The 72,089-nt window shown below is 42.1% G+C and overlaps 1 long non-coding RNA gene across 1 annotated transcript; it reads right to left on the reverse strand.

The window, feature by feature from the left end:
- Window positions 1-2,028: 2,028 nt before the first annotated feature.
- On the reverse strand, window positions 2,029-29,701 carry LOC142181839 (uncharacterized). The gene is made up of 3 exons (XR_012710733.1): window positions 29,241-29,701; window positions 24,038-24,110; window positions 2,029-2,257 (listed from the first exon to the last, which is right to left on the reverse strand). It is a non-coding gene; the product is annotated as an uncharacterized LOC142181839 (long non-coding RNA).
- Between the last annotated feature and the right edge of the window lie 42,388 nt (window positions 29,702-72,089).

The raw sequence follows: 72,089 nt of genomic DNA on the forward strand, positions 1-72,089 counted from the left end.
TCGTGCGTTATATCTCTAGCAGTCAGAATGTTCCCGAAATTATCCTTTCACTGATGCCTGACACTTTATATGATACCTTCCCTATCTGTTTAATATTGATACTTGATATTTTTGGGTTGTTGAGATAGAATACAAGATTGAAAGATTGATATTGTTTTTGGAAGATTGTGTTAGTTATAGATTTACCTCACCATTACCATTGTGCTTCTTATCTGTTTATGATTTACCATATTGATTTATTGGACCACTAGTAAGTGTCAATGTCGATCCCTCATCACTACTTCTTCCAGGTTAGGCTAGATACTTACTGGGTACGCGTTGATTTACGTACTCATGTTATAGTTCTGCACTAAATATGCAGGATCTGACAGGTTCATTTGGTGATCATCTTGGCACATAGGCACAGCTGTTGAGGAGACTTTATGTGAGCTGCATTCCAGGCTACGTATCGTAGTCCACTAAGTCCCTTTCATAAAATTTATCTTGTCCTTTCTTATTTATATTTAAGACAGATGTTTTATTAATATTATACTCCTTAGTAAATGTTCATGCACTTGTGACATCGGGTTTTGGGATGTTTTAGATGTTGTTATGATTTTACTTAGTATTTAAACACTTTTATTATCATTTCTATTTAAAGTGTAGTTTCAATGAATTTTAATGCTTTTCTTTCCTTATCTAATAAAATTCACGATTTCAAAAATAAAAAAATGTGTAATCAAGTTGGTAGTTCACCATTGGCTTGCCTAACAGCGACGTTGGGCGCCATCACACCTATAGTGAGTTTTTGGTCGTGACAAGAATAACATACAAATTAGGATAAACCCTTATTGTCTTTGTACAATATAGTGTTGGTACCTTGGTTCTTCAACATGCAATAAGAAAAATTAAGACATCAAAATTATTTGATGCTCCAATAACATGTACTCCTAACAGATCCCAAAATTTTCAATTGTTATTGTAAAATAAAACCATTTTTACTATACCCCAGTCAAGATTCAAAAACTTTCTGGAGCTATAGTTATTTATTTGGTTTGAATATGTTTTTGCAATAAATTTTTTGTGATACAAAAAATAAACTGCAATTAGAAAAATATATGAAGAGAAAAAAATTTTATTGATGAATTTTAGTGGGTACAATTTTGTTTGTTCCCTTGATTCTTACTTGAAGTTGTTCTCCGTGATTCGAGGGATGTATCAGTATATTTCTCAAACTTAGGATGATACGGACCTTCTTGAGATATATTTGATCTCCATGAATGTCGAGCATTGTGTGGATCTTCTTCTTGAGGTATTTGATTATCAAGAAATGTCTGATCATATCTTGATCTCTTTATGAATATTCCATGAGTTTATGAAATTTTCGAAATTTTCGAGATGATCTCAAATTTTCAGTCAAAATCTATCTCAGCCTCCGTTTTAACCGATAATATTCACTGTAATGAAGGAGCCTAAGCATTACTAAAATAATTAAAGATCCATAACAAAATTGAATTTAAGATTGCCACATAAAATTCAAAACAGAATTGAATAATAAAAGATTTAATTTATTAAATAGGATTGCATGTATAGTTCCTAACTAATTTTTCCTTATTTGACAATATCCCATACAAACTCTCCTTAATGTTGCCAAGTGGCTATCAATAGCTTGCCACTTGACTTAACAATAATGCCAATAAATATGGTAACTTTATTCCCTTAATATATATATATATATATATACAATCCCCCTTAAAAGGCTTTCATCCCATTATTAATACCTTCAATTAAGGAATTCAGTTATATTCTTTCCTTTTTTTTCTCTCCTCTCTCCCTCTTCTGCTATGTAAATTTAACTGCCAATTCATGTACCATATACTTAATGGTGATCCCCAGTTCTGTCACGACCCAGATTTCTAACCGTCAGGATCGTGATGATGCCAAACTCTTGAATGCTAGGCAAGCCAACAATTACGATTTTAACACATTAATAATTAACCCAAACATAAATAAATAATAACTAAAGCTAAAAAGATATAAAGTGCGGAAGTATTATAATAGTACAAAATACTCCAATACATGTCTACCCCAATGATCTGGTGTCACAATTCACAAACGTCTAAGACGCTTTACAAACACTAGTTTAAAGAATTACAACTGTTCTCGAAATGGAAAGAGATAGATTATCCAAAACAGGGGGAAGGGGGACTCTACCTTGGGTTTCCCGTGGACTGAATGCAGCAACCTCAACACTACTTATGAGGTCCAGCACCGAAATCTGCACAGAAAGTACAGAGTTCAGTATCAGTACAACCGACCCCATGTACTGGTAAGTGTCGAGCCTAACCTCGGCAAAGTAGTGATGAGGCTAGGACACGATAACAATATAACCTGTACAGTTAAATCATATACGAGAAACAATAATAACATAAATTTAACAGATAAAGACGGTAAAGGGAAACATGCTGAGGGGAATATCAGATTATGATAGTAATAAAGTAAAGAAGCACAGTAAATATCAAACTTGAACCAACAGAAATGTTAACACAGTAACACATGCACGACATCACCCTTCGTGCTTTTACTCTCGTCCTCACCATAAAATCAACAAAAACGACACGACATCACCCTTCGTGCATTAACACTCACAGAAATAGGCACCACATAACCCTTCATGCATTAACACTCACTAACTATGGCACGAGATCACCCTTCGTGCATTACACTCTCTCACAATATCGTGCACGGCATCACCCACACTCTTCCTCACCCAAATAATAGAGATAATAACATCCCGGCAAGGGAATCGGCTATAACCAATCTCGTTTCAACAGTTAAATTTACAATGTAAGTCTCAACTTAAGTCAATACTCAACAATGATCCAATACCAAGAAAATATCATAAGACTTGTTCAACATGTATAATCATCAATTTAAGCATGAACAGTACGTAATAAGAGACACAACAGTCACGGTATAAGACTCTCTTTCATGCTCAACACCAACATATAGATACCCGTCACAACACCTATACATCGTACTCAATACTAACACGTAGCAAATAAGAAAACAACACCTATTCCCTCAAGCTAAGGTTTGACCAAACACTTACCTCGATTCCACGGCCAAAAATCAAGCCTCAATTACCGCTTTTCCTTTGATTTCCACTTCCAAACCACCCGAATCTATGCATAATTAACTAATTAACATCAATTAACGCTAAATAAACCAATAGTAATGCATGAGTATAGATTTCCCAACATTTTCCCCAAAAGTCAAGATTCGACCCCAGGCCCGCTTGGTCAAAATTCAAAGTTCAAACCAAAACCAGACTACCCATTCACCCACAATCTTAAATATGCAATTGGTTAAATCCGACCTCAATTTGAGGTCCAAATCCCCAAATTTCAAAATTCCTAAATTCTACCCAAGAACACCCAATTTCCCATGAAAACCCCAGATCTTGAGATGAAATCATGAAAAAGATGAAATAGGTTGAAGAAAATAAGTAAGAAATCGTTTACCTATGATTTGGGGAAGAACTCTCCTTTGTAAAATCGTCTATGGGAGCTTAGGCTTTGAAAATTTGAGAAATGAGTTCAAAATCCCGTCCAAATGATGTTTTGATCAGTTGCAGATGTCGCATTTGCCATAGGAGCTCGCAAATGCAAGACAGGCTTTGAAAATGCAAACCTGCTGCATGTCTGCTACTGTCGCAATTGCGAATAGTTTGTCGCAATTGTGAAGGTTGACCCTCCCTGTTGACTTCGTAAAGGCGAAGGAATGTTCGCAAATGCGAACATGATGGCCCAGCCTTTTGGTCGCATTTGTGATGAAAGGCTCGCAATTGCCAAACCTGTGAAGCTCGCAAATTTGAAGCAATTGCGAGATCAAAGGCCTGCAGCAGCTGAAGCATACCAGTAATATTTTCTAATTTCCAAAACACCCTGTAGCCTATCTGAAACTCACCCGAGCGCTTGGGGCTCCAAACCAAATATGCACAGAAGTCTAAAAACATCTTACAGACTTGCTCGTACGATCAAATTGCCAAAATAACATCTTAAACAATGAATTTAGCATCAAAACTCATGAAATTCTCAAGATAGTTCAAAGTTTCTATTTTCTCAACCAAGGGTCCGAATTATATTAAATCTCTTCCGCTTTTCACCAAATTTTACAGATACGACTTAAACACTATATCAAACCTGTACCAAGCTCCAAAATTAAAATACCGGCACAATACCAACGGCGTTACACACTATTCCTTTTCTAAAAATTCTTACATTTTTGAGCAAACAAATTTTCTTCAAAAATTCATTTCTCGGGCTAGGGACCTCGGACTTTGATTTCGAGCATACACCCAAGTCCCATATTTTACTACAGACCCTAAGGGACCATCAAATCATGGGTCCGGATTCGTTTTCCAAAAATATTGACCAAAGTCAACTTTAATCAATTTAAAAGGCAAAATTCAACATTTTCCTTAGATTTCACATAAAGGATTTCTGGAAAAAAGCTCCTGTACTGTGCACACAAATCAAGTAGAAGGAAAATGAGGTTTTCAAGGCCTCATAACTTGGATTCAAATTCTAAAACAAAAGATGACCCTTTAGGTCATCACATTCTCCACCTCTAAAATAACTGTTCGTGTAACTACCCGGCCGGTCGTTTCATGAGTTACCATTGTGTTTCTCCCATTTCTGCTTCTTATTATCTTGTTCAGCTGTATTATGTATTATCGGATTGGTTGGCTCGAGTTCGGAGAGGTTTCAATAAGGTTTGAGACACTTAGTTTCTTTTAAGTAAGTTTAAGTTGGAAAAGTCAACCAGATATTGACTTATGTGAAAAAGGGTTCGGATGTGAATTTTGATAGTTCAAATAGCTTCAGGAGGTGATTTGGGACCTAGGAGCGTTGTCGGAATGTGTTTTGGAGGTCTGGAGTAGATTTAGGCTAGAATTGGCAAAATCGGAATTTTGGCATTTTCCGATTGATAGGTGAGATTTTGATATAGGGGTTAGAATGGAATTCCAGAAGTTAGAGTAGGTCTGTTGTGTCATTTATGACGTATGTGAAAAATTTCAGGTCATTTGGATGAGGTTTGATAGACTTTTTGATCGAAAGCAGAATTTGGGAGTTTTTGGAATTCTTAGGCTTGAATCCGATGCAAATCTGGTGTTTTGATGTTGTTTTGAGTGTTTTGTAGGTTAGAATAAGTTTGAATGATATATTGGTATATGTTGGCATGTTTGGTTGAGGTCCCGAGGGCCTCGGGTGAGTTTCGGGTGGTTAAACGGATCAAAATACATTTTGAAAAGGTGTAAATTTTAGCTTCAGTTCTGTTGCAGGTTTTCCTTCTCCGCGATCGCGTAAGAAGGCTCGTGATCCCGTAGAGATTTTGTAGGGGGCAGTCCAGGTTGTTCTTCGCATTCACGTAGTTGGAGCTGCGATCACGTGAATATGTCTGAGCATCATGTTCGCGTGGGAGATGACACGTTCGTGTAGAGTAAATTTGGGGTCTGGAAGCTTGTGCTTCACGATCGAGATGATTGCGATTAAGAAATTTTAAAAGCTGGGCATAATGTTAAAAAGGCCCCTTTTGCGATTTTTGGTCATATTTTACCATTGTTAAGCAATTTTAGAGTTTTTAAGAGGATTGAAGAGGGAATCAAGAGGAAACACTTTGAGGTAAGATTTATGGACTTAATACTCGATCCTAATGTGATTTTTACCTAATTTAACATGGAATTTGTGGAATCTAAAGCCTAAAATTTGAAGTTAGGGCTTGGTAATTGGAGACCTAAATCTAGGGATTTGAGGGGTCATTTGTGGTCGGATTTTGATGTATTTGATGTGTATGAACTCGTGAGAGTGTAAGGATTCTAGTTTGCGATTTTTATCGGAATCCGAGATATGGGCACGGGTTTAAGGTTTGGCCAATTTCGGGATTTTTGATGTATATTGGTTATTTCCAAGTGGGCTTTGTTCCCTTAGCATATTTTGATGGTATAAATCTATTTTTGGATAGATTTGGAGCATTCAGAGGCCGATTCGAGAGGCAAAGGCAGCGCGGGATAGAGTTTGGACCGGATAGAGGTAATTAATGATTGTAAATGTTGTTCTGAGGGTATAAAACCACAAATTTCACATTGTTGTACTGCTTTGAGGTGACGCACATGCTAGATGACGAGCGTGGGGTCGCACACCATTGGGGATTGTGACTTAGTCCATCTCGTATGACTGTTTAACCGCGTATTTGATTGAAAACTATTTTGCTATCATCATGTTTTGGCTGAATGCCATATTTGGGCCTCGTGCCAACTGTTTTGGACCCTTAGGGGATTTTTACTACCATTACTCACTATTTTGACTTCATATTTGTATTCAGTCATGTTGTATTCTACTGTTTTCATAACTCAGCCATATTTATTCTGTTTTGATATCTTAAATGATATTTTGGGCTGAGCATCATATTTTACTATGCCCGAGTGGCTTTGAGAGATTTCTGACTTAGTGAGGTCGAGGGCCTGTGTTGTGACGTTATTATGGAATCGGGATGTGCGCCACAGTGGTATTGTATTGATTCATGATTATGAGGCCGAGGGCTTGATTTATTACGCCACGAGATGGCTTGATATGAGGCTGAGAGCCTGTTTGATTATGCCACGAGATGGCTTGTTATTGCGCTTGGGCTGTAAGGAGCCCCTCCCCGAGTCTATACACCCCTAGTGAGTGCGGGTACCTAGTGTGAGATATGATATAGCCCGAGGGGATGATGCTGTTCTGTGTTATTGCCTGAGGGGCTGATACGAGTGATTGTGAGATAGCCCGAAGGGCTGATTCTATATGTATTTTGCCCGAGGGGCTAATTTTATGTATCTATCTTTTCTCCCCATTTTTCATTCACTCGTTTAAACTGCTAAAACATATTTTAAAAGGTTTTTACTACACCAATGTTTTTCTACGAGCATTTACTATTTTATTGCATTGTTCTGGTCTTATACTGACTCGTCGTAGCATTTTGTTGTGTTTTATATGTTTTCTTATCGCCCAGCTTGTTTTACTTTTATTACTTACTGAGTTGTCGTACTCACATTACTCCCCGCACCCTGTGTGCAGATTCAGGAGTCTCGGGCCATGCTAGCAAGGGCTGATTTACTTCCACCGCAGGCTTGTTCGGAGTTGACTAGGTAGCTGCTCGGCGTTCGCAGCCATGTGCTTCTCCTTCCTATCATTATTTTCCTTTGTACTAGCTTTGTATTAGACTATGTAGTCTCTTCATACTCTTAGACGAATGTTTAAAGTCTCATAACTTGTGACACCCCGATGTCGGGCTGTGTTTGTTTTTGCATTGTTCTATTCTACTCTATGTTTTGGGATTTATGGCTTATTAAGGACTTAAAAATGAATTATTATAACTGTTTAATTGGTTTGGGGGTTTGTGTCGGTTGGCCTTATTTCACGATAGGCGCCATCACGATCGTGTCTAGTTTAGGGTCGTGAGAAGTTAGTATCAGAGCCTAGGTTACATAGGTCTCACGAGTCATGAGCAGAACCTTTATCAAAACTTCATATTCTTCAAATTCTTGTCATGCGAATCTGATGATCCAAGTACTAAACTTCTGTTATTCTATTCTCTCACAAACGGTGAGGACACGTGTTACCGGTCAAGATGGATGACCACCAGTACCACCAGCTGGGGCCACTAGAGGCCGAGGACGTGATCGAGGTTGTGGTAAGGGCAGGGGTGTAGCTCGCACAGCAGCTAGGGCAGCATTTGCAGATCCACCAGCCACCCCAATTCATGATCAAGTTCCGGTTGTGGACGCTCCGACAGCACGAGCTCAAGCACCAGCTGTGCCCATTATGATTCCAGGTCTTCAGGAGGCCTTGGCTCATATTCTATCAGTATGCACTAGCTTAGCTCAAACGGTCTTAGTTACTACAGCCGCAACTATTTCTCAGGCCGGGGGAGGCACTCAAACTCCCGACGGTCGCATACCTAAGCAAGTTATGCAGGGACATTAGACACTGGAGGCACCTCCAGCCCAGCCGGTTGTAGCTGTTCAGGACTATGTATTTCCTGCTATGCCAGAGGACGAGCAGTGCAGGTTGGAGAGGTTTGGTAGACTTCAGCCTCTGACTTTCAGTGGTACAGAGGGTAAGGATGTACAGGGTTTCTTGGACAAGTGTTAGAGGATTCTTTGTACAGTGGGTATTTTGGAGACCAGCGGGCATTTACTACTTTTCAATTTTCTGGAGCTGCCTTCACTTGGTTGGAGGCTTATGAGAGGCGTAGGCCTATTGGTGCAGCACCCCTTACCTGGCAGTAGTTCTCGGTTCTCTTTTTGGAGAAGTATGTGCCACAGTCTCGTAGAGAGGAGCTGCGCAAGCAGTTCGAGTAGTTGCATTAGGGAGATATGACTGTGACGCAGTATGAGATAAGGAGGTTCGTTGATGGCCCCATGTATCAACTTCAGATTCTCATGACTAGGGAGAGGGTGTCTGGTGCTACTTTTGAGGAGGTTGTTGACATTGCTCACGAGATTGAGTTACTTCGTCGCAAGGAGCGAGATAAGAGGGAGTCCAAGAGGCCTCGGGGATCTGGTAGTTATGGTAGAGCTCCTTCGAAAGGTTAGTTTCAGCACGGCAAAGGCTGTCTATTCAGACATGCTTAGTCAGCTTGCCTAGGTTATCGTGGGGCATTATCGGGTCATGGTTCTCACAGTTTTCATCAGGGCCATTCATCACTCACTGCCCATCTAGCCCAGAGTTTGTCCCGTGCTCCATTAGTTCAGGGCTCTTCTATGGTAGGTGCATCTGCTAGTCATTCTTGTGCTAGGGGTTCCCTTCAGTCCCCGTCTCTAGCACCCGGGAGTTGCTATGAGTGTGGAGAGTTGGGTCATATGTGGAGGGAGTGTCCTTGTCATCTTCGGGGTTCATCTCAGTAGAGGAATCATCCATCGGCTTCAGTGCTAGTTACTTCACCACCACTTACCCAGCCATCTAGGGGTGGAGGTCAGTCAGCTAGGGGTCGCCCTAGAAGGGGAGGTCGATCAAGTGGTGGTCAGGCCCATTTATATGCACTTTCAGCTAGACCAGATGCTATTACTTTAGATGCTGTGATTACAGGTATTGTTTCAGTCTTCCACAGAGATGCCTATGTATTAATTGATCCTGGTTCCACTTTTCCATATGTGTCATCATATTTTGCTCGTTATTTGGATACGCCCCGTGAGTCCTTTGTTTCATCTGTTCTTGTATCTACTCTGGTGGGCGATACTATTGTTGTGGACTGTGTGTACTGGTCATGTGTGGTGACCATTGGGGTCTGGAGACCCGAGTGGACCTGTTATTGCTTTGTATAGTGGACGTTGATGTGATATTGGGCATGGATTAGCTATCTTCATGTCGTGCTATTTTGGACTGTCATGCTAAGATAGTGACATTGGCTATGCCGGGTGTGTCATGTATTGAGTGGGAGGTTCGACTGATTTTGTCCCCAGTAGGGTGATTTCGTTCTTGAAGGCCCAGCGGATGGTTTTGAAAGGTTGTCTTTCATACATAGCCTTTGTGAGGGATGTTGGTGCAAAGACTCCTAGTATTGATTCTATTCCTGTTGTGAGGGATTTTCCTGATGTGTTTCATGCAGACCTGCCGGGCATACCACTAGATAGGGATATTGACTTTGGTATTGATTTGGTGCTGGGCACTCATCCCATTTCTATTCCATCTTATCGTATGGCACTAGTAGAGTTGAAAGAGTTGAAGGAGCAGCTTTAGGAACTCCTTGATAAGGGGTTTATTCGGCCTAGTGTGTCACCTTGGGGTGCACCTGTTCTATTTGTGAAGAAGAAGGATGGCATGATGAGGATGTGCATTGATTACAGGCAATTGAACAAAGTAAAAATCAAGAACAAGTATCCTTTGCCTCGTATCGATGATTTGTTTGACTAGCTTCAGGGAGCGAGAGTGTCCTCCAAGATCGATCTCCATTCAGGTTATCACCAGTTGAAGATTACGAACTTGGATATTCTTAAGATAGTTTTCAGGACCCGATATGGTCATTATGAGTTCCTGGTGATATCTTTTGGGCTGACCAATGCCCCAGCAACATTTATGCATTTGATGAACAACGTGTTTCGGCCATATCTCGACTTGTTTATCATAGTTTTCATTGATGATATTCTGGTGTATTCGCATAATCAGGAGGAGCACGCAGAGCATTTGAGAGTTGCGTTGTAGAGATTGAGGGAGGAGAAGCTTTATGAAAAGTTCTCCAAGTGTGAGTTTTGGCTCAGTTCAATGGCATTCTTGGGGAACGTGGTGTCCAGTGAGGGTATTCAGGTTGATCCAAAGAAGATAAAGGCGGTTCAGAGTTGGCCCAGACCGTCCTCAGTGATAGAGATTCGTAGTTTTCTTGGTTTCGCGGGTTATTACCGCCGATTTGTTTAGGGATTCTCATCTATCGCATCTCCTTTGACTAAGTTGACTCAAAAGGGTGCTCCATTCAGGTGGTCGGATGAGTGTGAGGAGAGCTTTTAGAAGCTCAAGATTGCCTTGACTACAACTCCAGTGTTAGTTTTTCCATCAGCTTCATGTTCATATACCGTGCATTATGATGCTTCGAGATTTGGTATTGGGTGTGTGTTGATGGAAGAGGGTAGAGTTATTGCTTATGCTTCTCGTCAGTTGAATTCCCATGAGAAGAACTACTATGTTCATGATTTGGAGTTGGTTGCCATTATTCACGCGTTGAAGATTTGGAGGCATTATTTGTATGGTGTGTCTTGTGAGGTGTTTATTGATCATTGTAGCTTCCAACACTTGTTCAAGTAGAAGGATCACAATTTTACGCGGCGGAGATGGTTGGAGCTGCTAAAGGACTATGATATCACTATTTTATACCATCTGGGAAGGCCAATGTGGTGGCCGACGCTTTGAGTAGGAAGGCGGGTGAGTATGGGGAGTTTGGCGTATATTCTAATTTGGTAAAGACCTCTTACAATTGATGTTCAGGACTTGGCCAATCGGTTCGTGAGGTTAGATATTTTGGAGCCCAATCGGGTATTGACTTGTGTGATTTCTTAGTCTTCCTTATTTGATCGCATTAGAGAGCGCCAATATGATGATCCTCATTTTCTTGTCCTTAAGGACAGAGTTCAGCATGACGATGCCAGAGATGTGACTATTGGTGATGATAGGGTGTTGAGGATGCAGGGCTGAATATGTGTGCCCGATGTAGATGAACTTCGGGAGTTGATTCCGGAGGAGGCCCACAGCTCGTGGTATTCCATTAATCCGAGTGCCGTGAAGATGTATCATGATCTGAGACAACATTATTGGTGGAGGAGAATGAAGAAGGACATTGTGGAATTTGTAGCTCGGTGTCTCAATTGTCAGCAGGTGAAATATGAGCATCAAAGACCGAGTGGCTTGCTTCAGCAGATGGATATTTCAGAGTGGAAGAGGGAACAAATCACCAAGGACTTTGTAGTTGGGCTCCCACGGACTTTGAAGAAGTTCGATGCTATTTGGGTGATTGTGGATCAGCTGACCAAGTCCACTCACTTCATTCCTATATGTACTACCTATTCTTCAGAGCGGTTGGTAGAGATCTATATTCGGGAGATTGTTGGTTTGCATGGTGTCCCAGTTTCCATCATTTCAGATAGGGGCACTTAGTTTACTTTACAGTTTTGGAGGTTTGTAAAGCGAGAGTTGGGTACCCAGGTTGAGTTGAGCACAACTTTTCACCCTTAGACGGACGGGTAGTCTGAGCGCACTATTAAGATATTGGAGGACATATTGTGCACTTGTGTCATTATTGATTTTGGAGGGTCATAGGATCATTTTCTACTGCTCGCAGAGTTTGCTTATAACAACTGTTACTAGTTGAGTATTCAGAGGGATCCATATGAGGCTTTGTAAGAGAGGCGGTGTAGATCTCCAGATGGTTGGTTTGAGCTGGGGGAGGCTAGGCTATTGGGTACAGACTTGATGCAGGATACTTTAGACAATGTGAAGGTGATTTAGGAGAGGCTTCATACAGCGCAGTCGAGAAAAAAGAGTTATGCTGACAGGAAGGTTTGGAATGTGTCCTACATGTTTGGTGAGAAGGTTCTATTGAAGGTTTCACCCATGAACGGTGTTATGAGATTTGGAAAGAAAGGTAAATTGAGTCCTCGGTTCATTGGGCCTTTTGAGGTGCTTCAGAGGATTGGAGAGGTGGATTATGAGCTTGCTTTGCCACCCAGCTTATCGAGTGTGCATTCGGTATTTCATGTTTCTATGCTGCGGAAGTATATTGGCGATCCGTCTCATGTTTTTGATTTCGGCACGGTTCAGTTGGATGATGATTTGACTTATGATGTAGAGCTAGTAGCCATTTTGGAGCGTCAATTACGAAAGTTGAGATCAAAGGATATAACTTCAGTGAAAGTGTAGTGGAGAGGTCAGCCCATAGAGGAGGCTACCTGGGAGATTGAGCAGGAGATGTAGAGAAGATATCCTCACCTATTTGAGGCTTCAGGTATGTTTCTTGACTCGTTCGAGGAAAAACATTTGTTTTAAAAGGGGGGATATAACGACCCGGCCAGTTGTTTTATCAGTTACCACTCTGTTTCGCCCATTTCTGCTTCTTATTGTCTTATTTAGCTGTATTATGTGTTATCGGATCGGTTGGCTCGGGTTCGGAAAGATTTCGGTAAGGTTTGAGACACTTAGGCTTTTTTGAGTAAGTTTAAGTTGGAAAAGTCATCCGGATGTTGACTTATGTGAAAAAGGGCTCATATGTGATTTCCAATGGTTCAGATAGCTTCGGGAGGTGGTTTGGGACTTAAGAGCGTGATCAGAATATGTTTTGGAGGTCTAGAGTAGATTTAGGCTTGAATTGGCGAAATTGAAATTTTGGCGTTTTCCGATTGATAGATGAGATTTTGATATAGGGGTTGGAATGGAATTCTAGAAGTTGGAGTAGGTCCGTTTTCTCATTTGTGACGTGTGTGCAAAATTTCAAGTCATTTGGACGAGGTTTGGTAGACTTTTTTATCGAAAGCGGAATTTGGAAGTTTTTGGAATTCTTAGGCTTGAATCCGATGCAAATTTGGTGTTTTGATGTTGTTTTGAGCGTTCCGGAGGTTGGAACAAGTTTGAATGATGTATTGGGATATGTTGGCATGTTTGGTTGAGGTCCTAAGGGCCTCGGCTGAGTTTCTGGTGGTTAAACGAATCAAATTGCGTGTTGAAAAGTTGCAGATTTTAGCTTCAATTCTGTTGCAGGTTTTCCTTCTTCAAGATCGCGTGAGGAGGCTCGCGATCACATAGATCTTTTGTAGGGGGCAGTCCAGGTTGTTCTTCGCATTTGCGTAGTTGGAGCTATGATCGCGTGAAGCTGTGAGGTTGTTGTTTGTGAACACGGTCCCTCGTTCGCGATCACGTATGTGTAGGATGTCTGAGCATCGTGTTCGCGTGGGAGATGATGCATTCGCGTAGAGTAAATTTTGGGATTGGGAAGCTTGTGCTTTGGGATCGTGATGGAGGTCCTGCGATCGCGATTAAGAAATTTTAAAAGCTGGGAAGAATGTTTAAAAAGATCCCTTTCGCGATTTTTGGTCATATTTCACCATTGTTGAGCGATTTTAGAACTTTTTGAAGAGGGAATCAAGGGGAAGCACTTTGAGGTAAGATTTATATACTTAATACTCGATCCTAATGTGATTTCTACCTAATTTAACATGGAATTTGTGGAATCTAAAGCCTAAAATTGGAAGTTAGGGCTTGGAAATTGGAGACCTAAATCTAGGGATTTCAGGGGTCATTTGTGGTCTGATTTTGATGTATTTGATATGTGTGAACTCGTAAGAGTGTAAGGATTCCAGTTTGCGATTTTTATCAGAATTCAAGATGTGGGCCCGAGGTCAGGTTTGGCCAATTTCGGGATTTTTTATGTAAATTGGTTATTTTCGAGTGGGCTTTGTTCCCTTAGCATATTTTGATGGTATAAATCTATTTTTTTTGATAGATATGGAGAATCTGAAGGCCGATTCGAGAGGCAAAAGCATCGCGGGCTAGAGTTTGGATCGGATAGAGGTAAGTAATGATTGTAAATGTTGTTCTGAGGATATGAAACCCCAAATTTCACATTATTGTGCTGCATTGAGGTGACGCACACGCTAGATGACGAGCGTGGGGTCGTACACCATTGGGGATTGTGACTTAGTCCATCCTATATAATTGTTTAACCGTGTATTTGATTGAAAATTGTTTTGCTATCATCATGTTTTGGGCTGAATGCCATATTTGGGCCTCGTGCCAACTGTTTTGGACCCTTAGGAAATTTTCACTACTATCCTCACTATTTTGACTTCATATTTGCACTCAGTCATACTGTATTCTGCTGTTTTCATAACCCAGCCATATTTACTCTTTTTTGACATCTTAAATGATATTTTAGGCTGAGCATCATATTTTACTGTACCCGAGTGGCTTTGAGAGATTTTTGACTGAGTGAGGTCGATGGCCTGTGTTGTTAGTTTATTATGGGATCAGGCTGCGCGTTCTAGCGGTATTGTACTGATTCATGATTATTAGGCCGAGGCCTTGATTTGTTACAGCACGAGGTGGCTTGATATGAGGCCGAGAGCTTGTTTGATTATGCCACGAGATGGCTTGTTATTGTGCTTGGGCTGTAAGGAGCCCCTCCCGGAGTCTGTACACCCCCAATGAGCACAGGTACCTAGTGTGAGATGTAATATAGCCCGAGGGGCTAATACGAGTGATTGTGAGCTAGACCAAGGGGCTGATTCTGTTGGTACATTGCCCGAGTGGCTAATTTTATGTATCTATCTTTTCTCTATGTTTTTCATTCACTCGTTTAAACTGCTAAAATATGTTTAAAGAGGTTTTTATTGAACTAAGGTGTTTCTACGAGCTTTTACTATTTTATTGCATTGTTCTGGTCTTATACTGCCTCGTTGTAGCATTTTGCTGTGTTTTACGTATTTTCTTATCGATCAGCTGCCTTTACTTTTATTACTTACTGAACCTTGTGTGCAGATTCAGGAGTCTCGGGCCGCGCTAGCTAGGGCTGATTTGCTTCCACTGCAGGCTTGTTCAGAGTTGACTAGGTAGCTGCTCGGCGTTCCTAGCCAGTGCTTTTCTTTGCTATCATTATTTTCCTTTGTACTAGCTTTGTATCAGACTATATAGTCTCTTCATACTCTTAGATGGATGTTTGGATGCTCATGACTGGTGACACCCCGATGTCGGGTTGTGTTTATTTCTGCATTATTCTATTCTACACTATGTTTTGGGATTTATGGCTTATTAACGACTTAAAAATGAATTATTTTAACTATTTAATTGGTCTGGGGGTTTGTGTCGGCTGGCCTTGTTTCATGATAGGCGCCATCACAACCAAGTCCAGTTTAGGGTCGTGACAGTTTGTCCTCGAACGGACATAGAAAAGTACCTAAGTTGGTGAAAAGATGGGGATATCGGCTCTGCCTATTGGACTCGGACTCCCAGGTAGCTACCTCAATAGGCTGACCTCTCGACTACACACGAACTGACAGATAACTCTTCGATCTTAACTGTCGAACCTGCCGATCTAGAATAGCCACCAACTCCTCCTCGTAGGTCAATCCTTGTCCAACTGGACAGTGCTGAAGTCTAATACGTGGGATGGATCGTCGTGATACTTCCGAAGTATGGACATATGAAACACTGGATGTACCACTGATAAGCCCTGCGGCAATGCAAGTCTGTAAGCCACCTCTCCCACTCGATCAAGGATCTCAAAAGGCCTGATGACCTAGGGCTTAGCTTGCCCTTCTTCCCAAATCTCAATGCCACATCACGAACCTTACAGTCGATATAACTCTTTTTCTTGGAGCTGTACGAAGTCTATCCTGAATGATCTTAACCTTGTCCAAGCATCCTGTACCATATCTATACCCAACAACCGAGCCTCCCCGGCTTAAACAACCCAACTGGAAATCGACATTGTCTCCCATATAATGCCTCATAAGGGGCCATCTTGATGCTCGACTGATAGTTGTTGCTATAGGCAAACTCCTCTAACGGCAAAAACTGATCCCAAGAACCTCCAAATTCAATAACACAGGCTCGACGCATGTCCTTACAGATTTGAATAGTACGCTCGGACTGTCCGTCCATTTGAGGATGAAATAAGGTGCTCAACTCGACTCCCGTACCCAACTCACACTGAACTGCCATCCAGAAAAGCAAGGTAGACTACGTACTCCGCTCAGAAATGATAGACACGGGGACACCATGAAGACGAATGATCTCACGGATATAAATCTCTGCTAACCGCTACGAAGAATAGGAAACCGCCACCGGAATGAAGTACGCCGACTTAGTCAGCCTATCCACAATAACCCATACTACATCGAACTTCCTAGGAGTTCGTGGAAGTCCAACGACGAAGTCCTTAGTGATACACTCCCACTTCCACTCAGGAATCTCAATCTTTCAATGCAAACCACCAGGTCTCTGATGCTCATACTTTACCTGCTGACAATTCAAACATCGAGCTACATATGCAGCAATATCCTTCTTCATTCTCCTCTACCAATAATGTTGTCGCAACTCTTGATACATCTTGGCGGCTCCCGGATGAATAGAATACCGGGAACATGACGAGCCGTGACGAAGAGCATAGAACCCGGATGAATCTTGGCGGCTCAACCATAGAACCCTATCTCTCTCTCTCTCTCTCTCTCTCGGTGGGGAATATAAGAAGAGCATGACGAGCCAAATAAACAAACCTAATCTCGTACTGAGTGACAGTCATAAAACCTTGCTGAAGATGCTCGAACTGCCTACGGCAGTCCTCTCTTTTAGTTATAAGAAGGAACTTCTCGAGAAATAGCTGAGAGAACTGGTCCCAAGTCAAGGCAGGCGACCCAGTTTGTCTAGTCAACAGAAAATCATTCCACCATCTCTTGGCGGAACCTATCATCTGGAATACAGTGAAGTCGACCCCATTGGTCTCTACTATCCCCATGTTCTGCAATACCTCATGGCAATGATCAAGATAATCTTGGGGTCCTCAGAAGCTACCCCACTGAAATAAACAGGGAAAAGCTTTGTGAACTTATCCAACCTCAACAAAGCCTCAGAAGACATAGATGAGCAACCAACGGCCTGAGCTGCAACAACTGGTTGTGCTACTCCCTCTAGCTGAGCTGCTGGAGTCTGGAACTCAGGAGCCATCTGATCCGAGTGTGGATAGCGGGAGTCTGAGCTCCTCCTCCATCCTGAGAGACGGCTGGTGCTATAGTAAAGGTGCCAGTCTGAGCTATGCTCACCATAAGACCCACTAGACGAACCAGAGCATCCTGAAGTACCAGGGTAGCGATGAACCCCTATAGAACCTGAGTTGGCCCTGCTGGAATGGTCTAGGCGAGAACCTCATCCTCAAACTCTACTTGAGGCTCTGCGGTTGGTGCTGCTGCTCAAGCTCTAAGCTAAGCCCTGCCCTGCCTCGACCCCTAGAACGGCCTCGGCCTCGTCCTCTACCCCTCGTAGGAGCTACCACTAGGGCTCAGGCCGTTGATCAGCAGATGAACCGGTACGTGTTCTCACCATCTGTGAAAGAAAAGAGTAGAAGTTCAATTAGCATTAAGAAGTCCAATCGCCATAGAAGAATAAAATTGAAGTTATTCCTAAACTCTGTAGCCTCTGGGAGATAAGCACAGACATCTCCATACCGATACCTCAGACTCTACCTAGCTTATTTGTACATTGTGAGACCTAGGCAACCTAGTGCTCTGATACCGACTTGTAACGACCTGAATTTCCCACCGTCGGGATCATGATGGCGTCGAACTCTTGAATGCTAGGCAAGCCAACAATTACAGTTTTAACACATTAACAATTAACCCAAACAGAAATAAATAATAACTAAAGCTAAACAAATATAAAGTGCAGAAGTGTTATAATAGTTCAAAATAATCCAACACATGTCTACCCCAATGATTTGGTGTCAAAATTCACAAACATCTAAGAAGCTCTACAAATACTGGTTTAAAGAATTACTACACCTGAAGCATACCAACAATATTTTCTAAGTTCCAAAACACCCCGTAGCCTATCCGAAACTCACCCGAGCCCTCGGGGATACAAACCCAATATGCATACAAGTCTAAAAACATCATACAGGCTTGCTCGTGCAATCAAATCACCAAAATAACATCTTAAACAACGAATTTAGCACCAAAACTCATGAAATTCTCAAGATAGTTCAAAGTTTCTATTTTCTCAACCAAGGGTTCGAATTATAACAAATCTCTTCCGGTTTTCCACCAAATTTCACAGATACGACTTAAATACTATATCAAACCTATACCGGGATCCGAAACCAAAATTCATTTCTCGGGCTAGGGACCTCGGACTTCGATTCCGAGCATACGCCCAAGTCCCATATTTTACTACGGACCCTACGGGATCGTCAAATCGTACGTCCGGGTTCGTTTACCAAGAACATTAACCAAAGTCAACTTTAATAAATTTAAAAGGCAAAATTCGACATTTTCCTTAGATTTCACATAATGGCTTTTCGGAAAATGCACTTGGACTACGTATGCAAATCGAGGAGAAGTAAAATAGGTTTTCAAGGCCTTGGAACCCGGATTCGGATTTTTAACAAAGCATAACCCTTTGTGTCATCACATTCTCCACCTCTAAAACAACCGTTCGTCCTCGAACGCATAGAAAAGTACCTGAGTTGATGAAAAGAAAGGGATATAGGCTCCACATATTGGACTCGGACTCTCAGGTAGCTGCCTCAACAAGCGAAATTTTCAGCACACGAACTGACGGATAACTCTTCGATATCAACTGTCGAACCTGCCGATCTAGAATAGCCATCGGGTCCTCCTCGTAGGTCAAATCCTTGTCCTACTGGACAGTGTTAAAGTCTAACACGTGGGATGGATCACCGTAATACTTCCGAAGCATGGACACATGAAACATTGAATGCACCGCTGATAAGCCCGACGACAATACAAGTCTGTAAGCCACCTCTCTCACTCGATCAAGGATCTCAAAACGCCCGATGAACCTAGGGCTTAGCTTGCCCTTCTTCCCTAATCTCATCACGCCCTTCATGGGCGACATTCGAAACAACTCTCGCTCTCCGACCAGGAATGCCACATCACGAACCTTAAGGTCGGTATAACTCTTTGGCTGGGACTGGGCTATACGAAGTCTATCCGGAATGATCTTAATCTTGTCCAAGGCATCCTATACCAAATAAGTACCCAACAACCGAGCCTCCCCCGACTCAAACCACCCAACTGGTGATTGACACCGTCTCCCATATAATGCCTCATAAGGGGCCATCTGGATGCTCGACTGATAACTGTTGTTGTACGCAAACTCCGTTAACGGTAAAAACTGATCCCAAGAACCTCCAAAGTCAATAACACAGGCTCAAAGCATGTCCTCCAAGATCTGAATAGTATGTTCCGACTGTCCGTCCGTCTGAGGATTAAATGTTTTGCTCAACTCGACCCGTGTCCCCAACTCACGCTGAACTGCCCTCCACAAATGCAAGGTAAATTGCGTACCCCGATCTGAAATGATAGACACTGGAACACCATGAACATGAACGATCTCACAGATATAAATCTCTGCCAACCGTTCCAAAGAATAGTAAATCGCCATCGGAATGAAGTGCCCCGACTTAGTCAGCCTATCCACATTAACCCATACTGCATTGAATTTCCTCTGAGTCCGTGGGAGTCCAACGAAGAAGTCCATACTGATACGCTCCCACTTCCACTCAGTTGTCAATCTTCTAAGGCAACCATCAGGTCTCTGATGCTCGTACTTTACATGCTGACAATTTAAACATCGTGCTACATATGCAACAATATCCTTCTATATTCTCCTCCACCAATAATATTGCCGCAAGTCCTGATACATCTTGGCGGTTCTCGGATGAATAGAATACCGCGAACTATAGGCGTCTTCTAGAATCAACTCACGAAGTCCATCCACATTAGGCACGGAAACACGACACTGCATCCTCAAAACTCCATCATCTCCAACTGAAACCTACTTGGCATCTCCGTGCTGCACTATGTCCCTAAGGCTGCCCATACAGGCTGACTTCCTACTCATAGCATCGACCTTTACATTGGCCTTCCCAGGATGATACAAGATGGTGATATCATAGTCTTTCAATAACTCCAACCACCCCCTTTGCCTCAAATTTAGCTCCTTTAACTTGAACAAGTATTGCAAACTCTTGTAACTGCTCATTCAATTCTTTCAACGCTGGCAGGACCATGTGGTATGGCCGAATGTAAATGGGTTGAGAGCCTAGAACCACTTTGATGCAAGAGTCAATATCCTTGTGAAGTGGCATCTATGACAGTTCTATAGGAATAATCTCTGGAAACTCACGAACAACTGGTACGGACTCCATGGAAGGAACCTCTACACTGGAATCGCGAACATAAGCCAAATAAGCCAAACACCCATTCTCGACCAAATGCCGAGCCTTCATATTAGAAATGACCCTACTGGTACAATGACCAGGAGTCCCCCTCCACTCCAATCGAGGCAACCCCGGTAAGGCTAAGGTCACAGTCTTGGCATGACAGTCCAATATGGCGTGATAAGGGGACAGCCAATCTATCCCTAAGATGCATCAAAATCGACCATATCCAGAAGTAGGAGATCTACACGGGCCTCAAGACCCCCAATAATAACCACACACACGTGATAGACATGATCCACAACAATAGAATCACCTACAGGTGTGGACACATATACAGGTGCACTCAAAGAATCACGAGGCATAACCAAATATATAGCAAAATAAGATGACACATAGGAGTATGTAGACCATGGATCAAATAGAACTTAAGCGTCTCTACTGCAAACTGAAACTGTACTTGTGATAACAGCATCAGATGCCTCAGCCTCAGGTCTGGCTGGGAAAGCATAACATCGGGGCTAGGCCCTACCACTCTGAATAACATTCCTGGGACGACCTCCTGTTTGCTGGCCTCCACCTCTAGCGTCTTGGCCTCCACCTCTAGTACTTTGACCTCCACCTCTAGCTACCTGACCTCAACCTCTAGCTGGCTGAGCAGGCGGTGGGACACCCGCTGCCTGAAATATGGCACGAGAACCCTAATGCTGAGAACTGCTCGAGGCTCGAGGGCATAATCTAGCAATGTGCCTTGGGTCGCCACAAGTATAACAAGTCCTCGACGATTGGGACTGCTGACCCTGAAACTGACCCTGACGACCTGAGTAACCACGCTGAAAACTCTGGAGTGGGAGTGCACTGATAGGAGCTGGTGGTGCACTGTAGGGTAGCTGATCAAAATATTACATTTGAGAACCACGGCCACCTGAGCACGAAGAGAAGCCTGAAGTGCTGCATGAAATGGCTTGGGAGAATGGCCCCTGCTAAAAGAATCCCTGCATCCAGACGAGGCATCACTGAACCTACCAGAATAAGAAGGCCTCTTGCCAAACCCCTGACCACTCCCCTAAGCTAGAACTACCTCAACTCGCTGGGCCACATTGGCCGCATCCTGAAAAGAAATCTCGCTACCCGTCTCCTTAGCCATATGCAATCTAATAGGCTGAGCGAGTCCCTCAATGAACCTTCTAACTCTCTCTCTCTCTCTCTCTCTCTCTCTCTCTCTCTCTCTCTCTCGGTAGGGAGTATAAGAAGAGCATGGCGAGCCAAATCAACAAACCTAGTCTCGAACTGAGTTACAGTTATAGAATCCTATTGAAGATGCTCGAACCGCCTGTGGTAGTTCTCTCTCCGAGTGACAGGAAGGAGCTTCTCCAAAAATAGCTCAGACAACTGGTCTCAAGTCAAGGTAGGTGATCCAGCTGGTCTAGTCAACACAAAATCATTCCACCATCTCTTGGCAGACCCTATCATCTGCAATACATCGAAGTCGACCCCATTGGCCTCTACTGTCCCCATGTTCCGCAACATCTCATGGAAGAAGGTCAAGATAATCCTGGAGGTCCTCAGAAGCTGCCCCATTGAAATGAACCGGGAAAAGCTTGTTGAACTTATCCAACCTCAACAAACCCTCAGAAGACATAGAGGAGCCACCAACGGCCTGAGCTGCAACAACTTGCTATGCTGCTCTTACTGGCTGAGCTGTTGGAGTCTGGAACTGAGGTGCCATCCGCTCCAAAGGGTGGGTAGTGGGAGTCTGAGATCCTTCCCCAGCTGAGAGACGACTAGTGCTACAAGGAAGGTGCAAGTCTGAGCTACGCTCTCCAAAAGACCCACTAGACGAACCAAAGCATCCGGAAGTACCAGGGTAGCGATAAACCCCTCTGGAACCTGAGCTGGCCCTGCAGGAACGGTCTGGGCCAGAACCTCATCCTCAAACTCTACGTGTGGATCCGGTTCTAGTGCTGCTACTCGAGCTCTAGGCTGAGCCCTACCCATGCCTCGACCCCTAGCACAGCCTCGGCCTCATCCTCTACCCCTCGTAGGAGCGGGTTCAGGCTGCTGATCAGCAGATAAAGCGGTACGTGTTCTCGCCATCTGCGAAAGAACAGAGTAGAAGTTCAATTAGCATTGAGAAGTCAAATCGCACGACAGAGAAAAATAGATGTGAAGTTATTCCTAAACTCTGTAGCCTTTGGGTGATAAGCACAAATGTCTCCGTACTGATCCCTCATACTCTACCTAGCTTGTTAGTGAATTTTGACACCTAGACAACCTAGTGCTCTGATGCCAACTTGTCACGACCCGGATTTCCCACCGTCGGGATAGTGATGATGCTTAACTCTTGAATGCTAGGCAAGCCAATAATTACGGTTTTAACACATTAACAATTAACCCAAACAGAAATAAATAATAACAAAAGCTAAACATATATAAAGTGCGGAAGTGCTATAACAATTCAAAATACTCCAATACATTTCTACCCCAATGATCTGGTGTCACAATTCACAAACGTCTAAGAAGCTCTACAAATACTGGTTTAAAGAATTACAATTGTTCTCGAAATAGAAAGAGACAGATAATCAAAAATCGGAGGAAGGGGGACTCTAGGATCTGCGGACACCGGCAGATCTACCTTGGGTCTCCCATGGACCGAAGGCAGCAACCTCAACACTACTCACGAGGTCTAGCAACGAAATCTACACAAAAAGTGTAGAGTGCAGTATCAGTACAACCGACCCCATGTATTGGTATGTGTCAAGCCTAACCTCGGTGAAGTAGTGACGAGGCTAGGACACGACAATAATATAACCTGTATAGTTAAATCATATACGAGAAACAATAATAACAGAAATTTAACAAATAAAGACGGGAAAGGGAAACATGCTGAGGAGAATGTCAGATTATGACAGTAATAAAGTAATAAAGCAAGGTAAATATCAAACTTGAACCAACAGAAATGATAACACAGTAACACGTGCACGACATCACCCTTCGTGCTTTTACTGAAGTCCTTGCCATAAAATCAACAGAAACGGGACGACATCACCCTTCGTGCATTAACTCTCTCATAATCATGGCACGACATCACCATTTGTGCACTAACACTCACAGAAATAGGTATGGCATCACCCTTCGTGCATTAACACTCACTGAAAATGTCACAGAATCACACTTCGTGCATTACACTCTCTCACAATATCATGCACGACATCATCCTTCGTGCTTTACACTCTTCCTCACCCAAACATTAGAGATAATAACATCCCGGCAAGGGAATCAACTATAACTAATCTCGTTTCAACAATTAAATTTACAATGTGAGTCTCAACTTGAGTCAATACTCATCAATGATCCAATACCAAGAAAATATCATAAGACTTGTTCAACATGGATAATCATCAATTTAAGCATGAAAAGTACGTAATAAGAGACACAACAGTCATGGTATAAGACTCACTTGCATGCTCGACACCAACTTATAGATACTTGTCCACAACACCTATACGTCGTAATCAATACTAACACATAGCAAATAAGACAACAACACATATTTCCTCAAGCTAAGGTTAGACCAAACACTTACCTTGATTCCATGGCCAATAATCAAGCCTCAATTACCGCTTTTCCTTTGATTTTCACTTCCAAATCGCCTGAATCTATGCAGAATTAATTAATTAACATCAATTAACGCTAAATAAACCAATTTTAATGCATGAGTATAGATTTTCCAATATTTTCCACAAAAAGTCAAAAACTAACCCTGGGACCGCTTGGTCAAAACTCGAAGTTCGAACCAAAACCAAACTACCCATTCACCCACGAACCCAAATATGCAATTGGTTTTGAAATCCGACCTCAATTGCAAAGCTCGCAAATGCGAGATAGGCTTCGCAAATGTGAACGTGCCGCATGTCTCCTACTGTCGCAATTGCGAAGGTTTACCCTCCCTGTTGATTTCGCAAATGCGAACATACTGGCCCAACCTTTTGGTCGCATTTGCAATGAAAGGCTCGCAATTGCCAAGCCTGTGAAGCTCGCAATTGCAAAGCCTGATCTAGCAATTGTGAGATCAGACGCCTGCAACAGCTGAAGCATACCAGCAATATTTTCTAAGTTCCAAAACACACGTAGCCTATCCGAAACTCACCCGAGCCCTCGGGGCTCCAAACCAAATATTCACACAGGTCTAAAAATATCATACGAACTTGTTCGTGCAATCAAATCGCCAAAATAACATCTTAAACAACGAATTTAGCACCAAAACTCATGAAATTCTCAAGATAGTTCAAAGTTTCTATTTTCTCAACCAAGATTCGAATTATAACAAATCTCTTCCGGTTTTCCACCAAATTTCACAGATACGACTTAAATACTATAAAAAACCAATACCGGGCTTCAGAACCAAAATTCATTTCTCGGGCTAGGGACCTCGGACTTCGATTCCAAGCATACGCCCAAGTCCCATATTTTACTATGGACCCTAAGGGACCGTCAAATCACGCGTCTGGGTTCATTTAGCAAAAACGTTGACCAAAGTCAAGTTTAATAAATTTAAAAGGCAAAATTCTACATTTTCCTTAGATTTTACATAACGGCTTTTCGGAAAATGCGCTCAGACAATGCACGCAAAATGAGGAGAAGTAAAATAAGGTTTTCAAGGCCTCAAAACCCGGATTTGGATTATAAACAAAACATAACCCTTTGGGTCATCACATTCTCCACCTCTAAAACAACCGTTCGTCCACGAACGGACATAGAAAAGTACCTGAGTTGGTGAAAAGATAGGGATATAGGCTCCACATATCGAACTCGGACTCCTAGGTAGCTGCTTCAATGGTCAGACCTCTCCATTACACACGAACTGATAGATAAATCTTCAATCTCAACTGTCAAACCTGCCGGTCTAGAATAGTTGCCGGCTCCTCCTCGTAGGTCAAATCCTTGTCCTACTAGACAGTGCTAAAGTCTAACACGTGGGATGGATCGCCGTAATACTTCCGAAGCATGGAAACATGAAACACTGGATGCACCGCTGATAAGCCCGACGACAATGCAAGTCTGTAAGCCACCTCTCTCACTCGATCAAGGATCTCATAAGGCCCGATGAGCCTAGGGCTTCGCTTGCCCTTCTTCCCAAATCTCATCACGCCCTTCATGGGCGACACTCGAAGCAATACTCGCTCTCTGACCATGAATGCCACATCACGAACCTTACAATCGGTATAATTCTTTTACATGGACTGGGCTATATGAAGTCTATCCTGAATGATCTTAACCTTGTCCAAGGAATCCTATACCATATCTGTAACCAACAACCGAGCCTCCCCCAGCTCAAATTACCCAACTGGAGATCGACACTGTCTCCCATATAATGCCTCATAAAGGGCCATCTGGATGCTCGACTGATAGCTGTTATTGTAGGCAAACTTCGCTAACGGTAAAAACTGATCCCAATAACCTCCAAAGTCAATAACTCAGGCTCGAAGCATGTCCTCCAAAATCTAAATAGTACGTTCGGACTGTCCATCCATCGGAGGATGAAATGGTGTGCTCAACTTGACCCGCGTACGCAACTCACGTGGAACTGCCCTCAAGAAATGCGAGGTAAATTGCGTACCCCAATTAGAAATGATAGACACGGGCACACCAAGAAGACGAATGATCTCACGGATATATATCTCTACACCGCTCCGAAGAATAGGAAACCACCACCAGAATGAAGTACGCCAACTTAGTCATCCTATCCACAATAACCCATACTGCATTGAATTTCCTCTGAGTCCGTGGGAGTCCAACGACTAAGTCCACAATGATACGCTCCCATTTCCACTCAAGTCTCAATTTTCTGAAGCAAACCACCAGGTCTCTGATGCTCGTACTTTACCTGCTGACAATTCAAACACTGTGCTACATATGAAACAATATCCTTCTTCATTCTCATCCACCAATAATATTGCTGCAAGTTCTGATACATCTTGGCAGTGCCTGGATGAATAGAATATCGGGAACTATGGGCATCCTCTTGAATCAACTCACGAAGTCCATCCACATTAGGCACGTAAACACGACCCTGCATCCTCAAAACTCTATCATCTCCAACTGAAACCTTCTTGGCATCTTCGTGTTGCACTGTGTCCCTAAGGGCAAGCAAATGAGGATCATCATACTGCCGATCTCTGATTTTGTCAAATAATAAAGACCGAGCGACTGTGCAAGCTAGAACACGGTCGGGATCATAAATATCCAACCTCATAAATTGATTGGCTAAAGCCTGAACTTCCAAAGCAAGCGGTCTCTCACCGACTGGAATATATGCAAGGCTGCCCATACTGGCTGACTTCCTACTCAAAGCATTGACCACTACATTGGCCTTCCCAGGATGATACAAGATGGTGATATCATAGTCTTTCAATAGCTACAACCACCTCCGCTGCCTCAAATTTAGCTCCTTCTGCTTGAACAAGTATTGCAAACTCTTGCAACTATTCCTTCAATTCTTTCAACTCTGGCGGGGCCATGTGGTATGGCCGAATGGAAATGGGTTGAGTGCCCAGAGCCACATCGATGCAAAAGTCAATATCCTTGTCAGGTGGCATCCCTGACAGTTCTGTAGGAAATACCTCTAGAAATTCACGAACAACTGGTATGGACTCCATAGAAGGAACCTCTGCACTAGAATCACGAACATAAGCCAAATAAGCCAAACACCCCTTCTTGACCATACACCGAGCCTTTATATTAGAAATGACCCTACTGGTAAAATGACCAAGAGTCCCCCTTCACTCCACTCGAGGCAACCCTGGTAAGGCTAAGTTCACGGTCTTGGCGTGATAGTGCAATATAGCATGATAAGGTGAAAACCAATCTATCCCAAGATGACATCAAAATCGACCATATCCAGAAGTAGGAGATCTACACAGGCCTCAAGACCCCCAATAATAACCACACACACGCAATAGACACGATCTACAACAATAGAATCACCCACAGGTGTGGACACATATACATGAGCACTCAAAGAATTACGATGCATAACCAAATACGTAGAAAAATAATATGACACATAGGAGTATGTAGACCCTGGATCAAATAGCACTTAAGCATCTCTACTGCAAACTGAAACCGTACTTGTCACACCTCCTTTTTACTATTCCCGGAAGGGTATAAGGGAGTTTTTTTCCAATTTAAGTGCCAATCGAAATGGGTTTAGTTATATTAAATTACAGTCGCCACTTGGGATAATTTATGGTGTCCCAAGTCACTTGTTTAAAATCCCCAATCGGTTAAGTTTGACTCTATTTACGGTCTGTGAACACAAAAATTCGGGTAAAAAATTCTGTTAACCCGGCAGAAGGTGTTAGGAACTTCCGAGTTCCGTGGTTCTAGCACGGTTGCTTTGATAATACTTGGCTTAAACAAATTGTTTAATTACTCAATTTAGAACCTATGTGCATTAGCCGCTTTTAATTAAGAAATTATCTTGAAACGGGTCACGCGTATATGTACCCGTTTGTTTGGCGCGTCAAAAATCATGTCACGTGAACGTGTCCACAATTAATAAAGATTTATTATTAATAAGGAAGTTTGGCCAAAGTTGCGCGAACGCATACTCCAGTTTTGTTTTTAGAAATCGTAATCATGTCACGCGAATGTGTCCACAACCATGATAGTATATTAAACATGCCTAAAGAAAACTAAGAATATTCATAAGCTATTTTCTATACTAGTTAAGATAATTAATATGAGGGCCATATATTGGGTGGTTCAATTGTGTGAATGGCGCGCCTTAATTTATTTCAAAGGAAATACTTTCAATTAAAAGAACTACGTATATCATATTTTTCCTTTCTAAGCTACTTCAAGATTATTGCAAAGATAAAGTCGCTCAATCAAATAAAGTCATATAAATTTAAACCGCGTAGTAATTGTTTTCCACAAAATCGCCCAATAAAAATATATATGCACATATGGACAAAAAAAAACTCTAGAAAGAGTGCTCCTGATTGTACTACTCCATTTTTTTGACTAATTTCCTAAAATAATTATTCCAGCCACAATAGATAACCGTCAAAAGGATAACAGTTAAAACAATTTCAATTAAATTAATTAATACACTATTCTTCAGCAAAGTGCTCGGAAGCATTTCTTCAACAAAGAATTTCTTTTTACACTAGCCAATGTAAACATCTTAGTTAAATAGTCACAGATCTAAAACTTAAAAACCACAACAGAGCAAACCAAATTCAACATTAACACTAGAAATTGATTGCACGAATAAACCACAGTAGTCAAGCTGCATTCAATTCAATTAATAAAATGCCAGATGCTTACAAACATAATGGAGATAAATATCCTTTTGGCATTAAAAAATAACAAACAACAGACTTAATCAAACAAGTTGAAACCCATTAACAATGGCTTTACCAATGAAACAGAAGACTTACTCTCTATCACAGAATACAGGACACTCAATTTCTTCTTACTTACAACTTCAAAGCTTAAATGAATCATCAAAAGTTCATCATCAGTATTATAATGATGCCAAAAGAATGAAATTAGAGACAGAAAATCAGCAGCAGCAGCCTAAGAAAGTAATGCACCATTTTTTGATGAATGGATTGAACCAGTTAATAGATGTAAGATTACGAATCAAAAAATAGGCTAAAATGGGGAATCAAATTGCAAACAAATAATCAAGCATAGAAAACAATTGGAGTGCATTCCATCTTCACCCAACATCCACAAGAATTACAATAAACATTCAAAAGGTAGTGTAAGAATTAGACCTGTAATTGAGCTTTTCCAATTACAAATTTCTTCCGAACAGAATACACAAGAGACGCCGACGGAAACTCGAACTACGAGCGACAACCTCGACGAACTCGACTCAATCCAACCTTCTAATTTTTGAATTCAGATCTGGTCATTCCCCCCTTCGTATATGTGTGTGTTTGTATCTGGGTGTTCTTGAGGGTGGGGGGCTGGATCGTTCTCTCTATTTTCTGATAGGGTGCGGCTGAGGGGTCCTTTTACCAGGTCGGGTTCGTTGGAAATTTAGGGGCGCAGCTCACTCGTTTTCAGTGAGTTCACCAACAATAGAGATGGAAGGGGTCACTCATTTTGGTGGGCTTCGTTAGTTGGTGTATATGGAGAAGAATAGGACTGCTGGGGGGTGGGGGTCTATGGGTATTACAGTGGCGCTGATTTTTTAGGAGTCTATGTTTGCTTTTTCAGATTTTCTTGGGTCCCCTAGGTCTAGTCCCCTCTTTGTATTCTTGGTTGATGCCTCTTTTAAAGACTAGGTTTGAAGGGTTTTAAAGGTATTAGGGTTAGTTTAGTGGGTATTGGGCTTGGGTTGTTATGGGCTAGATCCGAAAATTAGACCTAAAATGGGTCATTTGAGCGAAAATTTTATTCTTTCTCCGTGAACAAGACTAAAATACTACCTCATTTATTAATTAATCCTACTTAAGTAAAATAACTATTAAAATAAGACTGACCGCTAAAACAAAACTATTTTTAGTATTTTTTTTTCAGGACTAAAAATGACTACAAAGCATTAATGAAACTATTTTTTTGTAATTTTCATTTTCTTGTAATAAAATAAAGTAAAAGAGTCGAAATTAGTTGAAATAGTGATATTAGGCCTAAATTAAATATTTACATGCTAAAATATAAAAAATCTTGGGGAGGGTCAAAAATCACATGTCTACAGCTACCCCTCTTTGACTGGAAAATACGAAGTATTTTTAGACAAAGAATGACTAGACATGTTTTTTGACCCGACTCTATTTAAAGAGACCAAAAGCTAAAAGAAAGGAGAATGAGACCGAGCTCTAGTATCTGAGCTACCTACATATCTTTGGCTATAAAGGAACCAGGGCACGTGTAGTTCAGAAGTGAGTAGGATGATGGAATATACCGAGGTGGAGATCCGGTCGAGGTGCCGTTCCGTCAAAGTTCCGGTCTGCGGTCCTGTTATTACATCAAAAATCAATAAATGAAAAAGACTAGCTAAGCCTGTCAACTATGAGTTACAAGATTCCTATTTATAAATCTTCTGAAACTTGATCTTGAGTCTTGAATGGCTCTTCATATAGACTCTAGATTTGAACCTTAGCACTTGTTAGCTGTAGGTGCTAGCTCGCTCTTCTTCAGCTTTTCGGATCAAGATCGGACATGTGGTGCTTGTGACTTCAGTCATGTCTTGAGTAGCCCACATCTTTCATCAATTTTTGCATTCGGATTCACTTCTTGCCTTTCTCTTTTTTTATTCTGGATTGTGACTAACTTCCATTGATCATCTCGGACGTTTGACTCGCATTCTTGCCGTGAGCTTCTTTTGTTGTTGACTTGAATTGCATTCTGAAGTGAATTCTCTTATTCTTCAAGTGGGTACCTAATTGTCAATAATCGAACTGTCTTCCTTCGAAACTTGGACTGCCTTATCCTTGTTCTCCAGGTGGGCACCTGATTGCCAATAATTGTACTGTTTTTCCTCGAAACTTGAATTGTTTTCCCTTGTTCTCCAGGTGGGCGCCTGATTGCCAATACTTGTACTATTTTTCCTCGAAACTTGAACTATTTTCCCTTGTTCTCCAGGTGGGCGCCTGATTGTCGAACTTGAACCGTCTTCCTTTGAACATTACTGCTTTCCCTTTGTTCTCCGGGTGGGCGCCTGATTACCAACCTTTGAATGGTATTCTTTCCCTCTGAAACTTGAATTGTTTCCCTTTATTTTCTTAGTGGGTGCCTGATTGCTGAACTTGAATCGTCTTCCTTTGAACATTGCTGCTTTCCCTTTATTCTCCAGGTGGGCGCTTGATTACCAACATTTGAATTGTCTTCCTTTCCTCTGAAACTTGAATTGTTTTCCCTTTCTTTTCAAGGTGGGCGCCTGATTGCTGAACTTGAACCATCTTCCTTTGAACATTGTTGCTTTACCTTTGTTCTCCAGGTGCGCGCCTAATTACCAACATTTTTATTGTATTGCTTCCCTCTGAAACTTGAATTGTTTTCTCTTTGTTTTCCATGTGGGTGCCTGATTGCTGAACTTGAACCATCTTCCTTTGAACATTGCTTCTTTCCCTTTGAGCTCCAAGTGGGCGCCTGATTACCAACATTTGAATTGTATTGCTTCCCTCTAAAACTTGAATTGTTTTCCCTTTGTTTTCCAGGTGGGCGCCTGATTGCTGAACTTGAACCGTCGTCCTTTGAACATTGCTACTTTCCCTTTATTCTCTAGGTGGGCACCTGATTACCAACATTTGAATTGTATTCCTTACCTATGAAACTTGAATTGTTTTCCCTTTGTTTTCCAGGTGGGCGCTTGATTGCTGAACTTGAACTGTCTTCCTTTGAACATTGATGCTTTCCCTTTGTTCTCCAGGTGGGCGCCTGATTACCAACATTTGTATTGTATTGCTTCCCACTGAAACTTGAATTGTTTTCCCTTTGTTTTCCAGGTGGGCACCTGATTGCTGAACTTGAACCGTCTTCCTTTGAACATTGCTACTTTTCCTTTGTTCTCCAGGTGGTCGTCTGATTACTAATATTTGAATTTTGTTCCTTCCCTCTAAAACTTGAATTGTTTTCCCTTTGTTTTCCAGGTGGGTGCCTGATTGCAGACACTCGAACCATCTTATCTTGCTACTTGGAACTGTTTCCCTAGAAACTTGCGCCATTTTCCCTTTCTCTCCAGGTGGGCGCCTGACTGCTGAACTCGCACCGTTCTCCATTGAAACTTGAGTTGTTCTCCCTTGTTCTCTAGGTGGATGCCTGATTGCTGAACCTGAACTGCTTTCTCTTGAGACTGCTTTTCCTTGAACTGTTTCCCCTTATTCTCCAGGTGGGTGCCTGATTACAACAAAACAAAAGAAATTTTTCTGCCCTAATTTGATATTAAGATCATCAATGAGTGTTAACCAATTCTTGTTATCAAAATAAGTTCTAAGTTCCTTTATCCTGAAAAAATACAAACCAATTCTCATCTCAAAAGTGAAAAACTTAAATGCTAAATTATACTTTCCAAAAGTAAAACTCTCATCAGACCTTGTCACTTGCGATGGTCTCAAAAATTACTAAATCACGTTATCCAGGAGGGTACTAGAAACTTACTGCCGAGCCTATTTGGCACCTACTTTCCTCATGGACTTCTCTGGAACAAACAAAATATCCTGCCCCTGTTTCAATCAAAGAAAACTTGTGAGTTTAAACATGGTGGTTGGTTTGCGGCCTTGACTTTGAGGGTGATTGCCACTTCAGTTCCCATGATAACCTCGATTTAAACTCGAAAGACCTTTCCTGCTTATTGACTGACCACTTTCTCTATCACCCTTATCACAGAGAATACCTTTGATCCATTCAAACCCAATACCATTCAACTGTTGCATTATGCTCATGCATTGACATATACCGAACCTTTTATGTTTCACATAAATCCCAAAGCACGTCAATTGCCACCCACTCAGTGCACATGATGTTCTTTCCTGACTTAAACCACTGGCCTTGGCCTTGAGGTTTATTGCTCCTTCACTTGCCATGATAACTTTGATTTCCGCTTGGAAGACCTTGCTTGTCATTGGTTAACCACTTTCTCTATCAACCTTATCACAAAAATACCTTTGATCTATTCACCCAACATCCTTGATCTGTTGCATTGTTCATAAATTGACATATACCAAACCTTTGTATTTCACATGAATCCCAAAGCACGTTGATTGTTACCAACTCAGTGCGCATACTATTCTTTCCTGACTTATGCTACTTTGATGTGTTAACTAGATCTCGTTTTGTGGAATTGGAAAGCTGGTGGCAAATTGAGAAGTCATTTCTCACTTGTTCTGACCAAACAGACTCGGGAAGAGGAAGTAAAAAAACAGAGTAAAGGACAATGGAAAGAGATGATTCCTAACAAGAAAGCTACAAAGTAGAAATTTTTCAGATGTGGATACCAATTCTAATGACCATGACATACACCTGTGGCCTAATCTGTCAAGCAAGTCTGATGTTCAGCTCTTGTTATACCCCTAAACCATGAAACTGTACTTCATCACTCCGATTATCCAATCTGATTCACGATCCCTATTCGACTTGTAGTGCCCGAAGGGTTTTCACAATCAAGCCTCTCTCATTTTTCTCTCTCTCAACTTATTGTCGCCTTACGGTGCCTGTTGAGGTTTTCACCGATAAGACTCTCTCATTTTGTTCTTTTCCTTCTTATTTTCTTTGATTCTGTAGATGACAAGGCCTTAACCATGGTAAAAACGTCATAAATCTTGGCATGTCTTACCCGGCATTCTCAAAGATTATCTGGGAGGTCTTTTTTGGGCTATAATGTGGCTTTTGGATAGGGGTAGAAAGAAAAGATATCATAAAGGCTCAAAATAACTAGGACAACGGGGCTAATTTATTTACAACTTTTGGAATCTATTTCAAAGCTTTGCCCTAATTTCTAAAACAATGGAATTTGATTCTCTTTTTTCTGTTTTTCTTTTTGAAATGGAATTTCTAAGAAAGACTGCCCCACTTTTGCCTTCGTGGGATTATAAAATATTTTATTTGGTATGACCGAACAGTAAGGCTGCCTACGTATCTTATGGTGACAAGAATCAGGTGAAACGTAGTTCACAAAGATACTTTCTTGTTAATACTTTCCTTTTTCTTTCCCTTTTTTTCTTCTTTTTTCTTTTTTTTTTCTTTTTCCTTCTTCTTTTTCTTTTTCCTCTTTTTTTTATATCTATTTTTCTCTTCTTCTTTTTTTGAATTTTTCTTCTGGAATGAAATTTCTAAAATAAACCTATGGGGGCATGAACTCTTTTTTTTTTGACTCTAGCTTGATTCCAAAAGAGGGGAGGTCAAAGAAATCAACACAGGCTCAAAGGGGTACCAAAGGGCATAAAGTGTTTGGATAGCTGAAAAAGGGCCTCCCTACCTCTAAGAACACCAAGTATAACACATGCAACTTGAAAAATGAAAAATGAAGATCATGCATAGCAATTTTTTTTGCAGCATCGGCATTGGTATCGCTGATATGCCTTCCACGTTTTTTAGTACCTTGTCAGTTACAAAACTCTCGTTGGGTTATTCCTTCTTCACAGTGGATATCCTCTGTCAGTTTAGAGTAAACTCCCTCGGCTTTATCTTGTTACTTGAAATGCACTTGAACTCAAAGTTTCTTGCTTCCCAAATTATCTACCCCAGTTTCATACGATTCGGGCTTCAAATGATCTCAAAATATCCAAATTTGTACTTATTTCCCTCAAGTGTCCCTATCATCTTCAAAATTGTTTTATTGCTCCATGATTAAACTAACTTTTGAGACCAGACCTAGAATTATGCGTGCGTGTCATGTCACTCGAGCCAGCATGAAAAGAACTATAAAAGGAGAAGAGAACTAAACAAAAAATGACTAGAAATAACATAAGACAAGAAATTACATTAGACAGACGGTAAAACAGTTCGAACAACAAAACAAGCAAACTAAACTGGGCTTACAACGTTGGAACAAACCGAGACAATACTAAATGAGTTACTACAACTAAATGAACCAGGCAAAATAAAAGGATAGAAGGGTTTGAGTCACAAGACAGTATTCGGATTACAACCCTGAATAACCCGGACAACAGAAATGACAACAAAATGAACCACCAAGACTCCTCCCTGGCTAGCCAAGAAAGGAGCGTCTTTCCAATTACCAAGCTCGGCATCTTAGCCACTGAGTTTCATATCAATACTATCAAGACCATTACCAAATTAAATACCATTAACTTCAGCCAGCAAGTTCCCGAAGGGATTTGCATATCCCATGTCATTGTCCTTGATCACAATTATACTTTCTTGAATCATTCTTTCTACTTCCCTTTTCAAAGGACGACAATCTTCGATGTTATTCCCTTGGACATTAGAGTGGTACATGCACCGTATAGTAGGATCAAAACCTTTTGCATATGGGTCCGGAGTATAGCCGAGGAGCAGCTCAATTAAGCCAAAATGTTTTATCTTTTCAAACAAGTTTGTGTAGGATTCTCCGATGGGCGCGAAATTATCTTTTTGCCTTTGTTTCCCTCCATGCCTCAGTTTTCTAGGATTTTTGGATACTTGAAAATGTTGTGAAGGCGCACGAGAATTTTGGGACGCTGGTGCTCGCCTTAGGGAGTGACCTAGTGGTTGGACATATGGCTGGATGTTGTTCGGAGGATAATACTAGGGTGGATTATGTGGAGCTTGGGGATATTCATGGGGTCGGTATTGAGGCTAGAAATGTTTAGCAGGAATGCTCATTGGGTCCTGTCGTTTGCGGGACTCAACAACATCTTTTCTATCAATGGGAGGACTGTCTCGAGCAACTTGTTCGTTCCATCTAAAACAAAATTTCCTAAAATTTTCCTTGGGTTTCTTTTCCATCTGAGATAAGAAGGAGCAGTCTAGGACAATGTATATATTGTACTGAAAGTGTCGCACAAAATCTTGAGCCATGTCATCCCATGTATGCCACTTATTGATGTCTTGACGAGTATACCACTCCAAGGCATCCCCACTCAAACTCTGACTGAAATACGCCATCAGCAACTCATCTTTCCCACGAACACTTCTTATTTCACTGCAATAACCCCTCAGATGGGCTACTGGATCTCCACACCCATCATACAAGTTAAACTTTGGCATTTTAAGCCCCGCGGGCAGACGAACATCAGGGAACATGTTAATCTGATTTCCCATCCCTTGCATGCTCCTTAAGAACTATTCTATACCTTTCAACTCTCTGGATATTTCATCTCGCCCTTCTTTTCCTGTGAACTTTTCATTTTCAACATGAGGCTCATTCCGAAGGTTCTAATTGTATGAGTCATGAACCTTGCGGGCAACCTCTGAGGGGTAATATTGGGCATCATGAGCTTTGAATGGGTGTTCATTGTTAGGGATAGTGGATATGATAGGAGGGCAATTTTGGGGAAAGGTAATTGGAGGACGAATGATGGAGCTACTAGGGTGGTTGGAAAAGTTGTGATAAGCGGGTGGATCTGGAGAGTATGGGGGATCATCGGGCACTATGACCGGAGTTTGGGTAAGGGTAGCATCTAAAAATCTAGGTGGTGGCGGGGGTGGTGCCTTCCCAGTCATCCAAACCTGATACATGTCCGCCATGTGTTGTCTTAACATCCTTACCTCTTCAACCAGCCCATTGCGCTATTCAACCAATTACTTTTGGGCACCAGTATCAACCGACTCGATTCCGTTGTCGTCTGCCATTGCCTTTCGACCTTATGTTATAGATAAGTGTTACCACTTTAAGAACCATAAACCAACCACCTTTCTACTATGAAGATGAAGTTATCACGTTAGCGTTAGGGAATTTAACATAAGATAATCTCACTTTATGTGCAATGCACCTAGCCACAGTTATCGGTTTTAAAATGACTTCGAGGGTCACAAGGTCACTTAGCATCATCCCAATTTGTTCATTTCAATCTTCTCTTTCCTTTTATTTTCTAGCACTTCTCGGCTTGCTCATTTTCCTTCCTCTTTTTTTTTTCTTTATAATTATCACTCTTTTCTTTCCCATCATTTCTCACATCCCATAATTTCACCTCTTTTTTTTTCTTTTTTATTTTTTTTCTTTTAATAAAAATAAAAAAAATAATTCGATCGAACCCTATATAGGTTGCCTACGTATCATGACACCGCATGAATCAGATCTTTGCATAGTTCGAGAAAATCGAGAATAAAGAAAACAAACTAACGTTCTCTTTTTCTTTTCTTACCTTAATGACTACTCTAACGAGAAAAGGAAAATAAAAGAAGCAAATCATTTTTTTGTTTTGAATTTTCTAGACTTAATGTTCTATAACCTATTCTAAACTTGAGCATATTTTTTCTTTTTCTTTGTCTTTTTGAAACAAATACTCTATGGGTAATTATTAAGGAAAAACACTAGAAGAGAAAAATATTTTTTTATTCCTTTTTTTAGGAAGGAAATCTAAAGAATAAACCAAAGAAAAATATTTTGAATTTTCATTTGATATCCCTGAAAAAAGATTGCGAAACGAGAAATGAACAAGATAAAAAAATATTTTTAGATTTCAGTTTTTTGATTACATAAGGAAGAAACTTTAAAGATAAACAAAAGATAAAGTATGTTCTTTTTTTATTCTATGTACAATATCCTAAAGTTCTAGTGAAAATAAAAGAATTTTTTTTTATTTTTCTTTAATTTCACAAAGAAGAACCTCAAAAGAAAATCTTTTGGGATTTTTGAAATTAATATCTTAAAAGAAAACTTTTAAAGAGGTACTAAAAGAAAATTCTTTTTTTTTTAATTTTTAGTCTTAATGTACTAAAATAAAATATAAAAATAATTTTTTAATTTTAAGATCTAGATATTAATTGCCTAAAGGAAAAACCACCTCGAGTAAATTTTTTTTAATTTCTAGAATTAGTATTCTAAAGAAAACTTCTAACGGAAATATAAAAACGCAAATTTTTTTTCCTTTTTTTTTACTTGTAACATACTTTTCAATTACAAAATAGGAAATAATAACAAAAGACTTGACAGACGTAACTAGACTATGACAAACTTTAGCATTAACTAAATGACTGATTACTACTACACAGGACTAGAAAGTAAAACATGAACAATAGACTCAAAAACATAAAAAGGCTCCTCAGGCAGCTCCTGAATGCAGTGGTCCTTCGGTATCTATCATGCTCAAACTCCGATAAGTAGATCCACACCTGTATGAGAAAACTTCACCAACACTACGTAGAGACAATAACATTCCCTACTAGACACATGCAAGACATGGTTGAGGATATTTTTCTAAAATTAACCTATGTGGCTAAAAATGCAAGATTTGGCTAAGACCCCACGAAGCCAAGAACCTAGACTCACTAGGAAGACAAGACCGTATATGGGTTGCCTACATATCATATCCCGAAAGACGAGAATCAGGTATGCATAGTTCGGGCAAATTGGATACGAGCGAGAATTAAAAAAATAACTAATTTTAGAGAAAAAATATATTTTTGTCTTGTTTTGAAAAATAATGGAACATGTAAACTCTTTTTGGATTTTCTTTTCCCCCTTTTTTTTTTATTTTCAGAAAATGATGAACAAGTGCAAAAAAAAATTGATTTTTTTCATGTTTTTTTTTCTTTTTCTTAACAAAAATGTGAAAGAATACATAAATGGGCCCTACTTGCTTTATTTTCACACTTTCCCCACTTATTTTTCTTTTATTGTTTATCATTTGCCCTCAACTATCATTGGTCCGCAAAATGACCCTTTTACCCTTGAAGAAATGCAACATGTAGCTCATAGGATGCATCAAAATGATCTATTATTTTGGGTACACCTTTCCTAGATGGACTCAATCCCTGTGTTGAGTCCCAAAAGTCAAATGCACATGATTCAAACAAACGTTCCTACTAGGGATCCGGCATGAGGCTGTGTTTTTCTAGGTTTAAATCCTGGGGTTATGTTCTAGACTTGGGTTATCCGAGTGGACAACTGAGGCCGAAGAGGGGGCAACGTACCGGGAGCATTAAAGTCTACCTAGGCTTGTTGCTGGCCTAGCCTCGTTCCAGAAAAAGTGGACCACGCGAACGTGTGCACCATTTATAGAAGACTCGGAGGGGTGGCGTAAGAAGACAGTTATATACAATTCAAATAATATTAAAGCGATAAACATATGGCATTTTGCACAAAAAGGTTCACAGAATACAGTAATATGAACAATAAATAAAGCCAAGTAAAAAATTATAAACAAGCTCGAATTCTTGAACCCTGAACCGGAGATTCTGGGTTCTTGTCCCCAGCAGAGTCGACAGAGCTGTCACACCTGGGTGCTGTAAATTATCTGAATATATATGTCTAATTCAATTGTTTGAACCTCGACCACCCAGAACTGGTTTCACAGTGTCACAGATGATCTAAGATTTACTACATACAAAGTCCGAAAAATAAACGATACACTGTTTCTGAATTAAGGAAATGAAACAGGAATAAAAAGATAGAGGGAGACGCTAGGGCCTACGGATGCCTGCAGGTCTACCTTGGATCTTCGCGTGGAATGAAGCCAGCAACCTCACTGCGGTCCGAAGTCTACAATATTGGGATTTGCACAAAAGAGTGCAGAGTGTAGTATCAGCACAACCGACCCTATGTTCTGGTAAGTGTCTAGTCTATCCTCGGCAAACTAGTGACGAGGCTAGGACCAGACTACCAAATAAACCTGTGCAGTTAAATCATATACAACGGAAATATAAATGTAGATAATTACAACTAAAATTGGGCAGGGGAAATATGCTCCGGGCAATAACAGATAACAATAGAATATAAAGAAACAAAAATCCAACTACTAACAAGGATAAGGAAAACAAATGCAGAATTCACTTTCATTTCACATCTTGTTGCAGGCGTGCAACTCGATCTCATTTCATATATCTCGTTGCAGGTGTGCGACTCGATCCCATTTCACATATCAAGTTGCAGGCATGCAACCCGATCCCATTTTTCATATCTCGTTGCAGGCGTGCAACCCGCTCCCATTTCACACATCTTTTTGCAGGCGTGCAACCCGCTCCCATTTCACATATTTTGTTGCAGGCGTGCAACCCGCTCTCATTTCACATATCTTATTGCAGGCGTGAAACCCGCTCCCATTTCATATATTTCTGTGGCGGTGTGCCCTCTGATCCCATTTATAAATCAACAACAATCACAAAACAATCCCGGCAAGGGAACAATAATATCAAAACAACATCCCGGAAAGGGAACAGTAATGATACTAACATCCCGGCAAGGGAACAATAATGATAATGATCTCTCGACAAGGGAACAATAAGGATAATAACATGTGAAGCGCAGTAAACCATAACGGAGTCATAACAATTACAATGCAAGACTTACGGGCATGCTTGACACCGACGTATAAATACTCATCACCATGCCTATACGTCGTACTCTACAATTAACATGTAGCAAATAAGACAACTCCTAATCCCTCAAGCTAAGGTTAAACCAAACACTTACCTCGATGCCACGAATACATCAAGCCTCTACTATCGCTTCACCTCTTTATTCCACCACCAATTCGCTCGTATCTAGCCACAAGTTACTTAATTACATCAATAAACGCTAAATTAATCAATTCCAATGCATGAAAATAAGTTTGCCAAAGTTGTACCCAAAAAGTCAAAAATCGCCCCCGGGCCCACATTGTCAAAAGCTGAGGTTCGAACCAAAACCTGGTTACCCATTCCCCCACAAAACCCAAATATATAATTTGGTTTGAAATCGGACCTCAAATCGAGGTCCAAAATTCCCAATTTTTGAAAAACCTAGTTTCTACCCAAAACACCCAACTTCCCCCATGAAAATCATTGTTTTTGAGTTGAAATCATGTGAAAAGATGTTAATGATTGGAGAAAACGAGTTAAAATTGACTTACAATCGATTTGGAAGAAGAGTTATCTATGAAAAATCGTCCAAGAGTGTTTTGGTTTTGAAAGAGTGTGAAAAATGGGAGATTTTTGGTTAAGTATAAAAATTGCAGGTTGTATATATGGGAATTGCGACCAACATTCGCAATTGCGAACCCCCACCTCTGCTATGTTCGCATTTGCGAAGGGGTTCTTGCATATGCGATGTGGTAAATGTCAAGGATGCGTCTGGCTAAAAGGGGGAGTATCACATTTGCAATAGAATCCTCGCAATTGCGAGGTAGGCTGGCTTGGGCTTCCTTCGCATTTGTGACATGCCTCTTGCATTTGCGAGCCAGGCTTCGCAAATGCGATACTCCCCCTTTTAGCCCTGCAGGCCTGCAATGCAACAACTGAAAAGTCTGCAATTCACCAAGTCCAAAATCCACCCCGTGGCCTATCCAAAACTCACCTGAGCCCTCGGGGCTCCAAACCAAACATGCACACCAAAAAAGGTGTGGGTAGCGAGAGTCTGAGCTCCCCCCCCTAGCCTAAGAGACAGTTGGTGCTACAAAGAAGGTGCCGGTCTGAGCTACGCTCTCCATAAGATCCACTAGGTGGACCAGAGCATCCTAAAATACTGTGGTAGCGATGAAACCCTCTGGAACATGAGATGGCTCTGCTGGAATGGTCTGGACCGGAACCTCATCCTCAAAGTCTACCCGAGGCTACGCTGCTGGTGCTGCTGCTCGAGCTCTAGGCTGAGCCATGCCCCTACCTCGACCCCTAGCACGTCCTCGTACTCTTCCTCATCCTCTACCCTTCGTAGGAGCTGCCACTGGGGGCTCGAGCTGCTGATAAGCGGATGAAGCGGTACATGTTCTTGCCATCTGCAAAAGAACAAAGAAGAAGTTCAATTAGTATTGAAAAGTTTAATCGCACGACAGAGAAGAATAGATGTGAAGTTATTCCTAAACTCTGTAGCCTCTAAGGGATAAGCACAGATGTCTCCGTACCGATCCCTCAGACTCTACCTAGCTTGTTTGTGATTTCTGAGACCTAGGCAACCTAGTACTATGATACCAACTTGTCACGACCCGGATTTCCCACCATCGTGATCGTGATCACGCCTAACTCTTGAATGCTAGGCAAGCCAACAATTATGGTTTTAACACATTAATAATTAACCCAAACAGAAATAAATAATAACTAAAGTTATACAGATATAAAGTGTGGAAGTGTTATAACAGTTCAAAATACTCCAATATATGTCTACCCCAATGATCTGGTGTCACAATTCACAAACGTCTAAGAACCTCTACAAATACTGGTTTAAAGAATTACAACTGTTCTCGAAATGGAAAGAGACAAATAATCCAAAATAGGGGGAAGGGGGACTCCAGGGTCTGCGGATGCCGGTAGATCTACCTTGGGTCTCCTGTGGAATAAAGGCAGCAACCTCAACACTACTCACGAGGTCCAGCACCGAAATCTGCACAGAAAGTGTAGAGTGCAGTATCAGTACAGCCGACCCCATGTACTGTTAAGTATCGAGTCTAACCTCGGCGAAGTAGTGATGAGGCTAGGACACGACAACAATATAACCTGTACAGTTAAATCATATACGAGAAACAATAATAACTAAAATTTAATAAATAAAGAAATGAAAGGGAAACATGCTGAGGGGAATATCAGATTATGACAGTAATAAAGTAAAGAAGTAGGGTAAATCTCAAACTTGAACCAACAGAAATGATAATACATTAACACGTGCACGACATCACCCTTCATGCTTTTACTCTCGTCCTCACCATAAAATCAGTAGAAACGGTATGGCATCACCCTTCGTGCATTAACTCTCTCATAATCATGGCACAACATCACCCTTCGTGCATTAACACTCATATATATAGGCACGGAATCATCCTTCGTGCACTAACACTCACTGAATATGACACGGTATCACCCTTCATGCATCTCTCTTACAATATAGTGCACGGTATCACCCTTCGTGCTTTACACTCTTCCTCACCCAAACAATAGAGATAATAACATCCCGGGAAGGGAATCAGCTATAACCAATCTCATTTCAACAGTTAAATTTACAATGTTAGTCTCAACTTGAGTTAATACTCAACAATGATCCAATACCAAGAAAATTTCATAAGACTTGTTCAACATGTATAATCATCAATTTAAGCATGAACAGTACATAATAAAAGACACAACAGTCACGATATAAGACTCACTTGCATGCCGACACCAACGTATAGATACTCGTCAACACACTTATACGTCGTACTCAATACTAACACGTAGAAAATAAGAAAACAACACGTATTCCCTCAAGCTAAGGATAGACCAAACACTTACCTCTATTTCACGGGCCAAAAATGAAGCCTTAATTACCGCTTTTCCTTTGATTTCCACTTCCAAATCGCCCGAATCTATGTGTAATTAAATAATTAGCATCAATTAACGCTAAATAATCCAATTCTTATGCATGAGTATAGATTTCCCAAAGTTTTCCCCAAAGGTCAAAAATCAACCCCTGGATAGCTTGGTCAAAACTCGAAGTTCGAACTAAAACTAGACTACCCATTCACCCACTAACCAAATTATGCAATTGGTCATTATATCCGACCTCAATTTGAGGTACAATTCCCCAAATTTCGAAATTCCTAAATTTTACCCAAGAACACCCAATTTCCAATGAAAAACCCTAGATCTTAAGATGAAATCATGAAAAAATATGAAATACATTGAAGAAAATGAGTTAGAAATCGTTTACCTATGATTTGGGGAAGAACTCTCCTTTGGAAAATCCCCTATGGGAGCTTAGGTTTTCAAATTTTGAGAAATGAGTTCAAAATCCCGTCTAAGTGATGTTTTGATCAGTTACAGATATTGCATTTGCGACAGGAGCTTCGTAATTGTGAACTCGCAAATACGAGACAGGCTTCACAATTGCGAACTTGCTGCATATCTGCTACTGTCGCAATTGTGAACAATTTTTCGTAATTGCGAAGGTTGACCCTCCCTGTTGACTTCGTAAATGCGGAGGAATGTTCGTAAATGCGAACATGCTCCAGAGTGTGTGTAGCGGGAGTTTAAGCTCCTCCCCCAGCCTGAGAGACGGTTGGTGCTACAGGAAAGGCGCCAATCTGAGCTACGCTCTCCATAAGTCACACTAAACGGACCAGAGCTTCCTGAAGTACCGGGGTAGCGATGAACCCCTCTGGAACCTAACCTGGCCCTGCTGAAACGATCTAGGCCAGAACCTCATTCTCAAACTCTACCTGAGGCTTAGCAGCTGGTGCTGGTGCTCAAGCTCTAGGATGAGCCCTGCCCTTGCCTCGACCCTTAGTACGGCCTCGGCCTCGTCCTCTGCCCCTCATAGAAGCACTCATTGGGGCTCGGGCTGCTGATTAGCGGATGAAACGGTACGTGTTCTCGCAATCTGTGAAAGAATAGAGCAGAAGTTCAATTAGCATTGAGAAGTCAAATCGCACGACAGAGAAGAATAAATGTGAAGTCATTCCTAAACTCTGTAGCCTCTGGGGGATATGCACAAACGTCTCTGTACCGATACCTCAGACTCTACCAAGCTTGATTGTGAATAGACCTAGGCAACCTAGTGCTCTGATACAAACTTGTCACGACCCGGATTTCCCACCGTCGGGATCGTGATGGCACCTAACTCTTGAATGCTAGGCAAGCCAACAATTACGGTTTTAACACATTAACAATTAACCCAAACAGAAATAAATAGTAACTAAAGCTAACCATATATAAAGTGCGAAAGTGTTATAACAGTTTAAAATAATCCAATACATGTCTACCCCAATGATTTTTGGTCACAATTCACAGACATCTAAGAAGATCTACAAATACTGGTTTAAAGAATTACAACACCTGAAGCATACCAACAATATTTTCTAAGTTCCAAACACCCCGTAGCCTATCCGATATTCACCCGAGCCCTCTAGGCTCCAAACCAAATATGCACACAAGTCTAAAAACATAATACGGGCTTGTTTGAGTGATCAAATCGCTAAAATAACATCTTAAACAACGAATTTAGCACCAAAACTCATGAAATTCTCAAGATCGTTCAAAGTTTATATTTTCTCAACCAAGGGCCCGATTATATCAAATCTCTTCTGTTTTTCACCAAATTTCACAGATATGACTTAAATACTATATTAATCCTGTACCGGGCTCCGGAACCAAAATACAGGCCAAATACCATCGAGGTTACACACTATTCCATTTCTAAAAATTCTTATATTTTCCAGCAAACAATTTTTCTTCAAAAATTCATTTCTCGGGCTAGGGACCTCGGACTTCGATTCCGGGCATACGCCCAAGTCCCATATTTTACTATGGACTCTACGGGACCGTCAAATCATGCGTTCGGGTTCGTTTACCAAAAAACATTGACCAAAGTCAACTTTAATAAATTTAAAAGGCAAAATTCAAGATTTTCCTTAGATTTCACATAAAGGTATTTCGGAAAACACGCTCGGACTATGCACGCAAATTGAGGAGAAGTAAAATAAGGTTTTCAAGGCCATGAAACCTAGATTCGGATTTTAAGTAAAAGTAACCCTTTGGGTCATCACATTCTCCACCCATTCTCCACCTCTAAAACAACCATTCGTCCTCGAACGGACATAGAAAAGTACCAGATTTGGTGAAAAGATGGGGATATAGGCTCCACATATCGGACTCGAACTCCTAGGTAGCTGCCTCAAATGGTTGACCTCTCCACTGCACACGAACTAACGGATAACTCGTCGATCTCAACTATCGAACTATTTGGTCTAGAATAGCCACCGGCTCCTCCTCATAGGTCAAATCCTTGTCCAACTGGACAGTGCTGAAGTCTAACACGTAGGATGGATCGTCATAATACTTCCGAAGCATGGACACATGAAACACTGGATGTACCGCTAATAAGCCCGGCGGCAATGCAAATCTGTACGCCACTTCTCTCACTCGATCAAGGATCTCAAAAGGCCTGATGAACATAGGGCTTAGCTTTCCCTTCTTCCCAAATCTCATCATGCCCTTCATGGGCGACACTCGAAGCAACACTCGTTCTCCGACCATGAATGCCACATCATGAACCTTACTGTCGATATAATTCTTTAGCTTGGATTAGGATATACAAAGTCTATCCTGAATGATCTTAACCTTGTCCAAGTTATACTATACCATATCTGTATCCATCAACCCAGCCTCCCCCAGCTCAAACCACCCAACTGGAAATCAACACCGCCACCCAATAATGCTCATAAGGGGCCATCTGGATGCTCAACTGATAGTTGTTGTTGTAGGCAAACTCCGCTAACAGCAAATACTGATCCCAAGAACCTTTAAAGTTAATAACACAAGCTCAAAGCATGTCCTCCAACATCTAAATAGTACGTTTGGACTATCTATCTGTCTGAGGATGAAATACTGTGCTCCACTCGACCCGCGTACCCAACTCACGCGGAACTGCCCTCCAGAAATGCAAGGTAAATTGCGTACCCCGATCAAAAATGATAGACACGGGTACACCATGAAGACAAACGATCTCACGGATATAAATCTCTGCCAACCGCTCCGAAGAACAGGAAACTGCCACCGGAATGAAGTGCGCCGACTTAGTCACCCTATCCACAATAACCCATACTGCGTTGAGTTTCCTCTGAGTCTGTGGGAGTCCTACGACGAAATCCATAGTGATACGCTCCCACTTCCACTCAGGTCTCAATCTTCTAAAGCAAACCACTAGGTCTTTTATGCTCGTACTTTACATGCTGACAATTCAAACAACGTGTTACATATGCAACAATATCCTTCTTCATTCTCCTCCATCAATAATGTTGCCGCAAGTCCTAATACATCTTGGTGGCGACCGGATGAATAGAATACTGGGAACTATGGGTCTCCTCTAGAATCAACTCATGAAGTCCATCCATATTAGGCACGCAAACACGTTCCTACATCCTCAAAACTCCATCATCTCCAGCTGAATCCTGCTTAGTATCTCTGTGTTGCACTGTGCCCTAAAGGCAAGAAAATGAGGATCAGCATACTGCCGATCTCTGATATGCTTAAATAATGAAGAAAGAGCGATTGTGCAAGCTAGAACGGGGCTGGGCTCAGAAATATCCAACCTAACGAATTGATTGGCTAAAGCCTGAACTTCCAAAGCAAGCGGTCTCTCACCGACTCGAATATATACAAGGCTACCAATACTTGCTGACTTCATACTCAAAGCATCGGCCACTACATTGGCCTTCCCAGGATGATACAAGATGGTGATATCATTGTATTTCAATAGCTTCAGCCACCTCATCTTCCTAAAATTTAGCTCTATCTACTTGAACAAGTATTGCAAACTCTTGCAATTGTTCCTTCAATTCTTTCAACTCTGGCGGGGCCATGTGGTATGGCCGAATATAAATGGGTTGAGTGCCCACAGCCACATCGATGCAAAAGTCAATATCCCTATTGGGTGGCATCTCCAGCAGTTCTGCAGGAAATACCTCTAGAAACTCACAAAAAACTGATACAGACTCCATGGAAGGAACTTCTGCACTAGAATCGAGAACATAAGCCAAATAAGCCAAACACCCCTTTTCGACCGTACGTCAAGCCTTCATATTACAAATGACCCTACTGGTAGAATGACTAAGAGTCCCTCTCTACTCCAATCGAGGCAACCCCGGCAAGGCTAAGGTCACGGTCTTGGCTTGACAGCCCAATGTGGCATGATAAGGTGACAACCAATCCATCCTCAAGATGACATCAAAATCTATGATATATAGAAGTAGGAGATCTACGCTAGTCTCAAGACTCCCAATAGTAACCAGACACGAATGATAGACATGATCTACAGCGATAAAATCCCCCACCGGCGTGGACACGTGCATAGAAGCACTCAAAGAATCACGAGGCACATCCAAATATGAAGCAAAGTAGGAGGACACATAGGAATAAGAAGATCCTTGATCAAATAGAACTGAAGCATCTCTATGGCAAACTGGAACAATACCCGTGATCATGACATCGGATGATTCGGCCTTAGGTCTGGCTGAGAAAGCATAACATCGGGGCGGACCCCGACCTCTAGCTGCCTGACCCTTACCTCTAGCTGGCTGAGCGAGCGGCGGGACACCCACTACCTGAACTATGGCACGAGAAATCTGATACTGAGAACTACTTGAGGCTCGAGGGCAAAATCTAGTAATGTGCCTCGGGTCGCCACAAGTATAACAGGTCCTCAACGGCTGGGACTGCTGACCCTGAAACTTACCCTGACGGCCTGAGTAACCACCCTGAAAACTCTAGAGTGGGAGCGCACTGATAGGAATTGGTGGTGAACTGTAGGATAGCTGATCAGATTACTACATATGAGAAACACAGCCTCTTGAAGCACCATGAGAAGCCTGAAGTTCTGCATGAAATGGCTTGGGAGGATGGCCCCTGCTAAAAGAATCCCTGCCTCCAGACTAGGCACCACAGAACCTACTAGAATGATGAGGCCTCTTGTCATACCCATGACCACTCCCCTGAGCTAGAACTGCCTCAACTCGCCGGGCCACATTGGCCGCATCTTGAAAAGAAATCTTGCTACCCGTCTCCTTAGCCATCTGTAATCTAATAGGCTGAGTGAGTCCCTCAATGAACCTCCTCTCTCTCTCTCTCTATCTCTCTCTCTCTCTCTCTCTCTCTCTCTCTCTCTCTCTCGGTGGGGAGTATAAGAAGAGCATGACGAGCCAAATCAACAAACCTAGACACGTACTGAGTGACAGTCATAGAACACTATTGAAGATGCTTGAACCGCCTGCGTTAGTTCTCTCTCTGAGTCTCAAGAAGGAACTTCTCAAGAAATAGCTAAGACAACTGGTCCCAAGTCAAGGCAGGCGACCCAGCTGGTCTAGTCAACATAAAATCATTCCACCGTCTCTTGGCGGACCATATCATCTACAATATAGCAAAGTCGACCACATTGGTCTCTACTATCCCCATGTTCCGCAACACCTCATTGCATCGGTCAAGAAAATCCTGGGGTCCTTAGAAGCTTCCCCACTGAAATGAACTAGGAAAAGCTTGGTGAACTTATCCAACCTCAACAAAGCCTCTGAAGCCATAGATGAGCCACCAACGGCCTGAGATGCAACAACCGGCTATGCTACTCCCACTAGCTGAGCTGCTGGAATCTAGAACTGAGGAGCCATCTACTCCGGAGTATGGGTAGCGGGAGTCTCAGATCCTCCCCCAGCTGAGAGACGGTCGGTGCTACATGGAAGGTGTAAGTCTGAGCTACGCTCTCCATAAGACCCACTAGATAGAACAAATCATCCTGAAGTATCGGGGTAGCGATGAACCCCTATGGAACCTGAGTTGGCCCTGCTGGAACGGTCTGGGCTGTGACTTCATCCTCAAATATACCTGAGGCTCCGGTGATAGTGCTACTACTCGAGCTCTAGGCTGAGCCCTGCCCCTGCCTCGACCCCTATCATGGCCACAACCTCATCCTCTGCCCTTCGTAGGAGCTGCCACTAGGAGCTCGGGCTATTGATAAGCGGTACGTGTTCTCGCCATCTACGAAAGAACAGAGTAGAAGTTCAATTAGCATTGAGAAATCAAATTGCATGACAGAGAAAAATAGATGTGAAGTTATTCCTAAACTTTGTAGCCTTTGGGGGATAAGCACAGACGTCTCTGTACTGATACCTCATACTCTACCTAGCTTGTTAGTGAATTGTGAGACCTAGGCAACCTAGTGCTCTGATACCAACTTGTCACGACCCGGATTTCCCACCGTCGAGATCATGATGATGCCTAACTCTTGAATGCTAGGCAAGCCAACAATTACAGTTTTAACACATTAACAATAATGCAAAACAGAAATAAATAATAACTAAAGCTAAACATATATAAAGTGTGGAAGTGTTATATAGTTCAAAATACTCCAATACATGTCTACCCCAATGATCTGGTGTCACAATTCACAAACGTCTAAGATGCTCTACAAATACTGGTTTAAAGAATTACAACTGTTCTCGGAATGGAAAGAGACAGATAATCCAAAATAGGGGGAAGTGGGACTCTAGGGTCTGCAAACCCCGACAGATCTACCTTAAGTCTCTCGTGGACTGATGGCAGCAACCTCAACACTACTCACGAGGTCCAACACCGAAATCTACACAGAAAGTGCAGAGTGCAGTATCAGCAACTGACCCCATGTACTAGTAAGTATCAAGCCTAACCTCGGCAAAGTAGTGACGAGGCTAGGGCATGACAATAATATAACATGTACAGTTAAATCATATACAAGAAACAGTAATAATAGAAATTTAATAGTTAAAGACGGGAAAGGGAAACCTGCTGAGGGGAACATCAGATTATGACAGTAATAAAGTAAAGAAGCAAGGTAAATATCAAACTTGAACCAACATAAATGATAACACAGTAACATGTGCACGACATCACCCTTTGTTCTTTTACTCTAGTCCTAACCATAAAATCAATAGAAGCGGCATGACATCACCCTTCATGCATTAACTCTCTCATAATCATGGCACGGCATCACCCTTTGTGCATTAACACTCACAAAAATAAGCACGGCATCACCCTTCATGCATTAACACTCACTGAATATGGCACGACATCACCCTTCGTGCATTAAACTCTCTCACAATATCATGCATGACATCACCCTTCATGCTTTACACTCTTCCTTACCCAAACAATAGAGATAATAACATTCCGGCAATGGAATCAGCCATAACCAATTTCATTTCAACAGTTAAATTTACAATGTAAGTCTCAACTTGAGTCAATACTCAACAATGATCAAATACCAAGAAAATATCATAAGACTTGTTCAGCATGTATAATAATCAATTTAAGCATGAACAGTACATAATAAAAGACACAACAGTCACGATATAAGTCTCACTTGCATGCCGACACCAACGTATAGATACTCGTCACCATACCTATACGCCGTACTCAATACTAACACATAGCAAATAAGATTACAATACCTATTTCCTCAACCTAAGGTTATACCAAACACTTACCTCGATACCACAGCCAAAAATCAAGCCTTAATTACTGCTTTTCCTTTGATTTTCACTTCCAAACTACCCGAATCTATGCATAATTAACTAATTAACATCAATTAACGCTAAATAAACCAATTCTAATGCATGAGTATAGATTTCCCAATATTTTGCCAAAAGGTCAAAAATTGACCCCGGGCCCGCTTGTCCAAAACTCGAAGTTCGAACCAAAACCAGACTACCCATTCACCCACGAACCCAAATATGCAATTGGTTTTGAAATCCGACCTCAATTTGAGGTCCAAATCCTCAAATTTCGAAAATCTTAAATTCTACCCAACAACACCCAATTTCCCATGAAAAACCCTAGATCTTGAGATAAAACTTGAAAAGGATGAAGTAGATTGAAGAAAATGAGTTAGAAATCGTTTACCTATGATTTGGGGAAGAACTCTCCTTTAGAAAATCGCCTATGGGATCTTAGGGTTTGAAAATTTGAGAAATGAGTTCAAAATCCCATCCAACTGAAGTTTTGATCAATTGCAGATGTCACATTTGCGACAGGAGCTTCGCAATTGCAAAGCTCGCAAATGCAAGACAGGCTTCGCAAATGCGAACCTGCCGCATGTCTGCTACTGTTGCAACTGCGAAGGTTGACCCTCCCTTGACTTCGCAAATGCGAACATGCTGGCCCAAACTTTTGATCGAATTTGCAATGAAAGGCTCACAATTGCCAAGCCTGTGAAGCTCACAATTGCCAAGCCCGATCTCGCAATTGTGAGATCAGAGGCCTGCAACAGCTGAAGCATACCAGTAATATTTCCTATGTTCCAAAACACCCCATAGCCTATCCGAAACTCACCCGAGCCCTTGGGGCTCCAAACCAAATATGCACACAAGTCTAAAAACATCATACAAACTTGCTCGTGCGATCAAATCGACAAAAAAATATCTTAAATAACGAATTTAGCACCAAAACTCATGAAATTCTCAAGATAGTTCAAAGTTTCTATTTTTTCAACTAAGGTTCCGAATTATATCAAATCTCTTCCATTTTTCAACAAATTTCACATATACGACTTAAATACTATATCAAACCTGTACCGGGCTCCGGAACCAAAATACGGGCCTGATACCAATGAGGTTACACACTATTCCATTTCTAAAAAAATCTTATATTTTCCAGCAAACAATTTTTCATCAAAAATTCATTTCTCGGGCTATGGACCTCGGACTTCGATTCCGGGCATACGCCCAAGTCGCATATTTTACTACGGATCCTATGGGACCGTCAAATCACGGGTTTAGGTTCATTTACCAAAAACGTTGACCAAAGTCAACTTTAATCAATTTCAAAGGCAAAATTCAACATTTTCCTTAGATTTCACATAAAGGCTCTCCGAAAAATGCGTCCGGACTGTGCACGCAAATCGAGGAGAAGGAAAATTAAGTTTTCAAGGCCTTGGAACCTGGATTCGGATTCTAAAACAAAACATAACCCTTTGGGGCATCACATTCTCCACCTCTAAAATAATCGTTCATCCTCAAACGAATATAGAAAAGTACCTGATTTGGTGAAAAGAAGGGGATATCGGCTTCGCATATCGAACTCGGACTCCCAGGTAGCTAACTCAGTAGGCTGACCTCTCCACTGCACATGAACTGACAGATAACTCCTTGATTTCAACTGTCGAACCTGTCGGTCTAGAATAGCCACTGGCTCCTCCTCGTAGGTCAAATCCTTGTCCAACTGGACAGTGCTAAAGTCTAACACGTGGGATGGATCGTCGTGATACTTCCGAAGCATGGAAACATGAAACACTAGATGCAGTGCTGATAAGCCCGGCGCAATGCAAGTTTGGAAGCCACATCTCTCACTCGTCAAGGATCTCAAAAGGCCCAATGAACCTAGGTCTTAGCTTGCCCTTCTTCCCAAATCTCATCATACCCTTCATGGGCGACACTCGAAGTAACACTCGCTCTCCGACCATGAATTCCACATCATAAACCTTACGGTCGGCATAACTCTTTTGCTTGGACTGGGCTGTACGAAGTCTATCCTGAATGATCTAAACCTTGTCTAAGGCATCTTGTACCATATCTGTACCCAATAATCGAATGTCCCACGTCTCAAACCACACAACTAGAGATCGACACTGTCTCCCATATAATGCCTCATAAGGGGCTATCCGGATGCTCGACTGATAGTTGTTGCTGTAGGAAAACTCCGCTAACGGCAAAAACTGATCCCAAGAACCTCCAAAGTCAATAACACAGGCTCGAAGCATGTCCTCCAAGATCTGAATAGTTCACTCGGACTGTCTATCCGTCTGAGGATGAAATGGTATGCTTAACTCGACCCGCGCAGCCAACTCACGCTGACCTGCCCTCCAAATATGCAAGGTAAACTACGCACCCCGATCAGAAAAAATAGACACATGCACACCATGAAGGCGAATGATCTCACGGATATAAATCTCTGTAAACCGCTCCGACGAATAGGAAATCGCCACTGGAATAAAGTGCACCGACTTAGTCAGCCTATCCACAATAACCCATACTACGTCGAACTTCCTCTAAGTCTGTGGGAGTCCAACGACGAAGTCCATAGTGATACGCTTCCACTTCCACTCAGGAATCTCAATCTACTAAAGCAAACCATCAAGTCTCTGATGCTCGTACTTTAACTGCTGACAATTCAAATACCAAGCTACATATGCAACAATATCCTTATTCATTCTCCTCCACCAATAATGTTGCTGCAAGTCCTAATACATCTTGGTGGCACCCGGATGAATAGAATACCGGGAACTATGGGCCTCCTCTAGAATCAACTCACGAAGTCCATCCACATTAGGCACGCAAACACGACCCTGCATCCTCAAAACTCCACCATCTCTAACTGAAACCTGCTTGGCATCTTTGTGCTGCATTGTGTCCCTAAGACCGAGTGACTCTGCAAGCTAGAACACGGTTGGGCTCAGAAATATCCAACCTCATGAATTGATTGGCTATATCCTGAACATCCAAAGCAAGAAGTCTTTCACCGACTGGAATATACGCAAGGCTACCCATACTGGTTGACTTCCTACTCAAAGCATCGGTCACTATATTGCCCTTCCCAAGATGATACAAGATGGTGATATCATAGTTTTTCAATAGCTCCAACCACCTCCTCTACCTCAAATTTAGCTCCTTCTACTTGAATCAGTATTGCAAACTCTTTTGATCCCTAAACACCTCACACGACACGCCATATAAATAATGCCTCAAAATCTTTAGCACATGAATAATGGCTGCTAGCTCCAAATCATGAACTGGATAATTTTCTCGTGAATCTTCAACTATCGCGAAGCATATGCAATAACCTTGCCATTCTGTATCAACACCACACCAAGTCCAATACGAGATGCATCACAATATACTATATATAGCCCTGAACCTTTGGGTAAAACTAACACATGCACTGTAGTCAAAGCTATCTTGAGCTTCTGAAAGTTCACCTTACACTCGTCCGATCACCTGAACGAGGAACCCTTTTGGGTCAATCTGGTCATCGGGGCTGCTATGGATGAAAACCCCTCCATAAATCAACGATAGTAACCTGCCAAATCCAAGAAACTCTGGATCTCTATAGCTGATGTGGGTCTAGGCCAGTGCTTGACTACCTTAATCTTCTTAGGATCCACATGAATACCCTCTGCTGATACAACATGACCCAAGAATGCAATTGAACTCAACCAAAATTCATATTTCGAAAACTTAGCATATAACTGGTTGTCCCTCAGAGTTTGAAGAACGACTCGAAGATACTACTCATGCTCCTCTCTGCTGCGGAAGTAGATCAAGATATCATCAATGAAAACAATCACAAAGGAATCCAGATAGGGCTTGAACACTCGGTTCATCAAATCCATAAATGTTGCTAAGGAATTTGTCAACCCAAATGACATCACAAGAAACTTATAATGCCCGTACCGAGTGCTAAAAGCTATCTTAGAGACATCGGATGTCCTAATCCTCAACTGATGGTAACCAGACCTCAAATCAATCTTCGAAAATACCTTGGCACCGTGAAGCTAATCAAATAAATCATCAATCCTTGGCAACGGCTACTTGTTCTTGATGGTGAATTTGTCCAACTGCCGATAGTCTATGCACATCCTCATCGACCCATCCTTCTTCTTAATAAATAACACCGGCGCACCCCAGGGCAAGACACTAGGTCTAATAAAGCCTTGATTAAGCAAATCTTGCAACTGTTGCTTCAATTCTTTCAACTCTGGCAAGGCCATGTGGTATGGCCAAATGGAAATTGGTTGAGTGCCCGGAGCCACATCTATGCAAAAGTCAATATCCCTGTTGGGTGGCATCCCCGGCAGGTCTACAAGAAATACCTCTCGAAACACACGAACAACTAGTACGGACTGCATGGAAGAAACCTCTGTACTAGAATCGTGAACATATGCCAATAAAGCAAAACACCCCTTCTCAACCATATGCCGAGACTTCATATAAGAAATGACCCTACTGGTATAATGACCAGGAGTCCCTCTCCAGTCTAATTGAGGCAATCTCGGCAAGGCTAAGTCACGGTCTTGGCATGATAGTCCAATATGGCATGATAAGGTGACAGCCAATCCATCCCCAAGATGACATCAAAATCTACCATATACAGAAGTAGGAGATCTACATGGGTCTCAAGACCCCCAATAATAACCATACACGAATGATATACACGATCTACAACAATAAAATCACCCACCGGTGTGGACACATATATAGGAGCACTTAAAGAATCACGAGGCACAACCAAATACGTAGCAAAATAAGATGACACATAAGAGTATGTAGACCCTGGATCAAATAGAACTAAAGTATCTCTACTACAAACTGAAAGTCTCAGGTTTGGCTGGGAAAGCATAACATCGGGGCTAGGCCCTACCACTCTGAACTTCATCCCTGGGACGGCCTCCTGCTGGCTGGCCTCCACCTCTAGCGACCTGACCTTAAGCTATTGTGAGCACGTGATTTTTGTTTCGCACGACAATCGCTCCAAAAAGAAATAAAAAATAATAATTGGCCCTGCTGTACAATTTTTGGATTTCTGTGCGGCACTTTGTTGATTTATTTATGACTTTGGCCCATTTTATTTATCTACTTTATTAAAACAAAATTGAAAAATGTGTACGTGTCATGCATAATTTGAACCGTAACATGGTTTAAATAGAAAGGCATAAACAGGCACCTTTGTCCGTGATTTTGTTTTGTTTGATTTTACTTGTTTTGAAATATTTTAGGGTGCAAATAATTGTATTGAGTGTGTATTTAATTTTAATTTGATTTTTGGTTTAGTTTTGTTCAAAATAAAAAAGGAAATAAATAACAAAATAAAAAAATATAAATAAAGGACACTTTCCCTTCCGGACTTGGGCCAATTTTAACAAAATTGGCCCAAACGAACAGCCCAAAACCCAGGCCTGCCCGGTCCAGACCACCTGATGACCCAGAGAATCCAAACGACGGCGTTTTGGTACAGGTTGATCTGGGCCGTTGATCTCAAATTGATCAACGGCCAAGATCAATTCCCCATAACCCACCAATAAACCCGACCCGTCTCACCCGGACCGACCCCAACCCTCAACACTTGAAACGACACCGTTTCACTTAAGACCATCAGATCCAAACCGTAGATCTAGATTGATCTAACGGTCGAGATCAATCCACCCATTAACTATATAAGACCATATTCTTACCCTGCCCCCCCTATCTGAACCCCAGCCTCCGTCTCCAAACAAACAGCCCTAAAACCCTAGCCGCTCCTGCGTGCTTTCGCCATGAAAGCCGGCGGCATGGACGCCGGTGACCTCGCCCTGAACACCATAGAACCCCCTCACCACCCTGAACATAGACATGTTAACCGTTTGGTTCGAATCACCCCCAGGTCCTCGAATCTTCATTTGAAGATTCGAGTCAAAACTCGATCTACACCAACCAACCCCAGCTTCATACCAGACACTCCCCGGACCCTCCTCGTGACCAAACCATACTTGGTTTGGTCCGAATCTAACTAGGGAAGCACGAATATTAGATCTGAGTTTTGAAACCACAAGGTCCCTCGTCACTGGTTCAAACCGGTTCAAACCAAAGAGGTTAAGGTCTGATGGACATTAATCAAAGTGTTTCTCATTTAAGAAACCCTTCGATTAAAGTCCGTTCAGCTTTAAGAAAGTTTGTCCGAGTCCGAGTTTGAGGTTTTGATTTTTCAAGGTTTAAGGTGAGTTTCTTTCCTTCCTTTATTTGTTTTAGTCCGTGTGATTGTTTTAAAAGTCTGTTCATATTTGTTTTAATTTTATCAACTTTTGTTTGTCCACTTTGTTCGAACCTCTGTGTTTGTGTGAATCCCTCCCCTCCTATTCTGATAAGGCATGTGTATTGGTTGTATTCCAAATTTGTACTGACTAACTAATTCCTCGAAGTACGATTCTGTTTTAATCAATATAAGTTGAGTCATGTGTCCCATACTTCTGAATGTCTAATTTTGGCTACGATTGTGTATGTTAATGCTAATATAGTCGAGTCGACATGTGTCGTCAATTAGTTTCAACTGTCTGAACAAAGTAAATCGATTTGCTTCTGATGAACATTTGCCTTGAGTCAATTAAGAACCAGTTTTGCTTATTTATAGATTGTTTGAATTGATCAGTTAATGTAAAAAGGATTGTTTATGTTTAAATTCTGAATTGGAAGGCATGTGCACTCGTGCACAGCATGTGCATTGGTGCACCTCATGTGCCTTGTGCACAGCCTGTTTTTCTGCATTAAGAAGGCTTTTAAGTTTTAAACAATTTGACAGCATATGCTGTCAGATACATCCTATGCCCATACTTTGCTTTAGTTTAAAGAAGTATTTAAACCTTGTAAAAGTTAAATCTGCCAGGGAATGTTGATGGGGTTTAATATTTAATTAGCTAAAGTTGGAATTGAAAATGGAAGGCACATGGGAGGGGTACTGGGATATTCTGAAAACAGGCTGTTAAAAGAGATAGTGTTGAGGCCTATAAAAGGAGGAGAACCTGGGAGATTAAATGGGGATAGACAGAATTAGAGAAGGAGGCAGAATTTTAAAAAAGAAAGAAAGCGAGAGTTGGAATACACACTGATAGATACATACAGACAGAACACACAGAGATAGGGGGAGGTACTAAGAGGGAATATCTGAGAGTTCAAATTTTTGGAAACAGAAAACCAAAAAAGAATTTTTTGTCTGATAACTCAGACAAACAAAACCAGAAGTTGCTTCCTTTCCCTTGGTTTCTGACTTCACTAAATCTGGACCTGTTCTGTGCAACATTGATTTCTCACAACTGAATCTGCTTGTTTGTTGTTTGTTCTACTCGAAAATTTGGTTTAGTTGGGGTTGATCTCACTCCAATTGTTTTGAGAGTTGTGGTTGCTACTCTACTGTTTCTTGTTGCTGTTGCTATACTGCCCTGTTGCTACTGTTGGTGTTGTTACTGCTGCTGCATTTGTTCATTGTTACTCTACTGATTGCCCTTTTCTTCAATTGCAAACATTCCCAGGTACACAACCTTTGAACCATGTATTGTTGAAAGTTTGAAGTTGAAGAAATGAACATCAGTTTATGTTATAGCATTGGTGTAAAAAGATAGTTCGAATGTTAGTTGGGCCTGTATTTTACTGCAAACTGTAAATATTCTGTATAAAATAGCTTCGATTCTGTTTAAGATGAACTGTTAGATAGCATGGCTCAACAGTAATGACAGTATGACATAGACAGCATGTTCGATTTAGTATACATTCAGTTCAGTATAACATTTGCTTGGTTTAGTTATGACTCTATAATATAGAGTCATGGTAAGCACTTGTATGTATTTTGCCTAGACCACTGAATTGACAAATATGTGGTACTAGGTCTGGGATAAATATATCCCAAACAAACTCTCATGCGGTCGCATTAAGAGTTTGGCTATGAAGGCCAGCTTTCCTGTCAGATTATGTGCTCCGATATAAGTTCGATGTCGGGTCTCGGTATGGATTTCTTGTTTCGAAATAATGTGGTGAATGTTGAGGGAAGCTAGTAGTCGTTTTGAGGTCAATTAGTCGTAATTTTCCTAATAAAACAGCTAATTTCGTTTATCAATTTCAAATAGGTTAGAGTTAAAAAAAACAGAACTTGGAGGTCGTTAAATATAACTCAGTATATGTTGTTAGTTTGCTTGCAATCTCACCTAGAAAATTAATAAGCGCGTTCACTCAATGAAGACAAAGCATGAGGTGACTCTCACCTCATAAATATTCAATCGGGTAATCAAACAAACTTAGGTTTGGCAAGCATAATAAAGATTCAGTCTGTATTTGTTCAAATAAGTAAGTTCGGTATCATCTTTCTTTTAAAGATAAACGTAGTAGAAATGTAGCCACTGTAGGGTACCCTTCTAAAATAATGAGACGAGCCTCGCCGAATAAAAATGCAAATTGCGGGGCCCTCAATAATTAATCATGATAAATACTTAGAATTTGGGACGGACTGTTTAGTGAATTCCACTGCCCTCCCCAAAGATAATAGCGCGTTTAGATTCTTTAGGCGCGATTTTAAGTAAATTATATTCTTAAAATCGGGTGCACATTGATGTGACCCAAATTCAAGTCTCAACGGAGTCAAAATGTGTTACAACTACGGGTGCATTGATTGTGACGTGGTTCAAGATGCATTTTCACGACGTTGCAATTCTATAAAATAAATGATAATAATAAAAGCGGTTTAAACTTAATAAAAGCACGTAAGTCACAACATGTACTTAAATCAGATATTTAGCCATTATAACAATTTAAGCGACCGTGCTAGAACCACGGGATTCGAGGGTGCCTAACACCTTCCCTCGGGTCAACAGAATTCCTTACTTAGAATTTCTGGTTCGCAGACTTCATTTGGAAAAGTCGAAAATCTCCTCGATTTGGGATTCAAGATAAACCGGTGACTTGGGACACCAAAAGCCAAACCTTTCCCAAGTGGCGACTCTGAATTAAATAAATAATCCCATTTCGAATATTGTCATTTAAATTGGAAAAACTCCACCCGCGCACTTAACCCTTCGGGGCCGGGCGCGCAAAAAGGAGGTGTGACAGCTCTGGCGACTCTGCTGGGGAAGATGACCCAGAACCACTGGTTCAGGGTCCAAGAATTCGAGCTTAGAATAATTGTTATATTTGGCTTTATTATCTGATCTTTATTACATGTTTTGCATAAAAGTGCTAAATGTTGTCTTTTACCGCTTTTGATATTATCTGAACTGTATATAAACTGTGCTGAAACCCTTCTTTTCTTACCTCTGGGGAGAAGCTCGCTGGTCGAGACTCCCTATTCTGTTAATGTCAATACTTGAAATAAGAAAGAGGTCGGACAAGTTACAAAGCCGGACGATCTCGCGGGTCCCCGGTACGTAGCCCCCTCCTCGACTCGAGTTGTTCGCTCGGGTACACAGTCTAGAACAAATACCAAGGTTTAAACCTAGTATAACGAAACTTCATGCCGGATCCCTAGTAGGAACGCTTATTTGCATCATATTGCATTTGACTTAAGGGACTCAACACAGGGGTTGGGTCCGTCTAGGACAGGCAACCTAAAATGGAAAAGACCATCATGCTGCATTCCTATCTGTGTTGTGCATTTATTTTCTTCGGTTCCGCATGTCGACCGGTTCTTAAAAAAAAGGGAAAATAGCAGCATAGGGGAGATAATTACTTATTTTTGGAAAATAAAACCAATGTCCAAGTAGTGTCAAAACCTCGCCGGAATGTTTCTAAAAAAAACTGTTTTGTTTATTGAGAGTTGTTAAAAAAATATATATATAAAAAAATTTTCTTTATCACTTTCAAAAATAAAAAAAAGAAAGAAAAGGTATTTATTTTAAAGGTAAAAAAAAAAACAAGAAAAAAAAATCGAAAATTCATAATTTAAAAATGTGTTGTTTCTTTTGTAGTACCCCTTTTACGAATTCAGACTAACAGTCCAAATTTTTTCTAAAAAAAAATAAAATAAAATAAAAAATATATATAAAAAAAATATAGTTCCTTTAATCTTTCTCTTTTCAAAAACAAAAAAATATAAAAATACGTATTCCTGATTTCTAGGTTTATTTGATTTTTCCTATTTTTACGATATTCCCGAACTACGCCGGTTTGATTCTCACCGGATGTGAGATACGTAGGCAACCCTCGTCGGGTTCAACCCCCATTTTGCTAAAATAGCCAAAATCAAAAAAAAAATATGTTTCAAATTTTTAAAGAGTCATAAATAAGTCAGGTGATGCTGTTTTGTCATAAATAGCCGAATGTTCCCGAAAGGGACGCCGGAAGGCTAACTTTGCATAAACAGCCACCTTTGGGTCATTTTTAAGGTTTAGTCCAGTTGACCCACACAACCTTAAAATCTTCGTCCCTTAGGCGTTGAAAGGTCGTGTTAGCAATATTGAGTTTCCTAATTTTTTTTTTAAAAACAAAAACGATAAAAAAGTCGTAAATGAATAGGGTGACGCTGTTTTGACATGAATAGCCGAATGTTCCCGAAAGGGACGCCGGAAGGCTGACTTTGCGTAAATAGCCACTTTTGGGTTTTGTTTAGCATTTTTAGACCCACACAGCCTTAACATCTTCGTCCCCGAAGTGCTTAAAGGACGTGTTCAAAGCTTGGTCCCCTCTGCAAAATATTTTGAGTCAGTCATTTTTGTTAAAATCACCTTAATAAATGTGCAGGATGAGCACGATGCAAAATAAACATTTTTCAATAATGACCAAAATCCCTGTCGAGTTACGGCTATGGTGGAATGATCTAGGTGTTGAAGGGCAAAATGAGGTTAAGAAATATCTGAAAGGTCTTGTGGGTCTGTTGGAAATCCAGCCTCGGGGAGATATCATAAGAGCTTTGGTTACCTATTGGGACCCGGCGCACAATGTTTTCCATTTCTCTGACTTTGAGCTCACCCCAACTTTGGAAGAAATGGCCGGATACATCGGGAATACTGAACTTCCGTTGAGGGAAAAATACTTGGTCGCCCCAAGAGTCGTCACGGCACATCGATTCCTAGATTCATTGAAGATACCCAGAACAGTCCACAACCCGGATCTAGCAGCCGGATTCTGTACTCCATGCTTCATATATGATAGGTACGGTCATGAGGGGGGATTCAATAATCCAATCAACAAACTGTGCAGCAAAGGAATTCGTCAGAAGTGGGACGAGCACAGACGGGTAGCATTCATGATGATGTTCCTGGGCCTTCTGGTATTTCCAAGGAAAGATGGAAACATTGATCTGAAGATATCCGGGGTCGTCAGCACTTTACTCACGCAAAGCGACAGTACTCTCGCGCCGATGGTGGTATCTGACATCTTTCGAGCTCTTACAGTTTGTAAAGCCGGGGGAAATTTCTCCAAAGGTTGTAACTTGCTCCTACAGCTATGGATGACCGAGCACCTCTGCCATCATTCCGAGATTTTGAGCCATGGTTCCCCGAAAAAGACCCGCATAGAAGAATCTTACACAAGAACCAAAGGGATCATTTTGCCCAAAGGAGTCCTGGCATGGACCTCGTTCTTCCAAACTCTTACTGCCAGCCAAATACAATGGACGTTGGGATGGTTGCCTGTTGATGAGATCTTATATATGTCAGCGGCTAAAACTCATTTCTTGCTGATGGGGCTTAAGAGCATTCAACCTTACGCACCCGGCCGAGTTTTGAGACAGTTCGGAAGATGCCAGACAGTACCTCATGAGGAAGATCTTAGCACTCAAACAGTCGAGATAAGTCCTAACGGACAATTCCCAGAAGCAAAGATTCGCCAAATCTTGAATGAGGGCCAATATCTGAAATCAGATACTTGCGTGCGGGATCGAGCCAAAGGAGAAACGGCGCCAGGTTACCTTGCATGGTATAGAAGGGAACTCGAGCATGAAAGGCCAGCTAAGAGGCCCCACATCTGGGATTTCACCGAGTCATCGCAAAGGCATTGGGATTGGTTAGCAAAGGAAAAAGGTTATTGTGCCGAAATCAGCAGATTAAAGCAACAATTAGAAGGCATGAGATACGAGCACGACGTGCAAATTGCCACCGATCTGGGGGAGCGGAACAAGTTAATTCAAGAAAATGAAATGCTCAGAGCCCAGATCAAACAAATAAGATTGGATGCAGATAGACAACCAAGGCGTCGATCGGACGAGCAACTGATAAAATGGCTAAAAGGTGAAATCAGGGAATGGCGAGATGGTTTGGAGAAATCTGAAAACATCATAGCAGAGCTCAGGGCACAGTGGGATACAAGAGTAGATAAGCATCGCAGATACCTGAATCAATTGGAAGGTGACCACGAGAAGACTGTTGCTAAAATAAAGAGAGAGATGGCAACACTTGAGATCAAAGCAGCTAGTCAGGCCAAGGATTTCCAAATTGAGAGCAGATACTGGTACGACTCTATAGCCCAGATGAAGTCGGAGGTACGGCGATTGAAGCATCAGCATGTACAAGATACTCAAGTCTTCAAGATATGCAGCGATCAGATAAGGCACCTACTCATAGAGAAGAAGCAAACCAGAGATAGGATCAAGGCCATTGCCCATGCCGTCACCAGACGATGTCTACGATGTGAGAACATGTCCAGCACTACCGTCCTCTCGGCAGTAATGGGTTATGTCAAGCAGACTATGCACGAGCTGGAGCAACTTGAGAGGGATCTCACGCCTAGGACCGCGGCGAGGCCGAACGATGCCCCGCGGAAACCAATTTTTAAAACCATAATGCATTCATAGGTCAAATCTGTATTTTAGCATCTTCTGCCTGTTTTTTTTTTCTCATCAAGGTGATTTTCAGTCTATTTTGAGTCTAGGTTCATTTTCCAAGTTTGCTCTTTCTTTTGCAAAATGTAGCTTGTAATAGAACGTTTCAACAATAAAGAGGTTGTTTCTTTTACGCCCATTTGTGTTTTTCGAACTACGTAATGATCTGATTCACGTAGGCATCGTGATACGTAGGCAATCCTCATCGGATCCGGTCGCATTTCTTTTACTAATAAATAAATAAAAGGAAAACAAAAGAGAAAAAGAAAAGAAAAAAAAGGGGAAAAAACTAATAAGAGAAAAATGCCGGAATGACGCATGCTCTCGTGGCAAACATATAGTAATCCACTTAACTGTATAGGTGCATCATGCCCAACGTGAGATTAACTATCTATTATTTGCTGCAAAATTAACCGTGCGTTTGTCATTGAGCATTTTTTCCCAGGATTTTTGGAAAGACGGTTGGTTTGGTGAAAGTCTGGCCTCGCACACATACTTCACGAGGTCAAGGAGAGGTGTTCAACTACCTGGTGTTAGGACCAGAAGCAGTACTCACACTTACTTCACCAGGTCAAAAGGAAGTGTGGAAATGTCTTCGGAAATTCCATTGCAAACCGTCCCCGTCTCTGAGGAGAGCTCAATCTCAGCCGTCCTCACACCTGAATCCGCAACTGCGGAGGAAAATAGGATCCTACGGCTCCGCATGTTGGAAATGCTGGATGACTGGAACAATGGGAAAGAGCCGCCAAGTGTCGTCCCCGGATTCCCTGAACTATTCTCTAGGTCAAGTGGGACTTCTAATGTCCCCATAAATTACCCTGCTACCCCATTTGGGTACCCAGCCACCCCCGCCTTCTCTGCAGGATCACCTTCTGAGCCTCATCCCCGAATGTCAGCCACTGATGCAAGCATGAACATCTTTACTGCATCGCCTTGCCCAGCTACGGCACAGCCTGCCACGTACAAGCCAAGCCTTGACTCATCCTCTTTTACATTCCAAGCACCGTCGTTCTCAATGGAACCAACTAGGTTCGCTACCAGTACTAATCCTTTGCCTCCTCAGTGCGAGCTTATACCAGGGCAGGATCAGGACCCCAGAGTTGTAGAACAAAATGAGATTGCCAAGAGAATGAGAAGCCTTGAACAAAGTCTGAAGAATATGCAAGGATTGAGCGGACAAAAGAGCGTCTCTTATGCCGACCTGTGCATGTTCCCTAACGTGCACCTGCCAACGGGTTTCAAGACCCCCAAGTTCGAGAAATACGATGGGCACGGTGACCCCATTGCGCATCTTAAGAAATACTGCAACCAATTGCGGGGAGCCGGCGGAAAAGAAGAACTACTAATGGCATATTTTGGGGAAAGCCTAGTAGGGATAGCTTCAGAATGGTATATGGATCAGGAAATGTCCCGATGGCATATATGGGATGATCTCGCCAGAGATTTTGTAAAACAATTCCAGTACAACATCGACATTGCGCCAGACCGAAACTCTCTGTCGAATTTGAAGAAGAAGCCTTCGGAAAGCTTTAGAGAGTATGCTATTAAGTGGCGTGAACAGGCGTCGAGGGTGAAGCCCCCCATGGATGAAGTGGAAATGGTCACTACCTTTCTCCAGGCTCAAGAGTCTGACTATTTCCAGAACATGATGTCGGCCATGGGTAAGCCATTCACGGAAGCGATCAAGATTGGAGAGATGGTGGAAAATGGGTTGAAAACGGGAAGGATTTTGAGTCAAGCAGCCATAAGGGCAACCTCCCAGGCCGTCCAAAGCGGGTCTGGAGGAACAACAAGGGGGAAGAAGAAAGAAGAAACGACTATGGCAGCCTCTGAAGCAAGGGAGTATCGTCATCCCAGGCCCCATTTTCCGGAAAGAGCCCCACAACACTATTACCCCCATTCAAATTCGGCATATGCTCATCAACCTTATATGGTCATGAATGCCCAACCTTATGACCATCCATCACAACAATCCAACCGAGGCCCAGCTCTACCTCCCAGAAATCAGCCTCCTTACCGCAACCACTATAACCCACAACCCCCGCAGAATAACTACCGCCCCCAAGAGCCACCTCGACGGCGGACTTTCACGCCCATCGGTGAGCCATACTCAACTTTATTCCCAAAGTTGGTCCAGTTGGGTTTCTTGCAACCCATCCCTCAAACAAGGCAAAACCCGACATCTCCTTCTTACAAAGCCGGAGTCAGATGCGCCTATCATTCAGGGGCCGAGGGACATGATACAAACGACTGCTGGTCATTGAAAAGAGTGGTCGAAAATTTGATAGAGCAGGGGAAAATAGTGCTAAGGGACGAGGAGATCCCGAATGTAACAAACAATCCACTGCCCGCTCACAATAATGGGCCGCTGATCGGCATGATTTGTGAAGACAAAGAGTTCGACCCTGCTTTGAAAGCCATAATTGCCATTGTCGACACGGGGAAGAGGCCTGAAATAGACCAAAAATCATAAAAGGGGGAGGAGGCCAAGGTTGCAGAGAGCAAGTCTGAAAAGAAGGTGGAAAAGAAAGTGGTACTAGCAAAGGGCGGAGTTCTTTACGTACCGCGAGGTCAAGCTGAGAAGACGCAGAAATCCGGGATCAAAAAGACAAAACCTATGTACGTGCCAAAAGGGGCCTATGTGGTCCGGGGGACGATTCAACCACCTCGGCTGAATGAGCCAGTGGTTATCGGACGCGTGCCACAAAAGCCAATGACCAACCCGACCACAGTGCCGTGGAATTATCAAAAGACCTTAGTGATGTACAAAGGAAAAGAGGTCATGGGAGAACTTCCAGAAAATACTTTCATTGGAGGGTACTCAAATACCCAAGAACTGAACAACGCCACACAAAGGCGCTTTCCTCCAAAAAAGAGCCTGTGAGTGTTGAAGAGGCGGAAGTGTTCTTCCAACAAATGAAGATGCCGGATTACGAAGTGATAGATCAGCTGCGCAAGCACCCTGAGCAGGTGTCCATGCTATCATTATTGATAAGGTCGGCCGAGCATCAAAAGATCTTACTGAAGACCCTGAATGAGGCATATGTGCCGGTTGAAACCTCGGTTGAGCAATTAGAGCGGATGACAGAAAGATTCTTCGCCGTCAACCAAATCTCCTTCAGCAAGAACGATCTACCCCCGGAAGGAGCAGCACACAACAAGGCATTGCATTTAACAGTCAAATGTGAGGACTACTATGTCAAGCGGGTAATGCTGGATGGGGGATCAGGTGTTGACATTTGCCCGCTCTCCACGCTGCAAAGAATGGAAATTGAGACCGGAAGAATCCGACCCAACAACGTCTGCGTAAGAGCTTTCGACGGCATCAAGAGAGACACCATGGGAGAAATAGACCTGCTGCTGGTCATAGGACCAGTCGAATTTCGAGTCACCTTCCAAGTGATCGACATGGACACATCCTACAATTTCCTCCTTGGCAGGCCTTGGATCCATGCGGCAGGAGCCGTGCCTTCCACTCTTCACCAGATGGTGAAGTTCGAGTACGAAGACCAAGAGATCGTGGTCCATGGGGAAGACGAACATGCCATTTATCGGGACCCATCCATCCCGTATCTTGAACCGAGAGAAGGGAGCGAACATACGGTCTATCAAGCTTTCGAGGTGGTACTGGCAGAGCAGCACGAAGAGGGAGTACCTTGCCCCCAGCCTTTCTTGTCTAACGCTTCGGTTATGGTGGCCAAAGAGATGATCCGACACGGATTTAGACCAGGGAAGGGACTTGGACGAACCCTTCAGGGAATAGCAGAACCCATTACTTTACCAGTCATCAAGAAACCTTTTGGACTAGGTTTCAAACCTACTCCAACAGACGAAAAATGGGCAAAGAAAAGGAGAAATGAGGGCTGGAAGTTGCCTCAACCGCTGCCGGATTTATATGCGACTTTCGTCAGGCCAAGGTACGCTGAAGAAGAAGATGATGAGGTCTTCACAGCTAAGGAAATCGAGGAAATATGTGAGTCAATGAGACAAATGCTCTACGAGGTCCACATGGTTCAACCAGGTGAAGGCACAAGCACTGCTGAGATGTTGTACATGGGACCGAACGCCCAACTTCAAAACTGGAAGGCCACGCCATTCCCGACTAGACGGAAGTCCGGGTAGACCTGCCCTGCCACCTTTCCTGTATCACAAGTTATCCACGGGACATAACTTGAACGTTTTCTTCTTTTCGATTGTTGTTTGAATTCCTAGTTGTAAACATTGTTGTCTTCCAACTTTCCAAAAGAAATATACAAAAATACAAAAAAAGAATCATCATTGCTTTCCTATTCTTTCTTTTGTTCTGATTTTTATTACTTTTCCTCTTATCTTCCTTTTCAGTCCTAATAATGCGGCTTTAAATATGACATGCTTGCGGACTTCACGCCCAGATCACAATGAGCTATTTAACTGCGAATTAATGAACCCAGAACCAGAATATGATGCGGAAGAGGCTTTTAGGGAGATAAACCGAGAGTTGGAATATTTCGAGAATAAACCTAAGCCAAATCTGAATGACACTGAACCGGTAAACTTAGGAACCCCGGAAGAAGTCCGGGAGACCAAGATAAGCATTCACACTGACAAGAAAACGGGAGAGGCGATAATTCAACTTCTTCTTGAATTCAAAGACGTGTTTTCCTGGTCATATGATGACATGCCGGGACTAGGTGTCGACCTAGTGGTTCACAAATTGCCAATTCATCCTGATTGTCCTCCAGTTCAACAAAAGCAACGAAAGTTCAAAACTGAGATCAGTGACAAGATTAAGGAGGAGATCACCAAGCAACTGAAAACAGGAGTGATCCGGGTAGTCCAATATACAACATGGCTGGCGAATGTGGTTCCAGTACCGAAAAAGGACGGGAAAACTCGGGTATGTGTAGATTATCGAGATCTGAACAGAGCAAGTCCTAAAGATAATTTCCCGCTGCCTAACATCCACATCCTCGTTGATAATTGCGCCAAACACGAGATACAGTCCTTCGTAGATTGTTACGCTGGATATCATCAGGTGCTGATGGATGAAGAGGACGCCGAGAAAACCGCTTTCACCACGCCTTGGGGCACTTACTGTTATCGGGTCATGCCATTTGGTCTAAAGAATGCTGGGGCTACTTACATGAGGGCCATGACCGCCATTTTCCATGACATGATGCATCAGGAAATAGAGGTGTACGTGGACGATGTAATAGTCAAGTCCAGGACGCAGGATAATCACATCCAAGACTTGAGGAAATTCTTCGAGAGGCTAAGGAAGTATGACTTGAAGCTAAATCCAGCCAAATGCGCTTTCGGAGTTCCGTCGGGTAAACTTTTGGGTTTCGTCGTAAGCAGGAGAGGTATCGAGCTAGATCCGACTAAGATAAAATCTATCAAAGATCTACCTCCCCCGAGAACAAAGAAAGACGTGATGAGTCTGTTGGGCAGATTGAACTATATCAGTCGGTTTATTGCCCAACTGACAAGCACGTGTGAGCCCATATTCAAGCTGTTAAGGAAAGATGCGGCGATTAAGTGGACAACGGAGTGTCAAGAAGCCTTTGATAAAGTCAAAGAATACCTTTCGAATCCCCCAGTCTTGGTCCCTCCAGAACCAGGAAGGCCACTTTTCTTGTATCTGATAGTCTTGGAGAACTCTTTCGGCTGCGTCCTCGGGCAACACGACGTAACCGGAAAGAAGGAGCAAGCAATCTACTACTTGAGCAAGAAATTCACCGGCTACGAGGCCAAATACACTCTGCTGGAAAGGACATGCTGCGCTCTCACATGGGTTGCTCAAAAGCTGAGACACTATCTCCAAGCCCACACTACATTCCTCATAAGCAGGTTGGATCCCTTGAAGTATATATTTCAGAAACCAATGCCTACTGGGAGACTGGCTAAATGGCAAATCTTGCTTACGGAATTCGACATAGTTTATGTCACTCGCACGGCAATGAAAGCCCAGGCGTTAGCAGATCATTTGGCCGAAAACCCGGTCGATGAGGAATACCAGCCATTGGATACCTACTTTCCAGATGAAGAGGTAAACACCGTAGAAGTGATCTCGGAGGAAGCTCATGTTTGGAAGATGTTCTTTGACGGAGCCGTGAACGCCAAGGGTATAGGGATTGGGGCAATTTTGATCTCGCCTTCCGGTCAGCATTATCCCGCCACAGCTAGACTGCGTTTCTTTTGCACAAACAATACAGCTGAGTATGAAGCCTGCATTATGGGCATGCATATGGCAATCGATCAGGATGTCGAAGACTTGCTGATTATGGGAGATTCTGACTTGATCATCCGGCAGGCTCAAGGCGAATGGGAAACTTGGGATGTCAAACTTATCCCATACCGACAACATGTGGAGGACCTCAGCAAGCGCTTTACCTCAATAGAGTTCAGGTATATTCCGAGGTGTCACAATGAACTGGCAGATGCACTTGCTACTCTGGCTTCTATGCTACCCTACCCGGGCAACGCCCACGTCGATCCTTTGGAAATCCAAATCAAGGAAAGACACGGTTACTGCAGTGTAATCGAGGCGGGATCAAATACGCAGCCTTGGTACCATGACATCAAGAGGTTCCTGAAGACGCAAGAATACCCAGAGCATGCTACTGGAGATCAGAAGAGGACCATTAGGCGACATGCAAGTGGTTTCTTTTTGAGCGGTGAATTGTTATATAAGAGGACTCCGGACCTCAATCTTTTAAGATGTGTCGATATCGAGGAAGCAAGAAAGATCATGCACGAAGTACACGCAGGTGTGTGCGGACCTCACATGAACGGGTATGTCTTGGCAAAGAAAATCCTTCGAGCAGGTTATTACTGGATGACCATGGAAAAGGATTGCTTTAGTTTCGTTCGGAAGTGTCATCAGTGTCAGGTGCACGGTGATTTGATTCATGCACCTCCCACGGAACTGCATCCTATGTCCGCACCATGGCCATTCGTCGCCTGGGGCATGGACGTCATTGGACCAATTGAACCAAAGGCTTCGAATGGACACAGGTTTATACTGGTTGCCATCGACTACTTTACAAAATGGGTAGAGGCTGTCACTCTCAAGTCGGTCACCAAGAAAGCTGTGGTGGATTTTGTACACTCAAATCTTATCTGTCGCTTCGGTATTCCTGCGACTATCATTACAGATAATGCAGCAAACTTGAACAGTCACTTGATGGGAGATGTGTGCGAGCAATTCAAGATAACACACAGGAATTCCACTCCTTATCGGCCAAAAGCCAATGGTGCTGTGGAAGCTGCAAATAAAAACATCAAGAAGATTTTGAGGAAAACGATACAAAATTCCCGACAGTGGCATGAGCAGTTACCTTTTGCATTATTGGGGTACTGCACTACGGTACGCACATCAGTAGGAGCAACTCCTTATCTTTTGGTTTATGGGACCGAGGCCGTAATACCGGCAGAGGTAGAGATTCCTTCACTTCGAATCATTGTCGAAGCAGAAATCGAGGACAGCGAGTGGGTTAAGACTCGACTGGAGCAATTGACGTTGATTGATGAAAAGCGGATGGCTGCAGTTTGTCACGGACAGTTATACCAACGAAGGATGGCCCGTGCTTACAACAAGAAAGTCCGACCTCGGAATTTCGAAGTAGGACAATTGGTACTGAGGCGTATTCTGCCGCATCATGAAGAAGCAAAAGGAAAGTTTGCCCCAAATTGGAAAGGCCCATACATCGTAAGGAAAATATTGCCAAGAGGAGCATTGTATTTAGGTGATATCGAAGGAAATGACCCTGACACAGCAGTGAATGCAGATGCAGTCAAGAGATACTACGTCTAGATCATACTCCAAGCGGTCCTGACACATTTGAGAATGGCGAAGGTTTTATCCCCCACTACTCCCAAACACTACCCAATCCTCTCTACAAAAAGAAAAAAAAAGAAAAAAAAGAAAACAAAACAAAACAAATTTGATTGAGGCCTGAACTACGTTTGACTTGATTCCGAAAGGATACGTAGGCAGCCTCTCCCTGAGGTTCAGTCACACCAACAATAAAATCCCATTCACCCTGAAATTGAAACTGGGGCACGTTGAGCAGTTGAGAAGCTAGTATAACTACCTTTCCTTACCAAGCACAAGCCTTCATATCGATTACCAAATATGGTGGGGAACCAGTAAGCATCACAAATGGAGACCAGCACACTCTGAATTGAGAGAGATAAAATAAGAGAGTCTCGGCGGTGAAAACCTTCGGGCACCACGAGGCGACGGGAGTAGAGAAACCAAAATGAGAGAGTTTGTTTAGTAAAAATTCGCAAAGAGTGCTATCAAGCGA

Source organism: Nicotiana tabacum, chromosome 6 (assembly GCF_000715075.1).
Source record: "Nicotiana tabacum cultivar K326 chromosome 6, ASM71507v2, whole genome shotgun sequence".
Lineage (NCBI taxonomy): Eukaryota > Viridiplantae > Streptophyta > Magnoliopsida > Solanales > Solanaceae > Nicotiana > Nicotiana tabacum.